The sequence below is a fragment of the Acomys russatus genome, chromosome 14 (assembly GCF_903995435.1).
Source record: "Acomys russatus chromosome 14, mAcoRus1.1, whole genome shotgun sequence".
NCBI lineage: Eukaryota > Metazoa > Chordata > Mammalia > Rodentia > Muridae > Acomys > Acomys russatus.
This window is the reverse complement of record NC_067150.1, coordinates 30560364-30632452: the sequence shown is the minus strand read 5'-3', so window position 1 is coordinate 30632452 and position 72089 is coordinate 30560364. Positions and strand designations below refer to the sequence as shown.

At 38.8% G+C, this 72089-nt stretch overlaps 1 protein-coding gene and 1 pseudogene across 1 annotated transcript; both read right to left on the bottom strand.

Moving 5' to 3' along the window:
- Positions 1-13447: 13447 nt before the first annotated feature.
- On the bottom strand, positions 13448-49352 carry LOC127197852 (olfactory receptor 8B12-like; annotated as a pseudogene).
- Positions 49353-61735: 12383 nt separating this feature from the next.
- On the bottom strand, positions 61736-62671 carry LOC127197993 (olfactory receptor 145-like). Its single transcript, XM_051155798.1, has one exon. The coding sequence runs from the start codon at positions 62666-62668 to the stop codon at positions 61736-61738; it is 933 nt and encodes a 310-aa protein (XP_051011755.1). The 5' UTR covers positions 62669-62671.
- Positions 62672-72089: the final 9418 nt, after the last annotated feature.

The following is a 72089-nucleotide window of genomic DNA, read 5'->3' as shown; positions in this document are numbered from 1 at the left end:
TAAGTCTCAGAGGCTAAAACATTCTAAGCCTAGGTTAGACTGTATGGAGGCCAGAAGCTTCCAGGACTAGGCCTAGGTTAGACTGTAGGGAGGCTAGAAGCTTCCAGGACTAGGCCTAGGTTAGCAGAAGGAGGCAGAAAGTCTCTTGGATAACAATTGAGCCAGGAGAATAAAATTACTTTTACAGGGCAGAAACAACATAGGGACCAAAGGAGGTAGACAACTCCAAGGCAACAGTGTCTTCCAGACAGCACTGAGATGATGCACATATGAATTCACAGAGACTGTAACAGCATACACACAAGTTCAAGCCAGAAAATATCCCAGCACATGGAAGGGGATGTGCACACAAAATCTCACCCCTAACCAAGAAGCTATTTGCAGTTGATAGCTGCAGGAAGAAGGGAAATCAGTTTTCTTCAGTGGAGTGACATTGGGTCTATCAACCACACCCCAGAGAAGACACCATGTTTTGACCGAGACAAAAGAGACTCCATATTTTGTGGTGGGGTGGGAGGTTTTTGCTGTGGGTTTTATTTTGGGTTGCATGGGGTGGGGTTTGTGGGTTTTTTTAAGGGAAAGAAAGAACATAAGTTTGCGTGGATAAGGAGGGGGGATCTGGGAGGAGTTGGCTGAGAGCAAAGAATACAATCAAAGTATATTGTACAAAGATTTTAAAACTAATTTAAAAATAAAATGAACAAAACCCTTTACAACAACTATTTTTGAAAATATCATGCCCATATCAAATATTATAAATATATTTACATCAAGAAAACATTTACATGGCATTCCTGATACCTAGCTGTCTTTGCCCAGGCTCAAGTAATCTGTTAAGGTCAGGTCCTTCCTAAGATGAGGCTCAGGAGTCAGCAAGCAACACTTTCGCCCCATTCATACTCACTGCCATGGTTGTTATATAGCTTCTCTCCAAAATCTACAGAAAAGTCAGTGATATGAGACCAAAAAGTTATATGTGGAAATTAAAGATAAGCTCAAATGCCTGGATAGCATTCCAAACTGAACAAACATTAATACATAAATGTGTTTCCACAATCATCCTCTTATTTCATTTATATTACTTCTCTCTTCATTTTACTGATACTAGCACTGGCAAAATTGGGATTCTGGGGCATCTCACCTAAATGTGTCTCAATTTGGTCCATGCATACTTATTTTACATGTGTTTTTATATAAATATGTGGATATTCCCTAATAAGAAAGACAAATTGATTCCTGAAGTTAAGAACATCTGCTGTCTCAAACAATAAAATAATCTATTTTCTCTTACCTCAAAACATTTGGAAAAGTTGCATGCCAATCTCAGCTGTTCGTGCACAGTAGACTTCCCTGAAGCTGTTTGCCTGATGTCCAGGTAAAGCTACAAGCTAGTTAAATCAGAAACTGTTTGCAGATCAGGTGACAGTAAATTCTAAAGCTCCAGTAATTCAGTATGGAACCGAGCTTGAGAGTCATGGCTAGGGATAGTTAAAACTATAGTTTGTGAGGCCTTGTTCTTTCATTCTTGAATTTTGAAATCCACAAGATGCTTCTGGAATAAAGCCACAACTGAGCAAACAAGGACAAACAGTCAACTAACATGCAACACGTTTGCAGCAGATGCAAACACAGCCCTTTATAAGGCTTCCCTTGCTCTTCCTCCTTGTCCTCTTCCTCCTCTTCCTCCTTCTCACTCTCTCATCTGCCTCTGTGTTTTTGTGTCTCTTTCTGTCTCTATATGTCTGTCTGTCTGTCTGTCTGTCTGTCTGTCTCACTTTGTAACTCCAGTTCCAGGGGATCCAAGGAGCTCTTCTGGCCTCCACAGGCACTACATGTGCATGGTGCACAGACATTCTTGCAGTCAAAATACTCACACACATAAAATAATTTTTTGTTGGTTGTTGTTGTTGTTGTTGTTGTTGTTGTTTGAGACAGGGTTTCTCTGTGTAGCCTTGGCTGTCCTGGACTCACTTTGTAGACCAGGCTGGCCTCAATCCACCTGCCTCTGCCTCCCTGAGTGCTGGGATTAAAGCATGTACTATCACACCCTCCTCAAAATAAATAAATATTAGTGAAATTGATTGTGTTCTTAAGTTAATTTTATAAATGAGGAAAGTCTAATTTACAAAGATAGTTAATTTTCTAGAATTCATAGAAACAGCCCTAGGAAATAAATACAAATTTTATTACTCCAGTCACCAAATCTTACACAGTGATAATTTGTTCTCTCTGAGCTGATAATCCCTCTATGTGTTGGTCTCACAGGTTTCATAATCATGTAGACTAAGTTTCAGTGCTTCTTTCAGTATAACTTCTTTTTTTTTTTTTTTAAACAGTACTTGCTGGGGACCTAAGGTCAGTCTTTTTTTTTTTTTTTTTTTTTTTTTAAGCACATATTTCTTTTCATTTATTCATTTTTCTTTTTTAATTATTTTATTTTTGTACATATATATTTATATTATTAGCAGTATGACTTCTTCATTTGCCCTCCTCCAGCTGTGTCAGCATCCCTCTTCTTTTAGACAGCTTCTCCCATCTGATGGGGGCAGAAGGATGCACAGAAGTTCACTGTAACTTTCTCCTGATGTGTCCCAGCATCTTCCTGACTACAGAGTGTAGTTCAACATGCTTCCTCTGTCCCATCACCATAATTCTCCTTCTGTGAGTACAGGCCCAATACTGTGTGGCCAATTTTTTTTTAATGATATTTATTTATTTTTTTTTATTAATTCAATTTTTAAGCCAAAGCTGATACTTTAAAAAAAAATTAGTACTTCTCTAAATTATTGCATACCATATTATATTCAATCCTTAAAGCCTTGGAATTGAGTGTTATTTTCTGATTTTTACAAAAGAGATAACTGAGATTTAGACACATTCCTGAAACTTTTATGAGTCCTCTAGCAGGTTTTCAGTTTAGGGGGCCTAAACCCAAGTTCATCGTCCTGTTCATATTCTAACTTGCCATATAGACACTGACTGTTCCAGAAAACCAAAGTATAAAGGAGGTGATAACAATGTAATTGAAATACATTGAATAAAGTTTAGGGTCTGAGAAATCAAATCTGTACCAAAAGCAGGACAGTCCGTGGGGATAAATCACAGCTCAGGGCTGAACTTGCCTCTCCAAACTGACCCCTAGCTACAAAATAAGGGCCGTCAAAATGCATTTTCAATGAAATCAAGTTACACATCACTTAAAGGAGTGGCCTGGCACCCAAAATATTTCCCCTTCCCACAACCTCTTAAACTTGAATAATGAAAAGATAGGGAAAAGCCACAGGGCCCCACCTACATAAAACCTCGTAGGGAAAGGAGCCTGGCACCAATCCCAGGTAGAGTCCAAGGTTAGATCCTGCATCCGTAAGAGGCTACTCAAGGCCAAGCCTCCCCATAATTACCAGTGTCGCAGTCTCGGCAGCCAGGCAAGTTATTCAAACTATTCTCTTCCTGTGGCATAGACACTGCTCTGTGGAGAGGATGCTCCTAGGTACCCTACTGATTTACACAGGACCCCACCTCAAGGTACTGAGCCTGGAAATGTGCCTAGTTTGTATAATCAAGTTGATAACCTCAGGTTTCTGCTTACTGCTGGCATCCTTACCGATGGCCCTGGCTTTTTCCCAAGGATTTTCCTGTGGTAAGTTGCTGCCATTACCCTCTTCCAAACTGTAACCCACTACAAAACCCCTTTTTCTAGTACATACCTTGTAGAGGAAAAAAAAAAGAGTGACAAAGACAATAGTGAGGAAGTCCAGCATGAATTACTATTATTCCTTAATTTTTTAAAATAGAACATGGAAGTGAGGCATTTTAACTTCAGACTGCTAATTATTGCCTTGAAATCTTTAAATCTTCCATTACTTGTGTCTCATTATTTAGGAGACAACAATCTGTTTAGAGTTCAGAGCTTCCGAGGCTCTTGCGCATGGTAACTAGCCCTTCTGTGAGGTCTCCCATCCCCCACCTCTGGAGCTCTTGATTAGGCCTTATTAGTGCCTGGTACCGACTGGCATGGAGCATGTCCTGGACAACAAATTCTATTTCATCATTGTTTTCTTTCCATTTCCTTGTGAACACTACTCAGAACCTTCCTGCGGTGACGATCATACCCCTACACAAACAAGCCATCAGAACCTCCTCATAGATATTACCTGGGCTCTCGGCTTTTCAGCCACTATAGAATCGCCACAAAAACGAACGTGGACGAGAACGATTTTTCAGGCTGACAAAATTACTCTGTAGTTTATTTCAACGGTGGACACATGGCGTTATAAATTTGTTCAAGTCCAGAGGCTGCATAATGCTCAGATAAATGAATCCTGGTGTAAAACACATCTCTGTAGGCTCACCTGTGATAACTAGTTCATCATTTGATTGATAATCAATACTAATATAGAAGGTTACCTATATGTGGGAGCAAGAAGAATATGGGAAAAAATCAGGACCTTTCTTTCAATTTTATCATGAACCTAAAACACTATTTTTGTAATGTTCTTTAAAAGAGAAAAGGAGGCAAGAACAGCTGGGAGTTCGGGCTGGCCCTTTTCTTCCAATTTTTTGCTTATAAAATTAATCCTTAAGGTAGCCTCGGTCTCACATCAGCTCGGTGTTCACAAAATGGGCAAAAGCATCAAAACTTCTTCTCATCTCTCTTTTTCTGAAATGATGACATAAAAACCAAATCCAAAGGTTTTCTTGCTACACTGGCAATCTTTCCCTCACAACCCGAATCTGTGCCGCTCCCATCTACCTAGGCTCCACATGCAGGCAATAAACCCTCTAAAAGATGTTACCTACTCTTCCACTGCCCTGTCTACTTCCAAAGCCATTTGAGAAAAAAAAAATGCCTTTTCAAAAACCTGTGTCCGTCTTTTGTCTGGCTATGAGCGAGCAGCGCACAGCTGTGCCCTTTGCCACTGCGGCACTGCAGAGCCCAAACCACGTCGTCGGCCCAAGACGCGCAAGACAGTTCCTGTCTAATGCAGGTGCTCCAAAATAGGAATGCAAACAGCAGACCCCTCGTCAGTTTTGTTAAAAGTTCTTATTCTCAGTTGTAGCACAGCACAGGGATGGCTCAAAAGAATGGCCCCGTCCCACAGCTCTCATTGTGAGCTTTTCTCCCAAGTAGCTTCAAGAATGACCAGGCTACAGGCCTTAATGTCAACAATTAATAAATGGGACCTCATGAGGCTGAGAAGCTTCTGTAAGGCAGGAGACACTGTCAAAAGAACAAAGCGACCGCCTACAGACTGGGAAATAATCTTCACCAACCCTGCATCTGACAAAGGTCTAATATCCAAACTTTATAAAGAACTCAAGAAATTAAACGCCACCAAACCAAATAACCCAATTGAGAAATGGGGCTCAGAATTAAACAGAGAATTCTCAATAGAGGAATATCAAATGGCTGAGAAACACTTAAAGAAATGCTCAACATCTCTAGTCATCAGAGAAATGCAAATCAAAACAACTCTGAGATTCCATCTTACACCCATCAGAATGGCTAAAATCAAACATTCACGTGACAACACATGCTGGCGAGGATGTGGAGAGAGAGGAACACTCCTTCATTGCTGGTGGGAATGCAAACTAGTACAACCACTTTGGAAATCTATCTGGTGCTACCTTAAAAAACTGGGAATAGGGCTTCCTCAAGACCCAGCTATTGCTCTCCTTGGAATATACCCAGAAGATGCTCCAGCACACAACAAGAAAATTTGTTCAACCATGTTCATAGCAGCCTTATTCATAATAGCCAGAACATGGAAACAGCCTAAGTGTCCATCAGTAGAAGAATGGATAAAGAAACTGTGGTACATATACACTATGGAATACTACTCAGCTATTAAAAACAAGGAATTCCCAAAATTTGTGGACAAATGGATTGAACTAGAAATGATCATAATGAGTGAGCTAACCCAGAAGCAGAAAGACTCAAATGGTATATACTCACTTATAACTGGACACTAGCCCAAGGGGCAGGTCCCATCAAAATCTGCACCTACCAGGAAAGTGGGATAGAGGTGAGAACATCCTATTGAGACTCTAGGTGACAAAAATATAGGGGATAGGGAAGTAAGTGGATCCAGAGGGTCCTAGAAACCTACAAGAGGAACATTATGATGGGTGGATCTGAGCCCAGGGGTTCTGCTTGATCAAAGGCACCAACCAAGGACAAAACATGCAACCATCATCAAACCCCTACCCAGATCTAACCAAGGGACAGAACATTCTCCACAGTTAAGTGGAGACTGGGGACTGACTTTCACAGGATCTCTGGTGCCCCATATTTGGCCATGTCCCTTTGTTGGGGAGGCCCAATGGCACTCGGAGGAAGGATAGCAGACTACCAAGAAGAGACTTGATACCCTAGCACCATATTCAGGGGGAGGAGGTCCCCCTTGGTCACAGTCATAGGGAAGGGGGATTGGGGTGAAAGTGGGAGGGAGGGAGGAATGGGAGGATGTATGGGATGGGATAGAAAATGAGATGTAATATGAATTATTTTATCTTTCAATAAAAATGTGTTAAAAAAAAAAAAAAAGAATGACCAGGCTACATCAGTTGTCACCCAAAATTGAGACTGGCCAGTAGGATGACAGGCCTCTAGTTACCTCAAGATACCTGCCGATGTTGAGTAAAGAGCTGCTGTGCAGCATTTGGTTTCAGTGAAGTTCCTTTAATTCAAGTTGTACAATTTCTTTAAATGTGTTGGAAACCTTAGGTGGTTTGTTTTATTTTGTTTCGGGGTGGTGAATTTTATTTATTTATTGATTGATTGATTTATTTTTGATGCTCAAAATATATCGAATAACCCACATCGCTCCATAGGCTGTGTGGACCCTAGAGGGCTTCATTGTTCTACAACAGGTGTGAGGTTCATTTTTAGAAGAATTCTCATTGTAGTGGTTTGAAAGAAAATAGTCACCATAGGCTCATAGGGAGGGGCACTGTTAGGAGGTGTGACTTGGTTGGAGGAGGTGTGGCCTTGTTGGAGGAAATGGGTTTCATCTTCGTGCTCTCTGCCAATTAGAACATAAAACTCTCAGATACGTGTGCCTGCATGCTGCCATGCTTCTTGCCATGATGACAACGGACTAAACCTCTGAAATGGAAGCCAGCCGCAATTAAATGTTTTCCTTTATAAGACTTGTTGTGGCCATGGTGTCTCATCACAGTAATAAAATACTAACACACCATGTCTTATAGGTCCTAATGTCCCATAGGTAGGACATTTTCATCAGAAGGAAGACTCCACACTTCTGATTCAATACTGAAGAGAATGGATTTATAAACTGTAGTTGCTTTGCCTGTTCATAATGTCCAAGAACTTCATCCATTCCTACCATTTTTCTTTGTTGTTGCTGTGTCCATTGCCAGAGCTCAAAGTGGTTCCCATGGCTCAGGCTGTCTGAGCCTCAGACTTCTACTAAGTGAAGGAATGGTACTGAGAAACTGGACTTGTAGAAAAGAGTCAGGATCCAGGAGGAGAAACAACATGCAATACAGACTAGAGAAATGTGTGGTATACATACATACATGCAGCCAAAATACTCATAGAAAATAAAAACAAATTCTTTCGAATGCACCACTTTTCTCAAAGCAATTAATCTCATGCATTAATAAACATTTATTTTTAAAATGAAATAAGGCATATTTGAAATTTCAGTGATGGCAGAATAAGCACATGCAGGATCCACTGGTTATATACACACATGTTGACCATGTATAACAAGTCAAGATTTTCAGTTCAGTTTTAGAAAATAATTACTCATCAACTAATACCCCAAATTTTGATGAGATTCATTAGGTCTCATAGAATAGCTCATTTAATTATCAGGAGTATACTATTCATTAGGCCTTAAGTGGCCAGTGTTATGACAAATATCTGTTTCATGAATGGTGCTTTATAAATAATCTTCATTGAATTTCTTATTAGTCAATTTCATGAATTATTTTATTATCCATTTTAAGATTTTAAATTGCAGAATAACTATTCCTTATTATATGTGCTTCTATGACAGATGATTGGTCATATACTTACTGAGCCCACATTTTCACTAAGATGCCATGTACCATTATAGCACAGTTACTATGGAAACGTCTGGTCAAGTTGTGTTATGCTGGAAACTAATTGCTGTTGAGTCCTGAATGATAATTATAAGCTGACCTGTGAAAAAAAGGCAAATCATTCAAAGGCAAATCAACTACAAAAAAACCTGCATTTTCCAAAAATATTTACTTCCTCAGGGGGTGGGAGGATCATTAGTAGATAAAATTAGATTAAAAAGAACACTGTTGGGAGGAGAGAGGTTAAGGGAATAAATTGCCAGTCTTAAATCATGGATTGAGGGGGAAACTGATGAAAAAATAAGACACAGGAGCTGAGAAAAAGGTGAGAAGACGTAGTTGACAGAAGGATTATCTAGCATGCATGACGTTTTAGGTTCAATCTGTACCACTTAAAACTGAATGTGATGTAACTCCTGCAATTGGAAGACGAAGGCAAGAGGATTAGAAGTTCAAGGGTGCTGCACAGGAGATGGCAAGTTTGAATCCAGGTTGGGTTAAATGAGACCCTATTTTAAGAAGAAATAAGAAAGCAAGGTGATTGGGTGCATACCTTTAATCCAAGCACAGGCAAGTAGAGACACATAGATCCCTGTGAGTTCAAGGCCAGCCAGAGCTATGTAGTGAGAATTTGTCTCAAATTGAGACTTTCCCCTTTCTGTTTCCTCCCTCCATCCTCTTCTGAATACACTTGCTCTAATTTCTCCCATGACCCTCATTTGGAAATTGAGGGCTTCTTTTCCTTTGATTGTTACTGTTACATACATATATGTGTATGTAGATGTATGCACAAATACAGAACTACAAACCGCTTTGCCTGCCTTTACTGCTTGGTGTATAAACTGGTCATATGAGGACTTGGAAGTTGGACTTTCTGATCCACTAGCTGAGCCTACTTCCTCCAAAACCATAAGAGGAAAAGAGCCATGATTTATGATCTTGTCAGGTATGGTGATGGAAAATCAAAGCAATGGTGAAGGATTGATTTTTAAGTCCATGTATACTGGTGTGGACAAGAAAGAACAGTCCAGAGGACTTCTTGAGTTGAGTATGACTGCAGGTGGCTAAAGCACTAATCTAAGAACAGACCAGAGTGCTAAATACTCCCCCATCTTATTTTTCACCCTTGATTGTTCACTAAGACAGAAGAAAAGTCAGCTACTTTAGCCCATATCAGCCAGATTCAGGAAACCTAATAGGGTAAGTCAGATGGTAGATTAGAGGTCAAACTGACAGAGAGACATCCTTACAAACACTCTCCAGACCCAAGAAGAAGTGGGAGTGGAGTGATAAGATACAGGCTAACCAAACACTTCACGCATAACAGACTCGAGGGCCAAGAGAAGGGAGAAGACACTCGATCCTCTAGGAGGTGGAGGTGTGTTCACAAGAGCAAGCTCTTGTCAAAAATGGAATAGAAGCAAGGTAAGTGGGACAGAATTTGTGCCTGCAACTCTAAGCATCTGAAAAGAGCAAAGGCAGAGAAAGCCAAGAAACCACTAACAGGAAACAAGCTGTCACCTTCTGTTCTAAGGGTAAGTAACTGACTCACAACCAGCAAAAAAGAAAGAAAAATCCCTCAACAGATAGAATCTAAAAATAAAATAAACACTCCAAAAAGAGGAAAAGCTTAAGGGAACAAATGGGCGATTCAGATGTGATGGGCTTTTTTAGTTTTCTTTGTTTGTGTGTTTGTCACTAATAGCAAAGTAGTGACATGAAAACATTTCTGTCAGCTGAGAGATGCACCACATCCCGTCAGTGAAGTATCCAAATCCATTTATCAATTTTTTATGCACACTCCATCCCCATTACCACTAACGAGGTTACACTGAATTTGGAGCTCTTAAGTCCCTTTCGCATGCCTACCGGCATGTGTCCATACCATATATATTCAGGTGATCTATATCTGTGATTCATTACTCAAAATCCAAACTTTGAGCAGCTACTCAAACAAAGACCCTGTTTAGAACACAGAAAACCAAGGCTGCCTATCATTCTACACAGATATATACAGGTAGCATGCGGCCATCGAAAGCTGAGAATGGGTGCTTGGTATAATGAAGAAAGACGCAGATTGATTTATTATAAGATTCCCCTTCTAACTCACTGACCATGGATATCTCCTTCCTATAAATAAGTAGTAGCTCTGGTTCCTTTCCCTAGAGTGAACAGAAATTTAGATGCAGAACGAACTCCTTAGACTGTGTTTGTAGTTTGTGTGTGTGTGTGTGTGTGTGTGTGTGTGTGTGTGTGTGTGTTTGACCATTCTGGATAAAAATATCTCCACCCCTGTCCAATTGGATTCTGTTTAGCTACACATTGTTATTTGTTCTCTGAGGAGCATACATGACTCCTAAAGATTATGAGAGCTAGAGTTAACAAAATCATTAGAGTAGAATACTGACTTCCTACAAAAATGTTCCTTTAAGGAAGCTAACATCTAACTGTACATTCTACATTTCCATTCTCCCCAGGAGATAGGCCAGTGTGAAGGGCAAATACAGATGAGCCAGTCAGAACAGAAAGTATTGTCCAGGTTTGGTGGTACACACCTTCAACCCCAGCCCTTGGAAGGAAGGGGCAGACTGATGAGTTTGACATCAACCTAATCTACAGAGTGAGTTCCGGGACACCTGAGATTATATATATATTCTATCAGTTCAATTCCTTTAGAAAACCCTGACTAGCACATGCTATTATAGAAAATAGTTATGGACATTCTTCAGAAAGTTAAGAATAGAATTTTCATGTCACCCAGCAGTCTGACTTCTTATATATTCATTCAGAGGGGCACGTTCATTTTAAGGGTTCTTTTCAAGAGGTTCATACAAGGTGACTCAGATCAAAGCCAGGCTTTCAAATTCCTTTTTTGAAATTTAAATCAATTTTCTTAAGACTAACACTTGGTTGGAGAGAACTCAGTTAACAAATTGTTTGCCATAAAAAACATGAGAACCTGAGTCTGAGTCCATTGCCCAAAACGCATGTAAAAAAGCCAGGTATGATGGCTCAAAAGACCTGAGGCCAATGCTCAGGACCCATGTAAAGAAGCCAGTTATGGGCGTTTATGTTTGCAACTCCAGTTCTAAAGAAACTGAGACAGGCAGATCCTGCAGCTTCCTGCCCAAACAGCCTAAGCCATCAGTGAACTCCAGGCCAACTCAGAGACTCCAAATCAACAAACAAAGTGGACAATGCCTGAACAATGACATCTAATGTTGATCTCTGGCCTCCATATGCATATGCACCCACACCCACACACATGGACCTGCACACATGAGCAGACAGACACATACTCAAAGACTGACACTGGCCTAAGGAGGGAAAAGAACTAAATACATACTACACCGAGGACAATGGCCAAGCAGCTGATTAACATATAGGACGTCTCCAGCATCTGTTTGTCCAGGAAATGTTAGAAAAATGCTTCTAGTGCTATTGCACTGCCAAGCTAGAGGAGTGCTAACATGAGACAAGCTGGAAATGACAAATGTTCATATAGAAAAGAGAGCTCCTTACCTAAACATTCTTTGTAAAAACAAAAATACTGTGTAATTCTCCAGACTGGTGAAGAGTGGGGTCTGACTTTCACATGAACTCTGGTGCCCCATATTTGACAGGGAGGCCTGGTGGCACTCAGAGGAAAGATAGCAGGCTACCAAAAAGAGACTCGATACCCTATGAGCATATACAGGGGGAGGAAACTCCCCTCAGGAACAGTCATAGGGGAGGGGAATAGGGTGAAAGCGCAAGGGAGGGAGGAATGGGAGGATAGAAGGGATGGGATAACAATTGAGATGTAATACGAATGAGTTAATAAGTAAATTAATTAATTAAAAAATACTTTGTAAGATAATTTGGTGATATTTAGACACAGAAAACCCACATTTGTGCATTCCCAAGAGAAATCAAGGGTACACACTATACAAAAAGCTTTCTTGATAATTTTCATAGAAACTTTATTAATAATATATAGATTATAGAAACAAATATCCACTGAGACAATAAGTAAGTAAAATTGTGTGTTCAGACAGCATACAGAGTAAAGAGCCATAACCTAAGAAAAATAATATGATGGCATTCACAATGAAGGTAACAAGCACTCAAAAGAAGAATGTGATGAGCTGAATGCTGGTCAATACTAGTATGTGCATGACCCTTGGTTACAGCACTGAAAAAAAAATAAAGTAAAATAAAATAAAAAGTAAACATGTTGTTCCACAATTAATATGTAGCTCAAGGGAAAGCAAATTGAACCTTGCAGGATCAGAGTGAGAAGAATGAATTTATGGAGAAAAAGCATCCTAGAGCATTCTGAAATGATGGAAATTCTCTACTCTGGGTGTAAGTGACGCTACATGCCTTTATACACTGAAGGAAAAAAAAATCCTTTAAACATTGATACTTATATGCTTTGTTTTATTAGGTTCCACTTTGATTTCAAAGGGAATGGTCCCCAATTGGAAAATCATTAAAAGAGAATCATGCCAACAAAGATTTGGGGGAACAGAATCTGTATTCACTTCTTGGTGGGAAGGTAACCTGGTCTATCAACTATGGAAACAATATAGAAGTTCCCTGAAAACTAAAATTAGAATTGTTATATGACCCAGGTATGCCATTTCAAGATATTGACCTAAATCAAAGTTTGCACACAAAAGAGATACCTACACATGCATTATCTCTTACAATTTACAACAGCCAACAGCTCCAGCACCTATCAAGGAATGGATGGATAAAGGAAATCTAGTGTGTAAGGCCCTGTACACCGCTTGAGGGAGCACAGGTGCCTGGTCCTAGGTGCCGTTGCTCTCATTCATTCGCATACCTTAAGTGTCTTAAAAACATTTCTTCCTCAACCTAGTTTTTTACCTCTAATTTGCTTGCACAAAAATGAAACTCCAAATATTAATCATCACTGAAAACGCAATCAGATTTCTATAAATGGAAACATCAGTGACAATCTTAAAGAGGTGAAACTGGCCATGGAAAAGGTGGACCAAGAAAACAGGGCTGAAAGAAAATAGAATAAATGGTGTTGGTTTTCACTGGCCTGTATTTCAGTGCCAGCTCAAGGATGAGGAACATGTGCATTTATCTGTAGGTACCCGGTAAAACTTTTAGAAATTGACAGAGTGCAGTACCTTATATGAATGGGTTATGTTAGGTTAATTCTTAGGTACATTTTATCACTATGGAAACAATTTCTACAAAATGAAGAATAATTGAGACAGCTGGCTGGACAGATTTAAATATTCTTAAGAATGAGATTTTAAGCTTTCCTGTTGGTATAATGACTTTTATTTCCTTTACTGAAAAATAATATTTTTAAAGTCCTAATAAAGCTTCGGGTCTTATTTCTAAAGCATTTTTAAGAGAAAAATTTTCTGCTCATGGTTTTCTTCAGAGCGATTTTGACTTCCTTATTCCTCAGGATTAGTGGATTGAACATGGGCACCACGGCAGTATAGGAAACAAAGGACAATCTTCCCTGATCCACAGGCAAACTAGAAGATGGTTTGAGGTACATAAAAGCTCCTGCCTCCCCCCCCCCCAAAAAAGACACTACATTAATATGGGAAGTGCAGGAACCAAAGGCTTTGGGCCCGCCTTCTTTGAAACTAATGTAGAAAATGCTAGAGACAATAAAACCACCAGATATAAAAATGGTAAAAGTGGGCACTCCAATGCCAATGGTCACAACAATAAAAACCACCAACAAACTGATGTAAGAGCTATTGCTGGACAGCCCAAGGAGCACAATGATCTCATATATGTATATAGTGGTTAATGATGTTGTCGGCACAGAAGGTTATAAACCCTTTGTTTCCCACATGGGTCACAGCCCCAGAAACTCCCATCCCATAGACACCCTACAAAAGGTATAAACATATTTGGGGAGATATGGTGACCCTATACATCAGTGGTTTACGGATGGCAACATAGAGGTCATATGCCATTGCTGACAGGATGTAAGACACAGAAAAGACGAAGAAGCAGAAGACCCACACTAATGACTGCTATCTCTTGTTCTCAGTCCCACTACACACACTTAAGGAATATATAAATCCTCCCATTATAAAAATTATACTTTCCCACAAGACAAGCATTCTTGGAGATGGAGGGGGTTGGCGGGACACATTAGGGATTCATTAAATGTTTGCTTGTCTTTAGGAGCTTTTGATAGTTCTATATACATAATGTAACAACCAGAGACAGTTCTTTTGAGGATTTTAACAGTTCACAAATGGTTTCCATGGGAACTTCATTTCAGTGCATCAAAGTCTTATTTCAAGTGAACAGGAACTTCTATTTCTTTTTACTGTTAACATGCTGCAACAAGAGTAAAGCAAGGACATAATGTCCTTGATTAAATTACCTGATACAAAACTATCCCTCTTACCAAACCTTGAAACTTCTTGCTTGATTTACTATAAATGGAAAATTATATGTGAGACATGGATTATAACAGTCTCATCAGGGCAAACATATGTGCAATGCAGAGCTTTTATACATATGGTGTATGTAGCCTCAAAGTGTCTGGCATGCCACCAAATAGCATGTGGTTGTGCAAAAGACAACTCTCATACAAAAGAAATACAAACTAAAATTTCAGCACACCAGACAGCCTGTCCAGAGAAAGATGGCAGTTGAAATGTCCTTATCCAAAGTGAGTTCAATTGGACCCTTAGGATGTGCATCATGATCAAAAATACTCTTCAAGAAGTCTTATAATTACTAGCACTGATTAAAATATGTACATTTATCATGCCAAAATGCTAAGTAGATGTTTTTCAAAAGACATGGCTTGTTTCCTAAAGGTTTATAATCTGATAGAGGCATCACCCATTTGCTTCCTCCCACTTTTATTCACCTTTTGTGTTCCAAAACTTCCACACTCCAGTTCTTGATGATCTGTGGCTTTTCTCCTCTACACACTTGACAACCTCGTCCTATGGCTTTAAAAATATTCTCGGCAAAAAAGAAAAAAAGAAAGGAAAAGAAAAAAAAATGTCACATTCCTTGGGAGTCCTACTCAGTTTTTAAACCATAGATTTTAAAATAAACTCTTATCAGACAAAAAAAATATATATATTCTCTACTACTCCTGAAAGGGAAGCAGGTAGGCAAACTACAGATCTTTATCTACCTCTCCTCTGCTCCAAATTCCCACTCCTTTTCCCCCATCTCATCCCTGGCTCAACAGCAGACCACCGGCTGAGACCTCCCTCCTACAACTGTCCCCATCTTCAGTCGATCATACAGACCTTCCCCACCTAGCTTCTCTCCCCCAACTCATTGCTGTATCCAGGCCACAAGTGCAGCAGGCACTCCCTAGGAAACCACAGGCAACTCTGGGGGAAACAGGTATGATAACTGCCTCTTCTAAATCAAATCATCCAGTCTTATTCCTGGCTCTGTATCAGACCACCACCTTGCAGCCTCCCATTCTTCCCACCCAATAGATCACAAAGCTCTATGCCTCCAAATTTCCTTCCCCAAACCCATTGCTTTTTCATAGTCCTCAATTCCAACAGGTATTCCCTGAAAATCCTCACTCTCTGCTTCCATTCTTTAGGGAATAAGCAGATCCTGCCAAAACACCCTGCTTTCCTCCCTCCTATGGAAGCACCCACCACCATCACCTATTATCATGACATAAATTAAGACAGAAATGAGACTTTCTAGAATGGAATGAAAATGAATACACAATAAACTCAAACTTAGAGGACACAGTAAAGGTGTTTCTAAGAGAGGACATTCATATAACTAAGTGCATACAATAAAAAAAATATATTTTTTTTGGAGAGAGCTCAAACTAGTAACGTAGCAGCACACCGAAAAGCTCTAGGATAAAATGAATAAATCACACCTAAAAAGGCGGGTAATGGCAAGAAATAATCAAAATCAGGGCTGAAACCCACAAAATAGAAACAAACAAAAACTACTAAGAATCAGTGGAAGAGTGGGTTCTTTGAGAAAATCAATAAGATGAGCAAACCCTTATCTAAACTAAAATGCAGAAAAATATTCAAATTGAGAAATTAAAGATGAAAAGTGAGACATAACAGCAGACATCAAGGAAATCTAGAGAATCTTAGCATATTTTTTCTTAATCTATACTCTGCAAAATTTGAAAATCTAAAAGAAATTGGCAATTTTCTCCAAACAAGATCAGGTAAGCAACTTAAATAGACATATAACTCCTGGTGAAAGAGAAGCAGTTATTCAAAGTCTTCCAACCCAAAATGAAAAAAAAAATCCAGGGCCAGATGGTTTTAGCACAGAATTCTACCAGCCTTGAAAGAAGAGTTAATGCTAACACTATTCCAGAAAATAGAAACAGAGGAACATTGCTCAATTCATTTTCCAAGACTACAGTTACCCTGATAGCCAAACCACAAAAGGTCCAACAAAGAAAGAGAATTAATGACCACTTTTTCTTATGGACATAGATACAAAAATACTTGGTAAAATACTTGCAAATCAAATCCAAGACACATCAAAAAGATCATCCACCACGATCAAGTAGACCTTTGTCCCAGAAATGCAGGTTCAAGATACATAGACCAATAAATATAATCCCTCACCTCATTAAAAAATACTGAAAGAGAAAAACCACATGATCATTTCATTAGGTTCAGAAAAGGACACCCCTCCACAATAGAAGTTCTGGAGAGATTAGAGTACAAGGGACACACCTAATCTAATAGGGACAGTTTACAGCAAGCCCATAATAAACATCAGTTTCAATGGAGAGAAAGTCAAATCAATTCCACTAAAATCAGGATTAAGACAAAGTTGCCCACTCTCCCATATCTATTCCATATAGTACTCAAAATCTTAGCTAGAACAATAAGACAACTGAAAGAGATCAAGCACATACAAATTGAAAAGAAGAAAGTCAAAGTCTCTGTATTTGCAGATGAAGCATAGTTGTGGTGGTTTATGAGAAAAGACTAGTAACAACAGCACACCTAAAAACTCTATGGCCCTCATAGTCTCACAGCAAGTGGCACTGTTAGGAGGTGTGGTTCTCTTGGAGTAGATGTAGTCTCGTTAGAGGATGTGTGTCCCCGGTGGTGGGCTTTGAGGTCTCAGATGCTCAAGGTAGGCCCAGAGTGGCATTCTCTCTTTGACTGCTGACATGGATGTAGAACTCTCACCTCCTTCTACATGTGTGCCTGCAAACTGCCAAGCTTCCCACCATGACAATAAAGGACCAAACCTCTAAACTAAGAGCCAGCCTCGGTTAGACGTTTTCCTTTGTAAGAGTTGCTGTGGCTATGGTGTCTCTTCACAGCAACAGAAACCCTAACTAAAACAATAGCACACATAAACGACCAGAAAAATTCCATCACGAAAACCCAACAGCTGAAACATACTTTCAGCAAATTAGCTGGATACAAAAATTAACTCTCCAAATTCAGTTACTCTTTTATATACGACTGGCAAATTGTCTGAGAAAGAGATCAGGGAAACAATAACTTTCACAGATTCAATGCAATACCCATCAAAATTCCAGCATGGTTATTTACAGACCTTGAAAGGATAATTCCTAACTTCATACGGAAATACAAAAATTCAAGATAGCTAAAGTAATCCTAAATACCAAAAGGTTTGTGGATGTTATCATTATCTCCATATTAAGTTGTACTACAGGGCTATAACAAAAACAGCATGGTATTGGTACAATACCACATTAATCAATGAAACTGAATTAAAGACCTAGACATAAATCCACGTATTGTCGCCTGATTTTTATTTTTAAAAAAAGCAAGAAATGCACACTGGGAAAAAAGACAGCATCTCCAACAAATGGTGTTGGTCAAGTGAAAAGGCTGCATGTAAAAGAATGCAAACAGATTCATATTTATCACCCTGCGTAAAACTCTACTCCAAATGGATCAAAGACCTCAACAATTTCATTGAAGAGCCTGGTAACTTTATTCAACTACTCCTAACCTTCAAATTACCTCTCTGTCTCTCTCTGTGTCTCTGTGTCTCTCTCTGTCTCCCTCTCTCTCTCTGTGTCTCTTTCTCTCTCTGTCTCTCTCTGTGTATCTCTGTCTCTCTCTCTGTCTCTCTCTCTCTGTCTCTCTCTCTGTCTCTCTCTCTCTCTCGCTGTCTCTCTCTCTCTCTCTGTGTCTCTGTCTCTGTCTATCTTTTTCTCTCTCTCTCTGGTGTTCTGCTGTCTCTCTGTCACTGTGTGTATCTCTCTGTATCTCTCCCATGTGTGTCATTGTCTCTGTGTGTCTATATATCTCCCTTTCTTTGTCTCTCTGTGTGGCTCTGAGCTCTGAGTCTCTCTCTCTTTCTCCATCTCCCTCTCCCCGTCCCCTCCCGTGTGTGTGTGTGTGTGTGTGTGTGTGTGTGTGTGTGTGTGTGTGTGTGTGTGTGTCCATGCTGGTATCAAACTCTCTAAAGATGAGGATGAAATGAACTCCTGGTCCTCCTTTCCTTACATCCTGAGTACTGGGATTACAGACCTGCTGTATGTCACCTGGTTTATGTGATAGTGGCAATCACACTTAAAGCCTCATGTATAATAGGTAAGCACTCTACCAACTAAGCTACACCCATAGCCCAAAATTACTAATCTTAAAATAGAAGGACCACAAATGGCATGTTTTTATTAAAATATACATCATAGAAAATATTTTAATATAATTTTTGTTAATTCTTTGAGAATTAATACATGCATACAATCCATTTTATTACATTAACCTTCTACTCATGCCCATAAGTCCTCCCAAATTCATCCCCACTTCCTCCAAACTTCATGTCTTTCTCCTATAACCCATCAAGTCTAATTTTGTTGCCCAAATACTCATGGATTTAGGGCCTTCCACTGGAGCATGGCTGGCCTACAAAAGGCAGTATTCTTTAAAGAAAACTGACTCTTCCTCCAAAAGAATGCATCGACTGTCAATGGGTCCTTCAATAGTGATGGGGGCTAGTAAAGCCTTCCATGTTCCCTGCTGAAATGTTAGCTGTCTTGAAATCATATAGGTCTTGAGAAGACAAGCGTGGCTTCTGTGGTCTCATGAATGCAGCAGTCCTGTCATATGCAGAAGACACTTTTCCATTCTGACTATCCTGGACTTTTGGCCATTACTACTCTCTGCCATTTCTTCTGCAATGGTCTCTGGCCTTTGAGAGGAAAGAGTATGGCATGGATGTTCCATGTGTGGCAGAGCATTTCACAGACACTTATTCTCTATACTTTGACCAGTTGTGAGTTTCTACATTAGCAGACATCCAACACAAAGAAATTTCCCTGTTGAGGTTTGAGAGCTCCACTAAGCTATATGTATAGATATTTGAATGTATGGGGCAGTTTGATACTCTATCTGTTCAGTAAAATGAGAGACGCATGGGAGAACAGCAAAATAAAAGGATCCAGAGGGTCCTAGAAATCTACAAGTTGAACAATATGATAGGCAGATTTGGGCCCAGGGGTCCCGCTCAAACTAAGGCACCAGCCAAGGACAATACAGGAGGTAAACTTTAAACCCCTTCCCAGATCTAGCCAATGGTCAGAATATTCTCCACAGTTGAGTGGAGAGTGTGATATGACTTTCTCACGTACTCTGGTGCCTCACATTTGACCATGTCCCCTGGAGGGGGAGACCTGGTGGCACTCAGAGGAAGGACAGCAAGTAGCCAAGAAGAGACTTGATACCCTATGAGAATATACAGGGGGACGTAATCCCCCTCAGGAACAGTCATAGGGGAGGGGAATAATGGGAAAATGGTGGGGGGGGGGAGGAATGGGAGGATACAAGGGATGGGATAAACATTGAGATGTAACAAGAATAAATTAATAAAAAAAAATAAAAAAAAAATAGTAACAAGTCCCAAACCATGGATTTACAACTAGATTTACAGTATCAGAAAATAGTTGAGAAAATTACATTGACACTTTCATTACTAGAATCTGTACCTATAAGTGAAGCTGATATTTATACTAAAATCATGTGTAGTAATGTCTACATGGGGAGAGGCTGAGGAAGGGAAATCGATGAGGTTTCACCAGCAATACAAATATCAAAGCAAAATGTGTTAAAAGATGACTCATGGAATGACATGACAACTGCTCTTTGATTTGAAGGACAGAAAGAAAGAAGCACAAATAAGATATGAATAAAACATCAATCCCAGAGAGACATGAACAGGTTGCAAGCAGGAATAAATAGTAGGAATTGCAAAGATCTGGACTTAAGGATACATGATAAAATGCTGGCCTAAACCTACAAATGGAAGTAAAAAAGCAAAAATTCAGCCCTGGAGAAACAGCTTGAAGAAGAAGAGGTCAAAATAGAAACCGGAGAAACAGCTTAACAGAGATGAAGAATGAGAAACTGCTCTGAACAGAAATACTTAAAAACAGGAGGTTGAGGACTAAGGATGAAAACTTTCAGAAACACTCAATAAAATAGGGGAAAGAAAAATTGCCAAGAAAATTATTGGATTGAAAAACTGAGAATAGCAATCAACAAAAAGATTTGGCAGCAAGCTGGCCTGAAATTAAATTCCAACTTAATAATTCTTTAATTATATAAAGTTAGGGAAGTTGTCTCAATATCTCTGAGATATGGTGGGCATACATAAATTCAGGGAGAATAATGTCACCCTTGCAGATGTGTGTGAGATATAAAATCTGACTTTCATAAATATTTGTTAGATCCACAACACTACACAGAACTCTCAAAGAGGAGTAATAAATTGTAGCCTCAGACTCCACTTTTATCCACATTACTTTTTACCTTTTTTTAGTACAAAAGAATTCAACATCAAAGCCATTTTAAGGCACTGGAAGAAATGTAAAGAACAAATTTCATTTATTTAATATATTAAAGACTAATTTGAGCTTCTCTTTCTTCTGTTGTGAATTTTACTGATTTGCATCTTTTAAATAATTTTCTAGTATCTTTAAGTTGTTACTTTAGTAGCATGGTTATTTACAACACGTATCATTTTAATGTCCAATATTTGTAGTGATTGGTCCTCTTCATTAATGATATTATTTGTTCCTATTATGATCTATCTAGCAACAATTTTATTTGTTCTCTTAATATTTCTACATTCTACTTTCCTTGATTGTTCTTTATTACTCTTTGATGTTCTATTTTATTAATTTATACTTTGTCTTAATTATTTTCTGCTAATTCCTTTAAGTTATTTCTTCTATTTCTAGGTTTGGGGATATGAATTGTTGATTCTTGATTTTAAATTTTTCTTCTATAATATAGATACTTAAAATTATAAAAACTTTAGCTAAATCATACAATGTTTAACTCTTTTCATTTTTATTTAGCTCAAATATATTTCCTAATGTCCCTTGTGGTTTTTGTTTTTTCAGCAATTATGTTATTTGGACATGTGTCGTTGGTTTAATTTCCATATGTATAGAGATTTTGCAGAGATCTGTTCTTAGTTTCTAATTTAATTCTACAGTAGGAAGAGAACATATTTTGTATGTTTTTGGTACTCTTAAATTTATTGAAACTTGTTTAATGTCTTGGCATATGGTCTGTCTTCATGATTCTTTTTCGATGTACACTTGGAAAGTGTGTTTTTTATTGTTGTTTGGTAAACTATTACATAAATGCCACCCTCTTCATGTAAGTTGATAGTACTGTTCAGGTCTTCTTGCCTACAATGATTTTCTTGTCTACATGCTTTGTCAGTTATTGTTGACACCACCAAAGTGGGATATGACATTTTCTATATCCTTTTTTCAGTTCTCTCAATGCTTGTTTAATGTATTTGAAGTTCTAAGTTGACTCTAGTTATTCATCCTCCCTCTCCCTCTTCCTTTTCCTCCATTCTCTTATTCCTCTCTCACTCCCCACCTCCTGTTCTCAGGGCTGTCCCAGGGCTCTGCGTGTGTGATGCAAGCACTCTGTAACATACAACAGTTATTGTAAGATGTCTCTAATAATATTTGGTTCTATATTTCATGCCCTGATGTCCATTGTGTACAAAATTAATATAGCTACTCCAAACTTACTATGATTGGGTCTTACATTGTGTATTTTTTCTTCATTTTTTTTCTACTTTTACTTTTTTGAGGTATAATACATACTTGGAGATATATGTGTGTGTGTGTGTGTGTGTGTGTGTGTGTGTGTGTGTGTGTGTGTGTGTGTATTTCCCTATATATTCCCCCATATATATATATATATACTTCCCCATATATATATTTCCATATACACATATATATGAAAATTATAATAATATGATACATGGATGAGAAGTGTAGTAACCAGATCAGGGAGCTTACTCATATTCCTATCACTAACATTTCTTTATGTGGGGAGCTTTAACATTCCTAGTTATTGTGAAATCTCTCACACACTGCTACCCTAACAAATAGATCCCTACAAAGCTCTACTAAAGCAGCACGAATCCTTCTGCCTGTGTGTTTTGGTCCTTAGGTAACATTGTTCTCTTCTCTTCTCTTCTCTTCTGTACCTCCCAGTCTCTGATAACCACTACTCCATCCTTCTGTAAGATTGATTTTTCTATTTCAATGAGTAATATCATATGGAATTTGTCTTCCTATGCCTGTTTTATTTTATTTAACACAAGGACTACCCATATTGCCCTAACTGCAGGGTTTGATTAATGCATGACTGAACTGAATTCTATTATTACATTTTCCTTAGTAATCCATGCAATGATGGAGACTTTGGTTATTCTGTGATCATTGTGAGTGGTGCTGTAGTGAATACATGAACACATATATCTCTTTGATATAATAACTTTATTCTTTGGGTTATTTATCCAGAAGTATGATTGCTGAACCATATGGTGGTTTATTTTTAGTTTTTTATTAATTTTAATTTTATTAATTTATTCAGATTACAACTCAATTGTTATCCCATCCCTTGTATCCGCCCATTCCTCCCTCCCTCCTGCTTTGACCTCTATACTGTTTCCAATAATTTTTTCAGAAAAAAAGCTGCTTCATATTTAATGTTGTGATTCATTTTTAAATGTATATAATTGGAATTTTTTACCACCCAGTTTGAGTTTTCTGTCTCTTAATTGGCATGTTTAGATTAGTTATGCTTAATGTAATTATTGAGCAAAGCCTACAGTCTTATTATTTGTTTTTTATTCATCCCATCGTATTTGATCTTTATTACTTTTCTCCCTTTTTTCATGCCTTCCTTTAGTTTCTTTTTAGTACTTTGTTTTATCCTTTCGGTTATCATTTCATCTTGTTAGTTGTTGCTAATAGTTTTAGAGATATACGGCTTTATCTTAACAAGCTTTATTTTAAACAGCATTGTGACCAGTTATGCACCATGTGACATTACTTCCATTTCCCTCTCTATTACTTGAGCTATCATCTATTATTCCTAAGTGTTCTACTCTACCACGTTATAAACTTTGATGACTGGCTCTAACTTTTTGCTTTAGACTGAATTGTCTCTTTAAGAATGTTCTAAATGAAATAAACATTTAATTCTGTTTACATTTTTTAGAGTAATCATAAAGCTGTACTGCTCAGATGGGTTACTTCAGGGAGTGTGGGTGAGGTCACCCACTTCCTTACTTAAAGGGACTTGGTGATCAGTCACATTTACAGACAATCTACCTTCTTCTTCAGACAGACTGACAGTAAAACAGACAGGATATTAAAGCCAGATGTGAGACTTCAAGTATTTAAGGCTCCTCTGAAAGCTGTATTATCAGCCTTAATAGTCAGATGGTTCTACGAGCTTCCTTTAGTTACCTTATTTTCTCTGATAGATGAAATAACCTATTTTGTCTTGGTACCATTCCTCAGACACCAGGACCAAAGCAAGTTGTGTCAACAGTGTATCAATGAAAAATAGACAAGGACTGGAAACCAAATCATTCATCTCCAGGTGAAGAGATTGTCACAAAGGATGATAAGCTGGGTGAAGGGAGTGCCTGGCACTCTACAATATACTCAATGAAGATTTTATAGGTGACAACCAAGAATTATGTCTCTGTAGAGAAAAATATTGTTGAAGGTACAATGACTTTTACTTCTGAAAATAATACATCTAGAGACAAAGGTACTGACTATTTACTGCTAGCTTTGCCTGTTAAACAAATGATGAAAAATGATTCACCATTACTATTATCCATTAAAAAGTGGTAAAGTCATAGAGACTGAATGTTTCTCTGGTATCTTACAAAGAGCTTTTTTACTCCTACCTGAGCAATAGGCTGAAGTTTAATAATCAGAGTGAAAAAGTTCCAAAGATGTTTCATTTTTCCCATTTTCCAGATAATAATTATATCAGGGCACACATAATTATACTCTTCTTTATCTAACAAACGTTAGCACATTAATGTCTCATATAGAGATCTCTAACCTCCGAATTTCAGAATTCATCATTCAATTTCTGTGACTTATGAATTTGCTATCCTTTCTAAAGCTTTTTGTGGCCATCACGAAGACTTGTAATGATGTGACTGAAATATGTACATTTTATACTTGTGTAGCAAGCACTTTACCAACAGGGATCTCTCCAAACCCCACAATCATGAAGTTGTCTGTTGACATGTGTGGTCAGGGTTCTGTCAGCTTAGGAAATTTTAATTGGCAAAATAGACAGAGTCAGTCTAAATTAAGGACATATAAAGAGAAATAAGCAAACCTAATACTTGGTAACCTACTTTTTAAACAATATAATAATAAATTAAGTTTTAACAGAGGTGCTCTGTGAGCTGTTAGTCAGGGAGGCCTTAGAAGCCAACCAAACAGTAGAGGCTATCAACACTGCTGATGATTGTCCACTAGAACTGGATGGTAAGACCCCACTGCTGAAGACACCAGGCATTTGTCTTAAAGGTCAGAAAGAAATGTAGTTGGAACAGAGATGGAAAGCCTCCCCCCTAATGGCTAGATGTCAGTGTCAGGGGGTTGTAGTTATGTGGGATACTGAGGAAGAGCAGCCATGACATCTTACTCACCTATACAAAGCAAGAAACATACTGAAGTGGAACTTTGGGTCTCACTGGCAAGGAAAATTGGAGCAGGTAATGCAGGAGTCACTTCAGGATCAGCCACTTCGAGGAGGAGCCTGTGTGGCAAGGCAGGAGGGCACCTGACAGCACGTACAATAATCATAATATTGCTGCATGTAGAGCCATCTGGATGGAATCCCAGGACAGGCAGAATGAGAGCTTAGCAGCTATAGTTCCAGGCCTGGAACTGTCAATGCTAAGAACAGAATCACAAACTGCCAGGCTTTGGGCCAAGACCTGGTAATTACAGGGTAAGTCTTGGGCTTCAGCTGGTGATGATGCCAGAAGGTTCTCACGAACAAGGCGGATCCCTGTGGCTTTATCTTGCCCTCTCATTAATGAGGTACAGAAGGGAGGTTGGGTGTATGAGCACAGGCCACCCATTTAGCTTATGTTCAATTTAGATTAAGCTTTTTTGAATGCACTAAAGCCTTCATTTTGGTGTCTGGGTTGGGGCTGGAAATACTTCCTGGCCAGAGTTATAGCTCAAGCACAACAGTCTGTCTCCAGGACAGAGTTCAGCCTCTTCCTTATTTAACCCCACAAATTGTACTATATTTGATGTTATTTTGCTTCCTGATATACATGTTATTTGGGGCAGGGGAGATGTTGCATGTGTTTCTACATACTCAACATGTGCATGTTGGTATGTGTGAGAATGTGTTTGGATGGCATAGGTCAACGGCAATTGTGCTCCACATAATTTTTTGAGACAGGGCCTCTCCCTGATCCTAGAGCTCATCAGGTCAGCAAGACTAGCTAGCCAAAGATCTCTTGAGTTCTGCTTGCCTTTATATCCCCCAGCACTGGCCATCACAGACCTGCACCACCAAAAAAAAAAAAAAAAAGCAAAAGCATTTACTTTTTTAATATCTTTATTTGAAACTCTCATGCAATGCATTTTCAACACATTCACCCTTCCAATCCTCCCCTCACCACCACCTCATATCTCCCCTCCCTTCCCACACAGCTTTGAGATCATTTCTTATGATTCTTCTTTCTTGATCAAGTCCAGTTTGTATGGTTTAACCTGTCTTGGGACTGAGACCTGTTCAGTCTATTGGGGGGGGGGGTGTCACATTTATTTTTGAACTGTTCTGTCCTTGTAAATCTAAATGTGTACATTTATTATTTTAGTTTCAGCTTTCTATCTTCACAAGATGAAGGGACTGTGGGTTTTTCTACACAGGAACTTTACTTGATGCCAGGTATAAACATTAAACTTAACTTGCTACTGTCTACCTTCCCTCCCCCCCCCCCTCACTGGCTCTCTCTGCTTCTGTTCTCTCCCCAGAACTTGCTGATAGTCCTTTATACTATAATTTTTCCGAGATTTAATATCTTATGTGTGGGTGTCATATGGTCAGGTTAGTCCATAATCTACTTTCAATGTATAAACATCTCTGTACCCACAGTGTAAAATAGACACATAAAGGGCAAAGTCTTCAGAGTTCAACATAATCACTACTCCAATTAAAATCCAGAATATTTTCAACACACACAAGGTTTCCCCACAGCTACTCCTCAGACTAGTCCCACCAACCTCTCAAGGAGTTACCATAGTCAGCATTCTACCTTTAAAGGATAATTTTACCTACTCTTAAATTTTATGCTTTTCTCTGGTTTATTTTGTTCAAGAACATATATGCATTCATAGTGTGTATATTTCACTTTTCTGTATATTATTTTACTGTATTGATAATATACAACAACTTATTTCTCTATCTCATTTAGTGACAATGATTATTTTTTTTTTAAATAACAAGTTGGATTTGGCTGTTCAGATGGTAAAAGGATGGATAGAACTATGGGTTATATATCATGAAAATATCTGTTGAGTACATGCACACATACACACACACACACACACACACACACACACACACACACACCACTGCAAATTCCTCTAAACATATGTATAAAACAATAAACGCCTCCAAGTATATCTCCAAGTTTAGTTTGTTTATTAATGCCACAGCGTTTTGTTAATTAACTGCTTATCTAACACATAATACATGTCTACATTTTAAGTGATCAGTATCATGGTAGAAGTCAGTCTGTTTTTTACAAACAATATAATTATTCCTTATTACATATTGATTTCCACAGTATATCAATTCAGAATTATACACTTGTCCATTTTATAAATGTTGAGATCATTTTTTTTCTGCAAAAATAAGTATGTGTTTTCAGGCCTATAACAATAGCCCTGTGGTTAAGAACACTTACTGTGGTGGCACTCAGAGGAAGGACAGCAGGTTACCAAGAAGAGACTTGATACCCTATGAGCATATACAGGAGGAGGTAATCCCCTCAGGAACAGTCACAGGGGAGGGGAATAAGGGAAAAATGGGAGGGAGGGAAGAATGGGAGGATACAAAGGATGGGATAAACATTGAGATGTAACAAGAATAAATTAATAAAAAAAATTTTAAAAAAGAACACTTACTGTTCTTCCAGAAGACATGAATTCAGTTCCCAGCATCCACATCAGGTGGCTCACACCTGCCTGAAACTCCAGCTCCAGAGGACTTGACACCTGTCCTGGACTCTCATGCAGCACCTGTATACAGTGGCATACATTCACAAAGACACACATAAAGACATGTTAATTTTTAAATTTTTTAATATCAATTACTTGTATGTTCTACTTCCTTTATTTTATCTTCAAGTCCTGATATTCTGTCTCCTACTGTAGCCAATCCTACTAGTCTTTCCCCTGAGTTTTCCAGTAAAGTTATTGAATTTTTTCAATTTCGTTTTCATCAAGCTTGAGTTCTTGTCAATATTTCTATCTCCTTATTGAATCTTGTTTACAAATCCTGAGTTGTTTCCGTCATTTCATTCAGTCTTTGTGTCTGTGTTTTCTTGGGCATCTCTCAAGCATTTATTCTCCTTAACCTTATTGAGCTGTTTCTTTGTGTCTTACTTAGAGTCCTTGAGTTCTTTGGTGAAGTTTATATTTCTTATTTTAAACTCTGCGTCCTAGGGTTCACCTAGGTAATTCTCATTGGAGTACATTTATATTACGTTGGTGGATTTTAGGGGAATCAGATCACTTCTTGGCTTTCAATTGTATTTTTGCAATGAGAACTGGGTATGTGGTCTTACTTCATTGGCTCTGAGCCTGATGAGAAAATAGCAAGGCACAGGCAAAACTCACAAGTCTTGGCTAGAGCTCTGGTAGATCATATGTTTAATTTGTTTTACTTCAATTTCCACTAAGAAATATTATCCAATTGTATATGATATTATATTGTTACCAATAAAATTATATTATATGTCAGAATATATATTCTGATATTATATGTGAGATTTATGACATACTAAGAATATATTGCTGTGAGTCATTACTATTACATGAATCCACAACAGTGGAGGGAGCATGAAATTGCAATAAGAGGAACTAAAATCTTTTTTTTTTAAGATTTTATGATTAATTTTGGTTGAAAGTCTATTTTATTAGATATTAGAATGGCTACCCCAGCTTGTTTCTTGTGACCATTTTCTTGGAATATTTTTCCCCAGCCTTTTACTCTGAGGCAATGTCTGTCCTTATGGTTGAGGTGTGTTTCTTGAATGCAGAAGAATGTTGGGTCATGTTTATGCATCCACTCCGTTAGTCTGTGTCTTTTTATTGGAGAATTGAGACCATTGACGTTGAGAGATATTAATGACCAGTGATTGCTAAGTCCTTTCATTTTTGGCATTTGTAATAGTCGAGATTTTGTGAGGTTGTGATTTTGTGATGGTATAGTTACCTATTTCCTATGTAGTTTTGGTTGTAGTTTGACCCATTGGGGTGGAGTTTTCCTTCTAGTAACTTCTGTAAAGCCGGATTTGTGGCCAGGTACTGTTTGAATTTGTTTTTGTCATGGAGAGTTAAATGGTATATACTCACTTATATCGAGACACTAGCCCAAGGAGTACGTCCCCATGGAAAACTTTACCTATCAGGAAAGTGGGTCAGAGGGGAGGACATCCTATTGAGACTTTAGGTGTGAGAAGCCTGGAAGAATGAGGAAATAGAAGGATCCAGAGGGTCCTGGAAAACTACAGGCGGGTCTGGGCCCTAGGGTCCTCCTCAAACTATGACACCAGTCAAGGAAAATATAGGCAGTAAACTTCGAACCCCTACCCAGACTAGCTGATGGACAGGACATTCTCCACCGTTAAGTGGAGAAGGAGATCTGACTTTCACACAAACTCTGGTGCCCCATATTTGACCATGTCCCTTGGATGGAGATGCCTGGTGGCACTCAGAGGAAGGATAATAGGTCATCAAGAAGAGACTCGATACCCTATGAGCGTATACAGGGGGAGGAGGTCTCCCTCAGTCACAGACATAGGGGAGGGGAGTGGGGGGGGGGAAGCAGGAGTGAGAGAGGAATGGGAGAATACAAGGGATGGGCTAACAACTGAGGTGTAATTTGAAGAAATTAATAATAAAAAAACAAAAAACAAAACAAAACAAAACAAAAATCAAGCCTGACAATGAGGCAACAAGTTTGTCCAATTAACTTAAAAAAAAAAAAAAAAAAAGATTTTATGTATGAGTGCTCTATCTGCATGTACACCTGCACACCAGAAGAGGGCACCAAATCTCATTATAGATGGCTGTGAGCCACCATGTGTTTGCTGGAAATTGAACTTAGGACCTCTGGAAGAATAGACACTGTTCTTAACCCTCTGAGCCATCTCTCCAGCCTAAAACCTTTTAAAAAGAAAACAAAACACTAGAAGCTCTGTAAAGCCAAACATACTTAGGTCCAAGGTGCACATGTAGAGGAGACAAGAGATTGTTGAAGTTGCCTCCTACATTTTACACTCTCAGAAGATGACTGTGAAATGAGATGTAGGATGCTCAGAGAAGTTTGAAAGACCTATTCCATGTTGCACAGAGGTGCTTGTATGTCCATGTTTATGGGTGCAGTGCTGATAATGACCACTATTGATGAGCTGGACCCTATGCTGTATGAGATGTCTAGAAAAGAAACAACTCATGTGGCCTAGTTAGGTGGAAATAATAGGATCTATTGCAAAAGTCCAGTAAAGGAGACCTGATAGGCTGTGGACATATGGTGGGGGAGGAGGTTCCCTTCTGTCAGAGGTCTAGGGAAGGGGAATAGGGTGGGAGAGGGAGGGAGGGTGGGAATTGGAAGATACAAATGAGGGGATAATACCCGGGATGTAATCTGAATAAATTATAATAATTTTTAAAGTAAAAAAAAAAAAGGAACAAAAAGAAAATTTTCAAACCTGGTCAGAAATACAAATGGGCCAGCCTAAGTGGCACAGTTAGTGATTCCAGCTCAAAATGTCTGGGAGGAGCGAAGGCAGAGGAAGCCAGATTACCACAAAGAGCAAACAGCTCTGTAGCCTTTCTTTCCACAGGCAAGTGACTGACTCATAATTAACAAAACCAAAAGCTTCCTCAACATATGAAGCATCAGGAAAAAGATACATATGCTGTTAAGAATTTTGCTCATCATCATGCATAAAGAGCAAAAAAATACATCCAGAAAGGAGAGAAGCTGATGATACAAATGATAAATGACCAATTTACTTCTCTGTTTAATGCCAGGCGAGAAGTGTGCCAGTCACTGTACCCCAACCACCCACACCCAGATATTGTTCTTCTTTTGATGCATTGCAGTTTGGAGTGATCTTCCACAGCAATCCTTTCCAGGACGTTCCATTCAAGGTGCCTGAGTTCTAGTCCCTGGTAAGAAGAGTGCAGAAAGCTTGGAACTTTATATTTCCTGAAGTATTGCTCAAGGTCACGATTGACAGATGAAAGTCATAAATACTCCAGATGCCTGAACCTTGCTCATGACAATTCTGAGATATGTCAAAGTGTCTTCAAAGATGCCATGCAGGTGGGAACTACAGTCAACTGTTCCTAGAGCTTGCTTTATATTGTGACTTTCTTAGTAGTCTTCAATCTGTCTCAGTACTGCATCCTTCTGCAGAGTTGGGCTGTAATGCTCCTGTATTATTAGAGTCCTCTGAGGGAGTAAAATAGATAAGCCTGATCATAAAGAGGGACTTATTAGACTAACTTGCAGGGTAGAGTCCTGGTAGTCCAACATGGCTATCCCACAAAGGAAAGGCAGAGACGTCAATAGTTGTTCAGTCCCTGAGGCTGGCTGTCTCTATAGTCCCAGTCTGCTCCTGGAGTCCTGGAGGATTCCTGGTGAGCTTCTGACTTTCATTCTACACTGGAATCCTGGAAGGGTTGGATCAGTACCAGCTTCAGCAATAAGGTGAGCATAAACAGGCAAAAAGAAAAAGAATAAAAAAGCTTCCTTCTACATCCTTTCACATGGGCTGCCATTAGAAAATATAGACCAGATTTAGGGTGGGTCTTCACACTTCAAATAACACAATTAGTAGAGTCTCCCAAATCAGTGGCCAGCAGCTTGGTGTTCATTGATTCCAGATGTAGTGAAGTGTACAGCCAGGATTAGCCATCACAGCTCCCAAAGAAGTCACTGTGACATAAACCTTCACCTTGACTGGTGATCCCTATCCATGGTCCATCCACAAGAGGAAGGAAATCAGATAGAAAGGTCAGAGAGTAGATCGCCCCAGAGCCACAAAGAATATGAAACCACTTGGAATTTTTAATCACTTCTTTTCATAGGGAAAGTGCTCAGAATTTAGAACATACCATAATTTCTTTAAAAATAAAAAGACTGTATAAATCAGTATAATTCTAATTCCCAGGAAGAATCCTAGGAAGCAGCAGGTGAGTAGGAAACTGGGAATGGCTTGCATGTGGCTGAGGGAGACTGATCTGACCCTGCTTCCAGAGCAGGAGCAGAAGTGTCACCAGGGAACTTTTTAGGAATAAACATTCTTAAGTCCAGATCATCATAATGGCTCAGGAGGTAAAGATGTTTGCCATGCAAGCCTGGAAACTTAGGTTCAGTACTTAGAACACATATGGAAGGGGAGAAATTAGTCCACACTTGTCCTCTGGCCTCTATATGTGTGCCACAGTACGTGCACGCACACATGTGCATATTTACACACAAATGATAATTCTGAAATACCACTCAAATTCTACCATAATCTGTATTTTATATGCTCTGACAGGTATTTCATTACAGAAGTCCACTATATTTATGAATTCAGTTACCTATGGTCAACAATGGTTCAAAAGTATCAGCTATGAAGTTCCATGATTAATCAAACTTGTATAATTAAAATAACTTTTATTTCAGTGGACTCTGTCTCCTGCTACATCTGTGGGTTAAGTACGTTCAAGTCAGTCATCCATGGAATCAAAAAAAATTTTTTAACCTGAACATGTATACCTAAATAATATATGTGATATGCAGTATCATAAGTGATTTAGAGATGGTTTAAATTATACAAAAGATTTTCTACACAGATTTGCATATGTTATATCCAAATGCTGCACCATTTGTACAAGGGACTTTACTCCAGAGCTCAAAGCAGAGCTGGATTCTGATATCCATGGTAGGCTGTGGAACTGATCTCCATGGATTCCATAAAGCAGTTATACGTTGTTTTCATCATTTGATATTTTGTCATTGATGTCATTAATCTACAAATTGAGCTTTACAAAAGATATTTGTGCATAGGATAAACTTTGTAGTATAGCCCCCCACTAGGAGTTCTGTCTGGTTAGAGGGTGGCCTCTTCAGTCTCGATGACCCCCACTACTAGGGGGTCTCAGCCAGAGCCACCCCTCTATCCTCCCAGGAGCTTAGATGACCACATCCATAGTTTCTCTTCTCTCTGCAAGCCCTCTGTGCACACACACGCACACATGCACACACACACACGCACGCATGCACGCACACACGCACACACCCTGCTCTCCCCACATCTGATCCTCACCTTCATTTCCCTTAGAACTCCCTCTCCTGTCCTGTTCCCTCTTTTCAACGACTTCCGCTGTCTGTTCTATTTCCCCTTCTGAGTGAGATTCAAACATTCCTCCTTGGTCTCTCTTTGTTACTTAGCTTCCTTAGGTCTGTGAATTGTAGTATGGCTTTCCTGTACTAATGGCTAATATCTGCTTATAAGTGAATACATAATATGTGTGTCTTTCTCAGTCTGGGTTACCTCACTCAGGATGATCTTCCATCCATTTGCCTGTGAATTTCATAATTTCTTTGTTTTTTATAGCTGAGTAGTATTCCATTATGTAAAGGAAAAACTTTGACCCAAAACTTACCCTGCCTACAAGATATGCAGAGATAAAGACAGAGCAGAGATTGAGGGAATACCCATCCAATGCTGGCCCAACCTGTTACTCACACCAAGGGAGACAGCCAACCCCTAACACTATTAATGACACTCTGCTGTGCTTGCAGAAAGGAGCCTATTATAGCTGTCCTCTGAGAGGTCCCACCTAGCAACAGATCGAAATGGATGCTAAAACTCACAGGCAAACATTAAACAGAGGGCAGGGAGCCTTGTAGAAGAGGAGTGGTAAGGATAGAAGGACCTGGAGGCAACAGGAACTCCACAAGAAGACCTACAGAGCCAACTAATTTGGGCCCAGTGGGGCTTCCAGAGACTGAATCACCAACCAAGGACCATGCATGGACTGGACCTTCACCCCCTACACATATGTATCTGAGGGGCAGCTTGGTCTTCATGTGGGTCCCTGGAAAGGGGACCAGGGTCTGTCTCTGACAAGGACTCTTCCCCCTGGTGTGGCTGCCTTTCCAGGCCACCATAGAAGAGGATGCACTCAGTCCTGATGTGACTTAATGTGCTGGGGTGGTTTGGTAGGGAGGGGCTCCCCTTTTCTGAGTGGTAGGAGAGTGGGAAGATGGTGGGAGGGTGGGTCCAGGAGGAGAGAAGAGAGGGTGCTATGATTAGGATGTAAAGTGAAGAAAGGAGAGAGAGAGAGAGAGAGAGAGAGAGAGAGAGAGAGAGAGAGAGAGAGAGAGAAAGGAAGGAAGGAAGGAAGGAAGGAAGGAAGGAAGGAAGGAAGGAAGGAAGGAAGGAAAAAAGAAATATAGCCCTATGGATAAGGGGGTGGCTATGTAGTCCTTAATCCCAAGAGGTGAAATGGGATACATGCATTTACCTAATTTAAATAAAAAGATCAACTTTGTGTTTGGTCTCAAAAGAGGAAACACAACAGTTAAAAGAATAGTCTGTCTGAGATAAAGATGGTTAGTCATAATCTCAGTGCCATAAAAATCCACCGGCTTAGAACATGGAAACAGCCTAACTGTCCATCAGTAGAAGAATGGATAAAGAAACTGTGGTACATATACACTATGGAGTACTACTCAGCTATTAAAAACAAGGAATTCCCGAAATTTGTGGATAAATGGATTGAGCTAGAAATGATCATAATCAGTGAGTTAACCCAGAAGCAGAAAGACTCAAATGGTATATACTCACTTATATCTGCATACTAGCCCAAGGGGCACGTCCCACGAAAACCTTCACTTACCAGGAAACTGGGACAGAGGGGAAGACATCCTATTGGGACTCTAAATGAGAGAAGCATGGGAGAATAGCAAAGTAGAAGGATCCAGAGGGTCCTAGAAACCTACAAGTAGAACATTATGATAGGCAGATTTGGGCCCAGGGGTCCCACTCAAACTAAGGCACCAGCCAAGGACAATGCAGGTGGTAAACTTTAAACCCCTACCCAGATCTAGCCAACAGTCAGAACATTCTCCACAGTTGAGTGGAGAGTGGGATATGTTTTTCTCATGTACTCTGGTGCCTCACATTTGACCATGTCCCCTGGAGGAGGAGACCAGGTGACACACAAAGGAAGGACAGCAGGTTGCCAAGAAGAGACTTGATACCCTATGAGCATATACAGGGGGAGGTAATCCCCCTCAGGAACAGTCATAGGGGAGGGGAATAAGGGGAAAATGGGAGGGAGTGAAGAATGGGAGGATACAAGGGATGGGATAACCATTGAGATGTAACAAGAATAAATTAATTTAAAAAATTTTTTTAAAAAGAAGACCTAAATAAACAGGCTTAATTTAAAAAAAAAAAATCCAGCGGCTTATCAAACAGATGTTGGGAAGGGCAGAGAGATTGATGAGGACCATGATCTTGAAACAAGGCTGTGCCTGATAATTCAACTACACTGAAGAAAGGAAGCACCATCTATCTATGACACCTTGACCGTAGAGTGATGAGTAAAGGAGAGGTCCATTATATTTGTATAGATCAGAACTCTAAAGGGATTTTATTTCCCCAAAAGACTGCCCACCCCAATATAGAAGCACAAACCTCTTTAGACCCAGTGTAAGGAGCAAGGCTGAGTTGAAGCTGGAATCCCTACTTAGGCTCCCAGCAAGAAACATTTAATACCACAGATTAGGGACCTGGCAATCATTCAGTTAAAGTGTCTATCTCCTAGCAAACTGCTTCATTTCAGTAAAATACCTACAACCTTTAAAATGTCCAGATTCTATGTTTATCAAATAACAATGGAAACTTACCCCCAAAAGAGGACTCAAAACCAGTGCATGAAGGAAAGAGAGGAGTAAATGTCATCTTACCATTGGCTCTATGCAAGCAATGTTCTGCATAGAGACAGCGTGGAAATATCACACGTAACCACAGTGACATTTTTCTAAAGATACCTCACTTTGGAAGGCAAGATTCTGTACATATTCTCTATTATTTTGGCTAAGGCATAAGTTCACTATATGAATGATTCATACTTCTATTCAGTAATTATTCCATATTTCCATAATTTATGCATTTTAAGTGCATATAAATATTAAATTACACTCAATTGCTAAAAATGTTTTCCTCCAAAACATGGTATTAACTAAATGATGGTGCTGTTTATATAGATTTACCTTCTTAAATAATGCTACATATTTTTTTCCCATAAAAATTAGAAAGACAGTAGTGGTTAAAACTGGAATGGGCGGAGTAGCTATAATTTCAGTTCAGACAACCACTAACCCTGATCCTTTCCTAACCTCAACTGGGTTATATAACAGAATCAGACAGTATTTAATCTGTGAGATTGGCTTTTTTCACATGGCATAATTCTATTGAAATTCACCCAAGGTGCAATGTGCATGAATAACGTGTTCCTTCTCGGAGGAGGAAGATGTGGTTTTAAAAAGGCAATGCAAACAAGGGATCCTTGTGGCAATGAATTGTTATATATCTTGGCTGTCCCAACAGCAATATTTTGGTTGTCATATTGCACTAAAGTGTTGCTAAACCACGCCAGTGGGGGAAAGGATGCATGGGATCCTTGTTTCTTACAGCCAACTGGGATTTTTGTAATTATACAGAAACAAAAAAAATTCACTAAAAAAGTGATTAAATAATTAGTTGAGGCCAAACTGTGATTATTTCCACCTCATGGTTGGAAGAGAAAAGGTCAATCTTTGTGGTTTCAGAAGTTGCAATCCATGGTCCCTGGGGACATGGTTTGTTGTTATGATTTGTGATTATGATTATGTTATGATTGGTTGTTTTAAATTGGAATTTTTAGGAGTGAACTCCCATCATGATGGAAGCACGTGACAGAGGTAGCCTATTTACCTCACAACAGCCAGGAAGCAAAGAAAAATGAGACAAGCCAGGGTCCTGATAACCCTTTCAAGAACACACCTTAACAGCCCAAACTTTCTCCAACTAAAGCCCACATCCTAAATATTCCACCACATCCCAGAAGCTCCATCCTTTGGGGACCAAGACTTTAGCATATGGGCCTTTAAGAGACATTTCAGATCCAAACTAATCAATAAATAAATCCCAGAGCAAAAAGTAGCAATATAATTTGAAATTCATTCCTAATTAGAAGACAGAATAAAGCCATGGTGCTTAAAGCCTTCATTATTATTTAACATTGTATTACAGGAATTAGAAAATGTTGATTGACATTAAGGAGAGAAAAATAAGTGGCATAAAAGTTAGAAGTCAATAAGCATAAACTTTTTTTACAGGCTTTTAATTTATTCACCAAAATGAAATAAGGATGTTTAAGGTGACAGTTAAGTTTATTACCATGATTTGATTATTATACAATGAATGCATAGATTGAAACATCACATTGAACTATATAAACAGTTATTAAATAAAAAAACATTTAAAATATAAATCTCTACAAATGACAAATTGTATTACAACCTATAAAACTAACATATTTATTAGTATAGTTCACAAATAATAATCAGAAAACCTAGTGTGAAAGATAAGAGTCTCATTACAATCACAACAACAGCATCCCCAAAAATAAAACAAATAAAATGTATGCAAAAGAGAAATAAAACAAATTATTAAACATTCACAATACTACTGATACAAGCCTGTAAAAATAATAGGAAGCTGTATCACACTTCAAGACTCAAAGCTTTAAAACCCAGAGGTGTGGAGACTCCTACCCGTAGTTTACTAGTCAGCTTAAGAAAAGATCTTTAATGCATCTATTCTATCATGTTTTTGTTGGAGTTAAACCAAATTAATTTCAGAAGTTATAGTTACATATGAATACTCATCAAATCCCCCAAAGAAGAGTAGGTAGGAAGTTAGCCTAATGATGTGAGAATATATTGAAATTTCTATAGTTAAAGCAGTGTGGTGGAATTGGCTTAGTGGTAGACTGATGGACCAAAGATGCCGAATGGAAAACTGAGGAACAGCCAACTTCCTTGACATTTGCTATGTGATAAAGGCAGGAGCTCAAAATTAGAAAAAGATGGACATTTCTGTAAATGACAATGGAGTACGTGGATAACCATATGGAAAAAGATAAAGTTGGATCCATTCACAGTGTACATTAGTACAACTTATAAATAAATCAGACATCCACCAGTTAAAAACATCAAGTGATACAAAACAATAGAGCTAAAATATAATAACAAGTAAATTGCTTCACAAACTAAGAAGCTATGAAGTATTTCTGTGATTAAAATATCGGAAATTATAAAATATTAATAAATTCAATCAAAAGCAAGTTTTTATACAATAAAACAAAAGTGAGAAGCCAATCACAAAATAAGAAAAATACATGTCACTTAGACCTCAGCTAAAAAGTTAATATCTCTAATATACAAATGAAAACAAAAGAATCAGAATCTCAGAAGAAAAGGAGCAAAGGATTTTAAAACTAAGCGCTACATATCAGAGATCATAGCCATGAGTACTCAATAACATTCTCAGTCTTTCTCATTACAAGAGAAAACAAAACAACACAAACATTTCTTCTTCAGTTATCACTTGGAAACTTGAAATATTTTTAATATATTTATTTTTTACATATACATTTATATTATTACACACATATATAATAAACTACCTATAGCAAGAATAACCATGACACAATCAGGAATTATATAAATGTTACATTCTTAGTGTTTCGGCCATTTGTATTTGACAGCCTTGAAGAAAACATCTTTCCTATCTTGGTGCATCTAAAATTCTGAATGTAAATCAATCTCCATCACATCTTGTCATTATCAACTTAAAGCATCTAGCTAGACCTAATAACATCTTAGCCCCTAAACAACTAAACTCCATTGTAAAACTAAGCTACCTGTCTTCAACTCCATCAGAGACTTGAGAAGGAATAAACTTGATTACCTGAGTGTTCTGGGAGTGCAGGTTAGTAGCTTTCCAAATGAGAAGATGACAGAGACAGTTTTCTACCTGAATAGTCACTCAAAACTCTCTACTATATTGAAGCATCTTCTTCAGCCTTCTGGCCCAATATATCTGACAGACATATTTGTGAGACAGGAACTGTTGAGGACTTGCTTGCCCTGTCTTGGCAGAGTTTGGACGTCAACTCTGCCTGCATCAAAGCTTGCCCTTTTTAGGCAGAATTCTGTCTGTAGCAGAAACGAGGACATTTTGCTCAATGGCCTGTTTGCCACGTTTAAAGCCATCATAATTTAAGAATTGCTACATTAGAGAAATTAATGTAGCCACTCCCATTTATTTCTAAGGAGACTACAAATGCCAACTCTTCATATATTTAAGGCTGTTTCTGTCAAAATATGAGTAGAGGGTTTTTTTTTTTTTTTAGGAATTTATGGACTAAATAAAAAGTAATTAAAATGTTAAGGATCTAAGGTAACCAAAACAGTTTGTTAAAGGTGACTAAAGGTAGAGGGCCCACAGATGCAATAATGGCATAAACATCATGGAAGTAACCAGTCACTTTCTGGTTGGATTGAAGGCTCACTCCAAAAGATGCAACTCATACCTGACATCTTGTTGGTCCAAGAGCATGTGGCTAGGCAGATCAGAGGCCCTAGGAGTGAGCCTAGTGCTATTATGCTGTTAAATGGATATAGCATTAAACTGACTCCTGATGACACACTGCGATACCAATAGATTAGTTAACCTCTCAGCACACATCAGAGAAGCTTCTATTAGCAATAGGCAACGATTTACACCCAGACCCACAACTGCAAGGTACAGAGAATAAAAGACTGCAGAGTGCTCAGCCCTAAATGGGACATCTATATCCTATCCCCATTCTCCCAAGAACCAAGAATCATTATAAATGAGGGGGTAAGAAGACTTTAAGAGCTAGATATGGTGAATGAATACAAGTAAAGAACATCCCCTGTTCCCAGCAGGACTGCTACACGTATGAACTCACAGCAGTATGACAGCATGCACAGCCTTGTGCAAGTTCCAACCAGACTAACCCCTAACACAAAGAGAGGAGGAAGACACAAAACCCAACCCCAGCCAAGGAGCTAGTGTCAATTGATAGCTGCTAGGAAAGGGTGTTGGTGTTCTACAAACACTGGTAGCCCTATTAGCGATGCCACTATATTCCTGCGGAACACTGAACAGTGAAGGCTATATGAGCACCACAAATTGGACTTAATTGTGGGGGCAGGGGACTACACTAAGTTGGGTGGGTAGAGAAAGAAAGGATGGTTAGAGGAGTGAAGGAAGGGCTGAATAATATTAAAACATGCTGTACAAAAGTCTTCAAGAATTAATAAAAGTCAAATGTCCTAACGTATGTATCTGCTCCTGTCTATCTATTCTTTTGCTCCATTAACGACTGTCCTCTGCACAAAAGGCTTCTCTGATGAGAAGTTAGAGCTGAAAAAAATCTACATAAATAGCTGTATATTTAATGTTTGTTTCAATACTATATCTGTTTAGCAAAATAACAGTAATAGGTTACCCAGCCATAGGTTCTTGGTCAGAAACAGTACCAAGCATCCCTTCCTCCTGTGAAGTAAGTCATCAGGAGGGATTTGTTGCTCCATAACATTCATGCCATGGTTGCACACATGGATGTATCTTGTCCGACTGTTGATGACTTTTCTGCCCCAGCAGTTTGAATAGTACCTTCTATGAGAGCAGCATGGAGGAAGCTTCCAGAGTCAGAACCAGCTTGCTTTCTCCATGTCCTGTGGCCCACCTGTGTGATGTCTTCAGCAACAGAGTCTTACAATTAAAGCATGATGGGCAAGAGTTGTAGCAGTTGTTTGAGGGAGCTCTTCATATGCTGACCACTTCATATATTTTAAATGCACATTCTTTATCATATGTCTCTCTTTTAGGAGGTGTATTCCACTAAACTGTCTCCCTAGGTCTCCACCCACCAACTCAGAGGACATCATGTTTACTCCTATATAAAACCAAACATGCCTCCCTCACACACATTACAAAGTCACCCAACACCAATCTCGTCATTTTGCCAAGACCAACTCAACAAAATATTCCACCTCCTACACTCTTGCAAAATGTGATATATTAAAATTATCCTGTGAAAAATAACATGAAATTGCTTAAATGTGTTAGGTCAACTGGCATGTGAAATTAAATCGTCCAAGAAAAAGGGAAGGAAAGAAAAATACTTCATGATAAAAACCATAATAAACTAGGTTCAAGCCAGGTTTCCAATGCCAGAACCAGGTATTTTTGTTCTTGGTTAACAGGCAAATTTTTACTCTCCAAAGTATACCTATCTTGTGATATAAAGAGGTAATTTGAAATGATTTCTAAACACATTTTCTAAATTATTTTTTTTTAATGTCCACTGATGTTTTTCCTGCATATATGTCAGTGTGAGGGTGTCAGATCTTGGAATTACAGGCCGTTGTGAGCTGCCATGTCAGAGCTTGGAATTGAACCCTAGTTCTTTGGAAGAGCAGTCAGTGCTCTTAACCGCTGAGCCATCTCTCCAGCCCCTTTCTGAACACATTTAACATAAACTATTCAGTAATTGAAAAAACTATATTTTAAAACAGGAAAATATAAATACAAAAGAAATAAATTCATAAAGGGAAAAAGTTAAAATTCCCTCTACATATAAAATGGAAGGCACTGGAGTTTCATTACTTGTTGAAAAATGATGTGGATAATAAAAACCACAGTAATAAAAAAATGTCTTTGGATCCCCTACTTGATTTCAGAAAAAAAAAAAAAAAAAAAAAACTAATAGTGTATATTCTGGGCTGGAAAGATGGCTCCACTGTTAAAAGCATGGGCAGCTCTCCCAAAAGACTCAAGTTCAGTTCCCAGTATCCACATCAGGTGGTTCCAACCACCTGCAACGCCTGTTTCAGGGGATATGATGTCCTTTCCTGGCCTCAGCAGATGCCTGCACTACACGCATACTCACACACACACATATGCGCACACATGCACATGCGAGCACACACACACACACACACACACACACACACACAAAATAACATTGACAGTTTTATTCCTCAGATTAATAGGTTAAATGTGGACACACGGTGGTGGATAACAGGGAAAACAACTTCCCTCCAACCTAGGTGTTAAATGCAGTTTGGGGTACATAAAACTTCCTCATCCAAAGAAGAGAAAAACTGTAATTACATGGGACTGACTAGTACTTAATATTTTTAAATTTCCTCTTTGAGGAGCTAATATAAAAATTCTGGAATAAGAAGAGCATAGAATATAAGAAATAAAAATCAAAGTCATTTGTGGTGGGCATAGGCCTGCAATCCCAGGACAGGGTTCAGAGGCAGAAGGATCAGCACAAGTTTGAAGTTGGCCTGTTCTACATAACAAGTTCCAGGCTACCTGAAGGTACACAGACAGTCTTTTAAAAGGGTGAAGTGGGCTTGGCAGAGGGCAGTTGGCAGAGGGAAATAATGTCACATGTAGAGATTGATAAGACTCTGAAAAGGGGGTCAGAAATCACTATTTCCTAAGCATGCTATAGCTCCCGAACCCCTCACTGTCAGTACACTCAATTAACTAGTAACGTAAACAGATCTGAGAAGACACGATGACCGAGTACACCAGGACCTTACCAGCTAGGCACTGGTCATACACCATCACTGACAGTGTGACGGGCTCAGGTGATACAGGAAAAGCTTACTCATACACCATACATCCTGCAACGGAAATCATCGGAAGCAAAGTCATTAGCTTTCGGGGAATAATATTTTTTAAAAAAACCTAAAAATCTCCAAACGACAATATTGGGATCTGTGGGTGAGAGTTCTGTCCTATCAAAATGCTCAGGGTTTGCACCATGGTGACGTAGACACCTCAGAGAAGTAACAATGGGATCTGGAATCTCGGCTGGTCAGGGAAACCCAGGGAGGAACCTTTCATGGACGCGGAGTTTCTAGCCAGCCTTCTCCCAGATAAGGTTAAGCGAGAGAAATAAGGAGCCATGGAGAGAAAAATTCCAATCTCCTCTTTCTTGAAAACTGCATCCAAACAGGGACTTCAGAGCTTCAACAACATAGCATTTCCCTGGCCTTGTCTTTGTTTTCATGGTCCCCGAGTGCTTTCATTCCGGCAATGGTTTCAGTGAAATTCATCTTGAAGGGTAGAGGTTGATACAACAGAAAGGCTCCACGTGATTTAGACGGTGTAGCAATAGAGACAGGATAGCCATACCAACATTTATTGGACCCTCTTACGCAATCTTTTCCCTCTGCCGCCAAGATGAAATTAGTTAGAACCTGAGTCCCCTCTCTAGAGTGACTCTACAGAGACCCTGTCAGGCCTTCCATCCGTGTTGGGGACTGTAGTAAGCAGACCCTGAGGACGAAGTTCCATAACCCAAAGTCTCACACTATCATTACTAGATGATAAGAGTATTTGCATAAATGTGGGGAGCTGTTCATTAAAAGCTAAGATAAAAGAAAGAAAACGTTTATTGAATGTGTCTAATGTTGTGTGGCATTACAACTCTGCCCATTTTACTGGTGGGACCCAGAGCCTAAGCAACTTGTACAAAGCCTCGAGGCTACTGAGATGGAGCAGTCAGTGAACTCTGACTTTCTGGCTCCTTGCTTTCACTTTCTAACCAGTCTCATCAAGACACAGTGGGTCAGGCAGGCACTTACCCTTTCAGTCTGTAGCCACATGGCTTCTCTCTGCAGCTTCTGGACACAAATAGCTCTGGGAGAAAAAGAAGGTAGAACATCTCCCCATCTGTTTCTGCTTCCTTGCTTTTAGGACCAAAACTTCTAGTTTTTTCTTGGTTCTCTGGCTGAACAGCAGAGCATGCTCTCTGAATCTGCCTTTGCCCTGGGGCTCCTGTACAGTCTCTGCAGAGAATGACAGCATACTTTCCTAGCACTGTGGGCCATCACAGGGGTCTGAGGACTGAATCTGGATTAGAGATCTCAGTGAGGTAGTTGCAGAGGGTTCACAGATCCATTGTCAGAAGTCTGTGCCAACACACACACACACACACACACAACATACAAATACACCCTTGATAATACATCACATGACTTTTAGTAGTTTGTTCATTCAAGTTGCATGCACAATTTTTATATGCACAATTAAAAGCAAATTACTGTGAGAAAATATTTTTTTTTGCTATTCTGTACTGAAGCACACACTATACACAACCCACCACATCTGGCTCAGGTACTTCATGGGGAGACAAAGAACCCAACAGCAACGTGCCAATAATCCTGTCTTCTTTATTGTTCACAACAGCTTCATAAGGAAGACCTATTGTTCTCCACATAAAATGGCAGAGCACCCAGGATATACACTACAGAATCCACAGTCAATCCCACTGAGCTCCTTAAACGCTAATTACATTATTGACAGCATCCAACTTTGCCTCCCACCAAGTGCTTTGAGGCCACATGGATACATCAGTGGGAACCTGCTCGCCCTTGGCTCAACAGTGACAATAATAATCCTTCATTAGTCAAATATACACAATTGCCCTGGCCCCAGAGTCAGTCTGAAAGAAACTCCAAAAAAAGAAAGAGAAAGGCAAGTCATTAAAACAAAATTAAAATCAGCCCATAAGGCTGGTTCCTCGGATCCAAGTGCAAAGAAGACGTTGGAGTTTCTCTGGAAGCTCTGAGGGGATTTTTGTCTGTTGCTTCAGAGACAGTTGCCATGACAACTTCATTTCCAAATGAATCTTAGACAGGCTTCTCTCTAAAGTCGTATTACCTAATGGCTTGCTCCAGGACAAACAGCAAGCAAAAAACAACTATGTTGATGTTTTCTCTTTTTTTTTTTTTATGATATCCCCAGCATCCAAAGCTTGAGTCTCAAAAAACTGACTTTCTTCTTTTATTTATTTATAGTTTAAATGATATATTATTTCTACATCATAGAATATAAAATGGTTTGCATACAACATTTTTTGCATACAGGCTCATGTATGTGTATTCACTCTTAGGCTTCCGGAAGACAGTGGATTGCAAGTACAGTCCAGAGCCAACCATTGAACACTATGAGGTTCTGCCTTGAGTAAGGAGAAACACAAGCTTCTTAAAGCCTTCACCCCTACGTTCCATTGTCTTTAGTACAGGAAAGTACTCTGCACCCTACCAAGGGAGAAGCATAAACACCAACCCAACCACAAATCCTTTCATCTACAATGGTGTCTTGCCTGCATTATATGCTAGTACAAGGGTGGTGGCAAAAAGCTGTGGGAGTAACCAAGCAATATCTGAACTTAATGCCCACCCCATGAGATGGAGCCCAAGCCCAACATTGATTGGGTGATCAAAAAGCTGAGACTAGAGAGCCAACAGATCTAGAGGGAAAACAAATGAAAATACCCATAGATCAGTGTCCTGACCAGCCATCATCAGAGTAGCTTCCTCCTGCAAAAGATGGGAACAAATACAGAGATCCACAGCCAGGCACTATGCAGAGAGTGAGAGACCTTGGAACATTCAGCCCTAAGTGGGTGTCTCCATAATATTATTCCCTGCAGAGATCAGGAAACCCTGAAGCAGAGAGGCAGGAAGAATGTAAGAACCAGAGGGGATAGAGGACACCAGAACAAGCCCCTCTACATTAACTCACAGAGACTAAGGCAACACGCATAGGGCCTGCACACATCTACACCCAAAGGGACCCTAGAGCTTGAAAGAAGAAGACACACACCTCATCCCTAACCCAGAAGCTGTCGCCAATTGATAACTACTTGCAAATGAAAATTTAGTTTTCGGAGAGATGGCTCAGCAGTTAAGAGCACTGACTGCTCTTCCAGAAGTCATGAATTCAATTCTCAGTAACCACATGGTGGCTCACAACCATCTATAATGTGATCTGATACCCTTCTCTGGCCTGCAGGCGTACATGCAGGCAGAGTTCTGTATGCATGATAATAAATAAATAAATCTTTAAAAAAAAAAAAAGAAAAGAAAATTTAGTTTTCTACAAAGGAGTCTCACTGGAAAAAGAGACTACTCTTAAAGATAGGCCCATGCCCAGCAGTAGATGGACAACAGTTAATGAACTCAGCAGCATCTTTGGCAGTTCCTTGTTTCATAATGTCATGTCAAGACTTTTTCTTTTTATTATCTTATTTTTCAATTTTTTTATTTTTATTTTATTTCATTCACATATTTTTCTCCTTTTTACAGTTTAATGCTTTTATGGGATTCCAAAGTATGTGACTAAGTGGGTCTCTGCACCTATATCTGTGTCTCGTGCTTTCTCTTGGACTTTTTTCCTTCACTTTGTTTGTTTTATCCTGCTCCAATGTATAGGGTTTGGGTTTTGTTTTGTTTTGTTTTTGGTTTGATTTGGTTTTTTTGTTTTGTTCTGTTTTGGTTTTTTTTTTTTTTTTATTGCTTGTTTATTTTATTATTATCCCTTATAAGTCAGTTTATTTTCTAATGAGAAAAACAAGGAGGTGGATTCTGAGGGGAGGAGGAAATGGGAGAAGAGAAAGAGAAAAATGTAACCAGGATATAGCATGTGAGAAGAAAATCTACTTCATAAAAGGAAAAAAAGAAAAAGAAGAAACAACACAAACTTGGCCAGAGAGAAGAGACAGCATTGAAGAGGACTTCTTTGTCATGGCTACACTTCAGACAGCATCTGAGAAAATGCATGGAATTAGTCTGTTCACTCCCAAAGTGAATCTTTCTACCTCAAGTAATCTAACTAGAAAATGCCTCACAGGCATACCAGAGGCTTGTTTCCTGGGTGCTTCTGGAGCCTTCCGTGTTTACAGTATTACCCACTACATAGAGCAAACAAAATAGATGTTTTGGCTACAGAGTGAAACCTCATCTAAAAAAAAAAAAAAAAAAAATGTTATGTGAACATGTTTTCCCTAATGTAACTACCGAGATATGGAACTTCTGGGTCATAGGACAAAGTGTTATTCCTATAAAGAAGTGTTAAAATAGTGTTAAAATGCTTTTTAATACAAAGAGAGAAAATAAAAATAAAGTATACATTCAGAGTTAGAACTCAAAACTAACATAATAGAAGCAACTTCAGTGTAGCAGGAGGGCCTCCAGATAGACTTGTAAAGTATTAAATCAGTAACAGGGTAGTTATTCCTCCCAGATTTTCATCATGTTTTCAGATATACCATATTTCTTGAAGTTACAGGGTTTGGGGGTTATGGTGGGTTTTTTGTTTCTCAAAACAGGGTTTCTCTATGTAGCACTGGCTGCCCTGGACTCACTCTGTAGACTAGGCTGGCCTCAAATTTGGAGAAATTTGCTTGCCCCCCATGTGCTGGGATTAAAGGCATTAGCCAACCACACGTGGCCTGCAGTTACAGCTTTTTGAGGAGTGTTTTCTTGTACACATGATTGACAGGTCCATTTGGATTAACTCGTGGGAGAGGACGATAACATGTCTTTGAAATCTTGTAATCTTTGAGGTATTTAGAATGGCGTGACTCCACGAGGGACAAAGGTGGAATTCAAATCCCATTCTTGTGATCAAATATCACATAAGGTATATGTAAAATATTTTTTAAATTTTTTAAACAATAATAAATCTATAGAGTACCCATGCTTTATCAGGAGAAAATAGCCTTTCCGTAAGGAGCCTCAACAACCCCTGCTCCCTCCACTCTCCATTTCCACACAGTATTTTAACTCTAAATGGGGGAGGAAGTGATAATGATGCTTCCTCCCTCTTTCACATGATATTTCAAATCCAAAGGAGTGAAACTGTGGTATTTTCCCATCCTTAAAATTAGTGAGTTACCAAGGAAATGGGAGCTAGAGTCCAATGTCAATGTGAGGACGAGAGCGCATCCCCGATGACCTCCAAACCTGACAAACCCTGAGAAAGCACCTAACAATTTGTTTTATGATTTCAGCAATTACCGCTACGTGGAAGGAAGGCTCTCGTGCTTGTGGATTTAATTTAAGGACTTTTAATTATGCTTTTCCATAAATAGAAATTTTTTCTGGATATTTATTAAAAAGTCTATCTTATAATCATCTCCGAACCTGGATACGAAGATGAACACAACTTTTGCCCATAAAGCAGATTTCACAACAGTCACTCTCTATTATTAGGCTGTGATCAGTGTCAGTTACATGCTTATTATCTCAAGAAAATTGTTAATAGCTCTTTCAGTATCCCAATTAAGTGGTTAGAATGTGGACTTTGAAATCTTATTTCTCAATACAATTCTGGCTTTTCTATTTACCAACTGTGTGATCTTGGGAAATTTGTTTAACCTTTCTGTGAATTCCCAATGTTTGGTGTTAAAATGGGAAAATAACCAAAATATAAAGAACATTTTAATAAGTAAATGGGTACTGCCTGACACAAAGAAGGTACTAAATAAATTTATTGCTACTATTACTTGTAAATATTATATATTTTAATTACTTTAATTCCAGTAATTACTTTACTTAGCTGATTATGGTGACATACACCTGTAATCTCGGCACGTAGTAGGAAAAGGTAGGATGATAAGAAAGTGGACACCATTTGCTGCAATATAGTGAGTTTCAGGCCAGCCTATACTACACGATACCCTGACTCTAATAAATAAATACATTTTTGAGTAATACAAATAAAACCTCCTTCCTGTTTTCATACTGCTTGAAGATGCTATGTAGGCCCCTGTGGTAGAAAAGACAACAGGTCCACATCTTGCCTGTTTGCAACTCTAACCTGACAGACAAGACATACCCACCGATGCAATAGTGGCATTACTGTTAACAGAAGTATACAGCAGCTCTCTAATTAGATTAGAAGCCTGCTCCACAGAAGGGAAGTCACAGCTGGCACTATAAGCCTTGTCAATCGCCCACCACCCCGGAGATCAGAGGCCCTAGAGAGTACTTTGCTATTGTTGTCTTGTTAAATGGTCGTGTTCTCAAACTGCCTTCTAAATAAATAAATTAGAGTTGTTCTGAACGTGTGTCAGAGAACTTCTTTTTCCACTTGGCAGCAGTTAACGCAGGCCTTCATAAGTTGTCAAAGGGCTCGCAATCACTGACTGAGGGTTCAGCTATAAATAATATGGCATCTATGTCAATCCCCCACCCAAAGGTTTGGGGAACATAGCAAAAGAGCAGGCAGAGAAATGGAAGAGGCAAGGGATAGGCAACAGTGGTGTGAAATGCTGTCCTCCGTAGCACTCAAGAACTCACAGTACCTGTAGTTATCCTCAGATGGCCTGTGTAAGACCAAGCTGGTCAGCATTCTAGCATAGATCAGGAGTCATAGATCCCATCCCTTATTGAGGAACTACTGGCAATTGATGGCTGTCAGTGGAAGGAGAGTTATTTTTCTTTGGGGATCTGGACACTGGCAGGTTGGATGCCCATGCTACAGTGGAGTACCCTATAAACATGACAGCACAGACTAATAAACGGCTTAGGCAAAGTGAATTGGGACTGTAGAAATGCATGGAAACACTTTAAGCATATTAGAAAACCCAGGCTCAAGAACATACCAGAAATATCAGACTAAGGAAAGAGTACAGCTCACTCACCTGGAACCCACAAAGAGGAGAGCAGCTGAAGTTTCAGTGATGATGGTCCCACACTCCTGTCATCTGACCACTCAGTGTACGTATATTGCAAGGTCTCCATTTCCGCTCAGGCCCTCCCTGCTGTTCATTTGGAGTGCTCAGATTGTCATCTGTCACTCTGTTGATTCATATGTATGGGTCTGTCATCAATCTGTCTTTCCATTCATTCACCTAGATACGGTTGTGCCTTTCATCTCCTCAAGCTTTACTCCACCTCATGCCTGTAGCTCAGCTCAGGCTCAATGACGGAGGCAGCAACACTCCCAAGCAGGGTTAGTCCCCCAGCCACACAGAAAGACTCTCTATCTGTCTTCCCATCTCTATCATCTTCCTCTTTCTTCCTCTCAGGCCTCTTTGATATCTTTTGAACTCTGCTGTGGTCTTTTTAACCTTTCCTACCTGTCTTATACCTTACATATATGTACATGTGTATATATGTGTATATGTTTGTGTGCTTATGTATATGTGTACATATGATAAATTTATTGTGTGAAGTATAGTATGTGATCTGAGAGATAATTTAATAATTAAAACTGGGAAGGGCTATATCAAATGTTGCTATGCAAACATAAGGGGTGCCATGGTTACTTTTAGTTGTCAACTTGACACAACCTGAGAAGAGAGAATCTATGAAAGACTGGCCTGTGCACATGTCTTCGGGATATTGTCTGAATTAAGTGGAATGAGGTGGGGAAGACTCAGACCACTGTGGGTGGTACAATTCCCTACGCAAAGAGTATTGATAACAGTGGCAAAACGGAACTGAACTGAGGTAAGCAAGCAAATAAGCATTCATTTATCTCTGCTCTTGATTCACCACAAGAAAGAAATATAACCTCAAATTGTAACTTAAAATAAGCCCCTTCTCCCCTAAAGTTTCTTTTTTCCCTGTATGGTAATTAAGCTTTCTACTTTATTTAACAATTTTATATCAGCATGCACAGTATTAGGGGGATTTGTTATCTTATTTTTATTTTATTATTTTAAAAATAAACACAAAATTGTTTTTATTGTTTCTTTTACCTTTTGGAATTATAATTATATCATTTCTCCCTTCCTTTTCCTCCCTACAATTCCTTCCATTTACCCCTGCTTGCTCTTTTTTCAAATTCATGGCCTCCTTTTTCATAATTGTTGTTACTTTTTTTTTCTGTTTACATTTTATTTTTTTTTTACTTGAATATGCAGTTTATTTTTTTTTAATTTTTTTTATTAATTTATTCTTGTTACATCTCAATGTTTATCCCATCCCTTGTATCCTCCCATTCCTCCCCCAGAAGCAGAAAGAATCAAATGGTATATACTCACTTATATCTGCATACTAGCCCAAGGGGCATGTCCCACAAAAGCCTTCACTTACCAGGAAACTGGGACAGAGGGGAGGGTATCCTATTGGGACTCTAAATGAGAGACGCATGGGAGAATAGCAAAATAAAAGGATACAGAGGGTCCTAGAAATCTACAAGTAGAACAATATGATAGGCAGATTTGGGCCCAGGGGTCCCGCTCAAACTAAGGCACCAGCCAAGGACAATACAGGAGGTAAACTTTAAACCCCTTCCCAGATCTAGCCAATGGTCAGAATATTCTCCACAGTTGAGTGGAGAGTGTGATATGACTTTCTCACGTACTCTGGTGCCTCACATTTGACCATGTCCCCTGGAGGGGGAGACCTGGTGGCACTCAGATGAAGGACAGCTGGTAGCCAAGAAGAGACTTGATACCCTATGAGAATCGTTGTTACTTTTTGTCAGAGTAATTTATCACAGTTATGGAAGTGAGACTAGAACAAGGGCCTGCATCCAGATCCTCAGTGTGCAGATAAAAGCTGGGCATGGCAAAGCACACCCCTAACTCCAGCACTGTTGGGTCAGAAACAAGGAGATCTCCACAGCTCACTGACCTGCCAGTCTAGCCAAAGTGGGAGCTCCAGGTTCAGTGAAAAGCTAGGTCTCAAAAAAAATTCAGGTAGAGACCACCAGAGGAAGAAACTGACATCAGCCTCTGTCCTGTACATGTAAAGGTGACGCAAGAGAGAGCACTTAGTCACATCTGAACAGAGGCAACCAAAGAAAAGTGACAGCTTCAAGGAAGAACGTTCAAGACAGAATAATCAATGGCTAAGCAGTGAGTCAAAAATACGTACTAAGTTAAAAAAAAAAAAATCAACCGGAAGAAAAAAAATGTTAAAACAAGTCTGCAACTGACAGCAAGAACTTGAGACAAATAAACCTGAAATGAAACCCAAACTGTATTCTACATTTAGGTGAATCAATCCATCAGTTCACCAAATCAAGACAGTGTCCCTCTCATTTAAATATGAAGCTCTTTCTGCATATTAAATTATACCCCAGTGAATGTCTGTTTAGCAATCATTAACTATATTTATAAAATTTTAGGGAGCAAGGTGGTGAAAATTTCAAGAATGAAGGAAAAAAACATATGACTAACAGCATACGGGATGGGCTGGATATAACTTTGAGCCACGTGACTCTCTTGCTCTTATCTTCCCATGTAACTTGCACTTCGTTTAGTTTAATCCAGTTTTATGCCGAGTATTTCATGATTTTATGTAAGTCTAAATTAGATCAAAACTTTCCTCACAGTGAGTTCTAAGTTCTGTAGCTTTGGTGCACATTAACACACTCATCAATAATCATGGGTACATTCTATACCTCAGAACCCACTAAAATGTAATGGATTTATTATACATACATAGTATACAATAGGTATATTTATTGCAAACCTGTAAGTGCAGAGATTCTTTTTTGACATCTGAAATAATTCATCAGAGTTTTGACAAACAACCATCTTATCCTCACTTGAATAAAAACAAAAAGGAATACAGCCTACATAGACCTACATTGACTGAAATTTGACTTGGGAGCCTTTATGTTGACATGCTAAAGGCAATGATGCAGGAAAGTTTCTGCCTGTCAGTCAAGGTAGTTGTGAAAGAAACTTTTCCCTTATCATCATCATTCAGGCAACTAAGTGACAGAAATGGCTGCAGAGTATCTAAAGGTGCCTGGCACATGATTCTTCAAAGCTGAGTTGCTCTTTAAAGAACTTGGGTCCAAGAAGAGTATTGGTGAGTAAAACAGAGTTGTATTAATTGATACAGGAATACCATAAAATGCAAAATACATCATCTGCAAGCTGCAAAGTGTCACATGGTTAGGACTGGTCAGGACAATCCCCAAACCACAGTGTAATTTCTGGGAAAGACAATGTGTAGTTTGAGGGGTAAAAGCATAACAGAGACATTTTAACTGATTAATAAAATTAAATTAACCATTTTATATGTACAAAGAGACCACACAATGTAAAGAAGCAATGACCTTCATGTAATCCTATCGTGGGACACATGAGACTATCTATAGAAAAGGGCACCTACACTTTTTTTTTCTTCTGGTTGATTTTTTTTTCACTTGCCACCTATTTGCTGACATTTTTGTTTCAGTCCTCAGTGGTATTCTCCGATATTTTACATTACTAAGGAATTCTCTTCTGGCCACAGTCTTGTTACTTTTCCTGTTCTTGTAATAAAGTCTTCTGACAAAATAATCTAAAGAAGGGAATGTTGGTTTTTACTTCACAGAGTATTGGTGGTGAGGTAGTCAGGGCAGCAGGAGACTTGAGCAGCTGTGACATTGCACTGACGGGCAGGAAACAGGAACGATCAAACACAGGGCTCAGCTACCTTTCTCCATTGTATAAGGTCTGGAGTCCTCACCCAGGAGATGGATCTGCTCACTTCATTAGTCGAATCACAACAACCTCTCAGGCAATTTCATAGGAACCTTAATCTAGAGGACACCTCACAAAGTAGGCAGAGGCAGATTTCCCAGGTGATTCTAGATTTCAAGAGGATAATTAACACTGATCATTACAGTTCCTCAGGAATTGGTGGGGGTCATCCAAACTCCTCCCCCAACCAGGATGAGACTTTTACAGGCCAGATCTTGTGTACATAACCACAGCTGTGTGATTTCATGACTGACAGCCAAATGATATCCAGGAGATAGTAGTTTTTTAATTAATTAAACTTTTTATTATTTTCACATATACACTTATATTATTATGCATATATACAATAAACTACCTATAGCAAGAAAAACAGTGACACAATCAGGAATTATATAAATGTTACATTATTAGTGTTTTGGCTATTTATATTTGACAGCCTTGAAGAAAACATCTTTCCTATCTTGGTGGGTCTAAAATTCTAAATGTAAATCAATCTCCATCACATATTGTCATTATCAACTTAAAACATCCAGCTAGACCTAAAAAACATCTTAACCCGTAAACAACTAAACTTCATTGTAAAACTAAGCTACCTGGTCTTCAACTCCATCAGAGACTTGAAAAGGAATAAACTTGATTACCTGAGTATGCAGGGAGTGCAGGTTAGTAGCTTTCCAAATGAGAAGACGACAGTTTGCCACCTGAATAGTCACCCAAAACTCCCCATTATGTTGGAGCATCTTCTTCAGCCTTCTGGCCCACTATATCTGACAGACATATTTGTGAGACAGGAACTATTGAGGATTTGCTTGCCCTCTCTTGACAGAGTTTGGACGTTGACTCTGCCTGCATCAAAACTTGCCCTTTTTTTAGCCAGAATTCTGTCTGTGGTAGAAATGAGGACATTTTGTTCAATGGCTTATTTGCCACATTTTAAGTCATCTCCATAAGGAGGTTTTTTTTTTATGCTCATCATCCTTTTTGAGATAGGCTGGGTGTTGCCAGGAGTTAACCTGTCCCATTGTCAGTGAATCTTTAAGATAATAAAAACATTTTTAAATGCCATATTCTGCATGTCTCTGAGGGTAGGTTTTTGGTTGCTCTCGTGGTCTATGGAGGGTCATTATTAATGAGAATTGGTTACAAGTTATTGGTCTTATTTAGAAAGAAAACAAAGTTAAACTCAGTGATGTCTCTTTTCCTTTATCTTACATTCTTAGGTTTAGAGATAGGGGTTCAAAAGAAAGAAGAGGGATTTTAGAAATATATAGGAAAGATAGAACAAAAGGTGTATTAGTGAATCTACTCCTTACCTTAATGTCTCAATTATCACTCACAAGGCTATTTTTAATTCACCGATATAGAATTTTGTAAATAGATGCAAAATAAGTTTAATTCTAGATACAATGGTATAGAATTCAAATGTAAGTTTATTCTTCACACTATATATATATTATATATATACATATATGTGTGTGTATATATATATATATTTCTACTCTAATATGAGGTATTGCACCCATATAAATCAATTATAATACAAGGTTTACTTCCAATACGTTGAAAGTGCTATTGTAGGCTGTTTAGGATAAATAAGTTATACAAGTTAATTGTTAGCTGACCAAAGCATGGTCAGGTCAATTACTAGTCTACTTTTATCACAAGTGTCACGACTCCTCCAGTGGAGTCTGTGTGACAAATGCTACACTGCCTGAGGCTATGACCCCTACCCAAGGAAGAGCCTCCTGGACTGGGGCTGATGTTTCTTCCAGGAGAAACTGACTGCAGTTCTTCTTTTCTCTCATTGTGATTCTGTTCCTATTCTTCTAACTTAACTCTACTTCATTCCCCAAATCGGGCCTTTTCAGGTATGACCACGTTGCTGTGAGACGACCCTAACTTGGGACTGCAGCCAGGGACTGTTAAGGGCCAGAGTACTTCTGCTTCACTTCCACTTATTAAAAGAGACATGACTGAAAATTAATTATTAGTTAATAATTTGTATTATGGCTTACCAAGAAATAAAGTATTTCAAAAGAAAACTCCAGATAGTGGTGCTCAGATATTAGAAAAGAGAACGAAAATAAAAAGCTGTCTTGGCACACAGGTGTGAGGCATAAGTTCTGTTTATGGGAGAACGTTGACCCTGGACAAAGGGAGCACATGCATAATGATACCAAGCCAGTAACTTAGAAGTGATGATGTCTTTGCTGTGTGTTCTATACCCTATATTATTTCATTTAAAGTTATAATTCAAAATATGACAACACTATTATTTGCATTCTGTACCTGTACTGTGTAGGCTTGATTGCTCACTGACTTCCTTGAATCTACTCCGTGGGCACTGTAACCACCACAAACCCCCTCTGTTTTTGAAATGTATGTATAAAAATTTAGACTGCCTGCCTGAAAAAATACACTCAGATGAAAACTCAATTCTGGGTTGCTCTGTTTGTCACTTCACCTTATCTCTGTCCACCAACGCTTCGAGAACTCTCGTTCCCAAGGACATACCCCCACCCAAGCCGGTCCATGGCAACAAGAATATACATCTTAGGTATGGCAGATAGATATGATTCTATAGAAAAATAAGGTAGAATAGTTAGATCAGGTCTTCAAAAAACCTCAGAGACAGTGTTTTATAACAATCCTTCCATCTTCCAGCTCTTACATTCTTTCTTGTCTCCCTTGTTCAGTGTTCCATAGGCTAAGGAGGGAGAGCATGGGTTAGGACTCTCAACTGGTATGTATTCTCAGGGCTGACCAATTTTGATTTTCTTCTAGAGCGGGCAGCTTTTTCTGGGGGACGTGATCTTATCCAGATGACTGAAAGGCACATTTGGTTTGACTCTTTGATGAATGGGAAACAGGATGTCTCTATTCATTATCAGAAAGCATCCTACTAGATAGTGATATTTCAAGGATTATGGTTCCTGGGACTAGCATTAGTTAGTCATCTATTAATGGCCTTCTAGGTCATTCAAGATGTTATATCTCTTCCCAGGGACAGACACACAACTCAAGTTCCATCTTCATATGAGTTATGTTGAGATTCAGGAATTTATTTTTATATTTTGTATCCCTGGTAACACATAGTTGTACATGGATACATGTAAATATGCCTTATTGAGGTACGACTGAAATTCAAGTAAATGAACGCAATTTATGTGACCAGTAAAGAAATTTTAACAAAATATGTATCCATGTAATCAATATGTGGTATTTCATTTTCCTAAAAACATTATGTATTATAACTAGTTTCCCCTTCTCCTGTCATGTGACTCTACTTCTCGGGGACATGAGCAAATGCCTATTCATTTCAGATAGGGAACCAAAGGCAGAACAAAGTAAGGATGCTACCAAATCATATTTGGTGAACCAATGAGTTTATTGGGGTTACTGACAGTAGTACGGATGAAGCATACCAGGAGCAGGAATGCCTCACATCCACCTGCCTCACCAAGAAACCCCAGAATGGGTGACACCTCTTGAGAGCTGGGAATCTACAGCTCACAGTACAATTCCCAGGCATCTCCACAAATTAGAGACTGTCTCTTACAGATAGCACAGTTGATCTGAACCTCTTCCAAGCAGCTCGGCTGGTCTCCCCTTTTTTCTGGTGGCCATTCTATCTCTGTCTCCTCTAGGCAGATCAGCTTGTGTGGGAGTGTCTCTCCGGGATGCTCGCTGCTTATAAACAAAGGAGAGGAAAGGGTTCTGAAAACTTAAGTCAATTTTAGGGACTTCTTAAGAAACTGAGTTCTCAACTTCCTGATCTTTTTGTTTTAATTCATTCATTCATATGACATCTCAATTGTTATCCTATCCCTTGTATCCTCCCATTCCTCCCTCCCTCCCACTTACTCCGTACTCCCTTCTCCTATGGCTGTGATTGGGGGGAAACCTCCTCCCCCTCTATATGCTCATAGGGTATCAGTTCTCTTCTTGGTAGCCTGCTGTCCTTCCTCTGAGTGCCACCAGGCCTCCCCATCAACTTCCTGGTCTTAAAGAGCTTCCCTACAGATGGAGCATTTTACCTCCCCTAAGAGCATTCTGTCTCTTAGGGAGCTTCCCTCCAAGCTGGCAGCTTTTTAGAGAAAAGGAAGTTGCAAAAACACACCCCACACTTAAGTGCTAAGAAACTACTGACTGACTAGATTATTTTTACCTATTTTTAAAATTACAAAATATGTTAGCCACTTTAATGTGCAGTTCCTTTCCTTCAACATAAAGTTTTGAGGTTTATTCATGCTGAGATTCTTTCCTGTATCTGTCCTTTGTCTTTGCTAAATAGTACACAAATTTTTACACTTTAGTCAGCTATAAATGAGAGGCCTCATGCACTAACTAGTACTTGATATTGTCAATGTCTTTAATTTGTCCAATTTTATATGATGTCTAAAGGCAGAGTGATTTTATCTGAATTTCCTTTATCATTTATAATATCAATAATATCATTCATATTCATATCTTTATTCTGATTACACATTCTTTATTGGGTCATTATGTCTTCTAAATAATGAGTCTGGACATAAGTACAGACACATCAGGTACCACTGTCATTTTCTTTCCTTCTTTCTTCACTTGCCTTTGTTTTGGTTTGGATTGCTTTGTTATTGTTGTTGTTTTTGTCCAAAACCCAAGCCATACAAATATAAATAAGCAGCTACTTCTGCTGCCTTAGATTCTAACTAAGGAAATCTACAAGCTATACTGACAGAAGGTGTGCCATGTGCAAATTAAGGTCTCTGCCTCCCCTGGCGTCTGAGCTGCCCATCACACTTCTCAATGATGGTTCATGGGTGTAGCAACACCTCTTCCTGTGACGATAGCCAGGAGATAAGCATCATTTCTTCCTCCTGACTCTAGAAGATAGATGAAATAGGGGGATAGGAGCCTCTTCCTCAAGACACACCTATACTCTGCAGTATCACTCCAGAGCACTGTACCACTTGAAAAATCCAAGAGTCACTTTCCTGGTGTTACACTATTGGGGAGGGCACTTCATTCCCTAAATACAGGCATCTAAAGATGAGGATAGGAGATACAGGCAGGGAAGCTGAGTCTGAGCATTTGGATAACCGGGGGACAAACAGCCAACTGCTGCACCATGATTGTGGGAGGCTCCAGTGAGAAAACAGGAACATAGAGGACATGATCAGATGAGTAAGTGACTTCCAGACTTCCCTACACTTCAGTTCTATCTCAGAGTGGCCTCAAAACCATTATGCTGTCTTGACAGCTGTTTCCCCAATATCTTTGCTAAGCCATCCCAAGCAGTTTGGCCAACTCCTACAGAAATTCCTTGGTCACTGCAATCTGAAGAGCCTGCAGTAAAAACACAGCAGTTCAAACATTGTGTATTACACCAAACAAAGCCTATCTCACTGAGCAAGCAGGAGGACACCGAGATCATAAGAGCGGTCTATTTGTAAACTGCTCTTTCGTTATGCTGAGTGGAAAGTAACAGGAAAGAGATTGGACCAAGCCAGCTTGGACAAGAGTCTATTTTGCCTGGTTTCTGGCATTTAAGTTATATTTTTTCCCCAAGTTTTTCCCTGTGACCAAACATTAAGAAATAGTTAAAGAAAGATTGAGAAAGAAAAAGTTGTTTCTGTTTATTAGAGTAAAACAACCAAAAGTCTATTTTTTGCTGATTTTTTTAATTGATATGTCTAATCATCTATCATTTGAGATGATCAGTGGAAAAGAAATCTTTTCCCCATGACACTAAAAATACTAAATAAAAAGGTCAAAAGTAGAAGCATTGAACAACTAATATGATTAGTTAATCCTAAAAATTCAGTGCAAATAAATTGTCTCTTCTAAGAAGCAGATGCTTGATGTTTCTTGATAAATGAATGCATCCCACCCCCAAATTACTCCATGCTCCCTTAAACTACCCAGAACCTTACTTGGTTATCCTGAGTCAGAGATTCCTTCCTCACTGATTAACAACCTACATTCACCCCATGGCCTTAATCTTAGTTCAATGAGAACCACGTAGCACAGTTTTATTTTTCCTTTTTATTCACTTGTCCAAGACCAAATTAAATAAGCTTTTTCTCCTGCCTTCTCAACAACCACAATAATAATATTAGAAAATGTTTTTCACAAGTTAATTTGAATTATTCTAAATGAAATCATATTTTAATGTTGTTGCACACACTGCAAAAGGAAAATTAGCAAACATAATAATATTGCAAAAAAAAGTGTAAAGAACCACAAAAGTCTTGTGCATTGCTAAGCAGGCGCTCTTCCTATGCCTAATCCATTTCTTCTTACACAAGGAAAACTTACATGGCAGCTACTCAAGAATATCTATGATAATCTTTATGTGAGTCAACATAATCAGCACTAAGTAGTAAAAAGGATCCATTGGGCTCAGGATGACACCTCAGTGGCAGAGTGACTGCCCCATAGCTGGGTTTGTTTGATCCCCAGCAATCACATAAAACACAAATGACCCTTAATGTCATAGTTGACTATATCTAAGAATTTAAGGTCAACATCAGACAACTAATATATATAACCATTAATAAATGACTACCTTTACTTTAAAGTCCTTTTAATCATTCCAGTATTTATTAGGTATTATGCACCAATGAAATCCTACGTACTTGAGTGTTACCAGCAAATGAATATGGTCATCTCAGAGGATACAGAGGATCCATTTAATGAATCCAAGAGGAATTTTGCCTCAAAAGTAAAGAAATACTATACAATCATTATACAAAATCCAGATATTAAAAAAACCTTTATCTTAATAAGCAAATCAGTATGACAGGGATCATACCTCATTATAATGCTAAAGAAAAAAATATGTTTTTACTACACTCACTAGTGTGCTGGACATCATACTAATTTCCGTAAGGAAACAACTAAAATAGAAAAAAATACCATCATTATCTACAAATATGATTACCTATCTGGGAAACCAAAAGATTCTATGACCCTCTCAAATTCATGTTAAAGCTAAACAGCATGATTGTGCAGATAGGGTCGTTAGGATTCCATCTGATTCTCCATGACAGTGAGTGGAAGACCCCGAATTCAATCCTCAGTACCAACAAAACAACCAGATTTCAAAATGAATTGGCTGGTTTTTAGCTGTGTATTAGAACAGTGTCATATACTGTACTGAAGTGTATTCCTTTTCTAAATCCTTAACCTGTTCAGTTATCTGTAATCTAGATACTAGATTATTTAGGTCTAGAATAATTGATAATGCTTTGGGTACCTGATTTCTATTATCTTAGACTGTTCAGTATCTTTTATGTTTATAGGACACCTAAGATTTACAATGTCATTTAAAATTTTTTGAGTATATTTTTCTAGGTATGCTTTCATTTTCATATGAAACAAAAATGTATTTTTTCCTTGCATTTCTGATGTTTCCTGGTTGTATAATTAATTTACTTTGAGTCTGTATTGTATTCTGCAGTGATTTCTTCATTGAATTAATCTTGAAAGTATCCAGTATTCTTTCAGAGGGTATCTGTCTCAAACTAGTGTGTTGCCACACACTGTAATCTTAAGGATTTTGAAGCCAAGACAGGAGGGTCACAGATTTTGGGTAGCCTGAACATGGGCTACTTTGTGAGACACTGTCTTAAGAAGACAAAAAATAAAACAGAAAAAAACAAGTGCACCCAAAGGAGGAGTTGGGGCCTAGCAAATGATTTGGGAGGGGAAAAAACTTTGTCTTGAAATATTTAAACTTTTCAATGTAGTTTTTATTCCATTGACCTTGGTAGGGATTTACACGGCTATATATATATATTAGTTTTCTTTTTTGTATCCTTAGTTAAAAGTTCTTAGGGAGTGGGTGCTAGGATTCAAACTTTGGGCTTTACACATGCTAACCACTGACTTATAACCCAGCTGTAGTTATGTCATTTATACATACTTTAGTTGGAGTTTTAAAACACTGAATACTTGAAAATCCTGATTAACCATTCTTTTAGACCATTATGTATAATTAGTAATAAATTTGTAAATTTGTAAATTGTAAATTTGTAAATTTGTAAATTTGTAAATTAGTAATAAAATTGGATTTTTAGCAACTTGTTTTTTCTCTGTATTTGTTGCATGTACCTTCTCTTTGAAATGATGTTTTCATTGAAATTTTACTCATTGCTTGAAATTTATGTACTCCATTTACTTTTATTTAGTTGCTATTCTACAACATTAAATCCAGTTTTAAAATAAAAAATAAAAACAAAACAAAAAACAAAAGTAAACTAGTCCCAAACACCTAGATTTCAGTGTATTTGTTGAGCCAGACAGTTTTTACCCCCTGAAAAACAACATATTTCTGAGTTCCCAATAGTTGATAACTTAGACAAAGTTAAATGTTTCTGAGGCCTTTTCGAGAATAAGTGGTCTTTAAAAATATAGAATATACATAAATTTTATTTTTAAAAAACCTGGAAAACCTTTAGGCAAAGCAAAGGTCAGGAAGAACAGAGCTGTACTAAAGGTTTGAAACTCTGTTGGTTGGATAAATTTGGAATGCTAGTAGAGCCATTTCCCCGTATCCATGAAGAACTGTGTTCACTCCTTAATGGAGCAAATGTCTTATGCTAGAAGAAAAAATATAACTTGACCTTGAACCCTTCATGGTAAGATTACATTTTCTCATGAACACTGTTCATTGACCAATTATACCACTGCAGCTCATGATACAACTCTTCAAGAAAATATTCTCCTGTTCACAGTTTTCCCTAAAGCAAGTTTGACATCCTTATTTCTCAAGCTATAGATCAGAGGGTTCAACATAGGTACTACAATGGTATAGAACAAGGAAGACACTTTTCCTTGGTCAAGGGACAAAAGGGAAGGTGGTTGGAGGTACATGAATGCCCCAGACCCAAAGAAAAGACAAACCACAATCATGTGGGAGCTGCAGGTGCTGAAGGCCTTGGACCTGCCCTCCGTGGAATGCATGTGAAGAATGCTAGAGAGGATGAGAGCATAAGAAATAAAGATGGTGACAATGGGCACACCGATATCAAAGCTTACAAATATCAAGACTACTAGCTCATTCACATAGGTGCTGGTACAAGAGTGTTCCAGAAGAGGAAGGATGTCACACATGTAGTGGTTAACAAGGTTGTCAGCACAGAACGTCAATCTGACCATGGATATTGTGTGGGCCAAGGCTCCAACAAAGCCCATTAAATATACACCAAGCAATAGGAGTAAACACACCTGGGGAGACATGGTGACTGTGTACAACAGGGGGTTGCAGATGGCAACATAACGGTCATATGCCATGGCTGACAGAATGAAGGATTCAGAGATAACAAAGAAACAGAAGAAAAACAGCTGTGTCATACACCCTGGATGGGAGATGATGTTCTTCTTTGAGATAAAACTCATTAGCATTTTGGGGGAAATAGTAGAGGAATAACAGAAATCTATTACAGAAAGATTGAAGAGGAAGAAGTACATGGGTGTATGCAAGTGAGAGTTCAGCCCTATCAGGGAGATCAAGCCCAGGTTCCCCACCACAGTGACCATGTAGAAACCTAGAAACAGGAAGAAGAGGGGCACGCGGAGTCCTGGCTGGTCTGTCAGGCCTTCGAGGATGAACTCTGTCACGGAGGAATTCTTGGCAGTCATTCTTCTCAGGAGAGGGCCTGTGGGATGAAGAAGAGGACCAGTGGAGACAAAGAAGCATCACCACCATCCTCACAAGGCTAAGTCATCTTCATGAAAATTGAATCAAAAGAACATTAGAACTGTGGTAGGGTGATTTAAACTATTTCCAGTGGGCAGTAGTGAACTACTAAGTGGCTCTAACTTCCAGAGCACAGTAAAGGCTACATTTAACCTACAGAATGAGACAGAATATTTTAGACTCTAAGGTCAGTCCTTTTCCCATGCCTTCCCTTCTCCAGCCTTTACACAAGCTGCTGAAACCTGGGCATATTCTCTGCAGTCAATCCTAACACAGAGACAACATGGCTCTGAGCACTATGGAGGAAGAGGTTGAAGTCATGTGTCCTACATGCTCTTTACTGCACATAGGTATATCAATAATGTTCTAAGCTAACGCTTACATAGGGGATATTGTGAGAGGCTCTAAGAATATGGGACCATACAGCAATCCTACTTTACAAATGAGACGCAGGGCATTGAAAGTCACAAACCCTCCAGACTTCAGACAGAAGGGGGACTTCAGCACTCCTTCTGAGTTTGCCTTCCGAACCTGTGTTTGATGGCTGGTCAGAGTCAAACAGGCATGTACCTTTTGTTTCTTGAATCAGGGATGTTCAGCCTACTGTGTCTTCTCTGGCGTGTTCTGGGGAAGATAAAGAACTGATGAATAGAAGACAAGAGCTTGGGACTCCAGATCTTCTTCCTTCCCCAGATAAACACTAGTTTATCTTGCAATCCTTTCTATACCATAATCCTTAACTTAGAACTTCTGTTTATCCAGTGGCCACTCCAGTTTCCACCAAGGAGGCAGCTCCTGCCCTGTGAATAACAGATGAGCAGTGTCATTCTTGTCTGCAGATCTCAGTAGCCTGGTTATGAAGACAGAGGCTCCCTCAGGACCATTTCCTCAGGGTTTCACTCCCTAAGGAAGGAAAAATGTTTGATTCTCCTGTAGAATTCCATGATTGCCTTTTAGAAACAATTCCTTCTGACAATTAACAGTTATCATTATTGGGGAAGGGAGGAACCTGGGTCCTGCAACACATCCAAATCACCAATGTCAGAAATTTGAAGATTACTAGAAACACAATATAGTAATAATAAGTGGTCCAGGATACAAAAGTAAAAATATATTCAATAGATACAGAACAGTGTGACCTGTAATTACAGGTAATAACTTTAAAATAATCAATAGAATTACATTCTTAATTTACACTAAAAATTATTAAATAAATAGCACATGTCAACAGAGTATAAGAAACAACAAAATTACCAAATGAACTTTTCAAAAATGAAACATTTTATAAGGAGTTAGGAATTCAATGAATTGAGTTAATACCAGATCTGACAAAGTGACACAAAGTACCAGTGCAATCATAGACAGAATTATTAGAAATAATCTCTAATAAATTCTATTCCATTTATAATACACACACAATAAAATACTATATAATAAAAGATCTGTAGGCATCTCCATCTCTGATCTCAAGCTGTACTATAGAGTAACAGTAATAAATATTGCATGGTACTGGGATAGAAACAGACAGGTGAATCAATGAAAAGCAATCAAAGACCCAGAAATAAACCCACACACTTATGGACACTTGATTTTTGACAAAGAGGTCAAATCTATTCAATGGAAAAAAGATAGCACCTTCAACAAATGGTGCTGGTCTAACTGGATGTCTACTCCTAGAAAAATGCAAATAGACTCAAATTTGTCACCCTGCACAAAACTAAAGTACAAGCAGATTAAAGACCTCAACATAAAGCCAGACACACAAAATCTATTAGAAAAAGTGGGGAAGAGAATTGAGCTCGTTGCCATGGACAACTTCCTGGACAGAACACCAACAGCTCAGGTTCTAAGATCAACAATTAATAAATGGGACCTCATGAAACTGAAGCTTCTGTAAGGCAAAGGAAACAGTCAGCAGAACAAAATGAGAGCCTACAGACTGGGAAAATATCTTCACCAACCTTACATCTGACAAATGGCTAATATCCAAAATATATAAAGAACTCATGAAATTAAACACCACCAAGCCGAATATCCCAATTAAAAAATGGGGTACAGACCTAAACAGAGAATTCTCAACAGAGGAATAGCGAATGCCTGAGAAACACTTAAAGAAATGTTCAACATCCCTACTCATCAGGGAAATGCAAAGCAAAACAACTCTGAGATTCCATCTCACACCTAATCAAACGGCTAAGACCCAAAATTCAAGTGACTGTACATGCTGGTGAGGATGTGGAGAAAGAGGAACACTCCTCCATTGCTGGGGGGAGTGAAAACTTGTACAACCACTTTAGAAATTTATCTGGTGCTATTTCAGGAAATAGGGAATAAGTCTACCTTAAGACCCAGCCATAACACTCCTGGGCATATACCCTAAAGATGTTCCACCGTACAATAAGGACATTTTCTCAACTATGTTCATAGAAGCCTTGTTTATAATTGCCAGAATCTGGAAACAACCTAAATGTCCCTACTCTGAAAAATGGATAAAGAAACTATGGTACATTTACACAATACAATACTATTCAGCTATCAAAAACAAAGAAACCTTGTAATTCGCAGGCAAATGGGTAGGACTAGAGACAATCATCCTAAGTGAGGTAACTCACCTGAGTGAGGTAACTCAGACCCAGAGACACACATGACGTATTCACATTCATAAGTGGATATTAGCCATTTAATTCAGGTTAACCACATTACAATACACAGACTGATTCATCAACCAAGGTCCATGTAAGATATGGACCTAGACCTCCTGCTCAGACGTAGCATATAGGCAGCAGAGTCTCCTTGTGGGACCCACAATACGGGGAGTAGGGACTACTTCTGACATGGACTCAGGCCTCCTAATGTTGTGCACTTGTCCCCTGGCGGGGTGGCCTTGCCAGGCCACAGAGGAAGAGGTTACAGGTAGTCCAGAGGACACTGGATAAACTGAGGTCAGGTGCCTGGTTTTATTGTAAGTTCTTATGCCATATTTGTTTGAAGACTCTGGAAGGCCTACTCTTTTTTTTTTTTTAAAGATTTTTTTACCTTTTTATTTAAATATTAAATATATAAAAGAAGAATAAAACAAAATATACCTATATCTGTACTGATTTTAAGACATAAGGCACTATTAATTTAATTAAAGTTCAATATACATTTCTCTAATCATAATCTCTCTCCAATGGCATCCGTTGCAGAAATTTGTTACTCAATAATTTATAATTTTCTTTATTCTATGTTTGATGTATATTTCTAACAGATATCACTTTTCAAATTAAAGTAATTCTTCCCTATGCCTTAATATATAGTTGTTAGTCTTAAAAGGGTATAACAGGTTTTAATAACTTTATTTTTTTTATTAATTTATTCTTGTTACATCTCAATGTTTATCCCATCCCTTGTATCCTCCCATTCCTCCCCCCCCCCATTTTCCCATTATTCCCCTCCCCTATGACTGTTCCTGAGGGGGATCACCTCCCCCTATATATTCTCATAGGGTATCAAGTGTCTTCTTGGCTACCTGCTGTCCTTCCTCTGAGTGCCACCAGGTCTCCCCCTCCAGGAGACATGGTCAAATGTGAGGCACCAGAGTACGTGAGAAAGTCATATCACACTCTCCACTCAACTGAGAGGTGAAGGTGAGATGGATTCAGGAGAAAGAGGAAGTAGGGAGAGACTTGGGGGAAAGGAAGGAGGGAACACTGCAGTCATGATATCAGAGAAGAATCAATAAAAAGGAATTTTTTTCAAAATAATTGTCCAGTATGTGCATATGTACATTACAAACTTATTACATCAGGGTTGGGAGGATCACTTCCAATATTGGTTATTTCTGTGTGGAGTGAATATTCATAATCCTCTCTTCTAGTTATTTGGAGATGTATAATACACTATTACTATTAGAGAAAATCTACTGTGCACTAACACGCCATAGCTTGCTCATCCTTTCTTTCTATGACTCGTATCCACTGACAACCTCCTTCCGGTCCCTTTTTCCACACCCTCCCAGCTGTTATTCTACTGCTGCCATCTGCGAGATCAACATGATCAGAGGTCATGTAAGAGAAGTCGTGTGGTATTTGCTCTTACGGGCCTGGCTATTCCATTCATCTTCAAGGATAAGCTCCTAGCAATTAACATCGATGTCTCTAGTTAGCCATCCTGTCAGAATGCTTGTTCTCATTAAATCTTTTTCTCAGTTACATTCCCACCAGCAATATAAACGTGCTCGTTTTGCCTGGACTTTCTAATAATTTATTTATCAATTGAGACACTTGGATGCTAAAATTGACATCCTGATAGTTTATTGACAGTTCTTCATTTATGCAGAGTTCTTACTTACTTTCCCTGATGCTGTGATAAGTCAACCTGACCAAAGCAACCTAAGGAAATAGGAATTCCCCTGAAGGCAGGAGGTTGAGGCAGCTGGGCACATCACATGCACAGCTGGAAAGCAGAGGGAGGTGATTGCTTGTGCTCAGCCTTCTTTCCCTTTCATTCAGTCAGGACGCCAGCCATGGAATGGTGCCACCCACAGTGGGCAGAGCTTCCCACCTCAACTCACCTAATCATTAGAATTCCTCACACTTATGATCAGAAGCTCCCCTAACCTAGAAAATTCTCTCACGGATCTATCATGAAGCTAGCCTCCTAGGGAGATATGTCTCCTGTCAAGTTGATAATCAACATTAACCAATACACAAGTTATGTTAGGGATGAAGTCTAGGGATCTTGATCAGGTTCGTTTACTCTGCCAATTAACTAATGAAACGACAGGAAAAATCTCCATGCAACAGGTAGCAAGCAGAGAAAGCTTGAACATCACAGAGAGAATCAGCAGTTAAAGAGAGCTGTTTATTAGGGGAAACACAAGTACACATATGTGAAACAAATGAGGCACTCAAAAACACACATACCTTAAAAAAAATTTTTTTAAACCTTTTCTGGACACCTGGGGTCTTAATGTATCTAAAGAGTTTCCCTCCCTAATTTGGGTTTGTTCAGTTTGAAGAAAACTGCTCTGTCCTGATCTTGTTGAGACACACCCCATCGGCATGTGGCCTGCTGGTGGGAGACAAAAGCCCACAAGATATGTTGTTGTTGTTGTAGTTGTTGCTGTTGTTGATGATGATGATGATGATGATTTCTTTGTATTGAAAATAAATTCTTATCTCATACAATATTTCCTAATTATGTTTGGTTTTACCCTAGGCCTCTGGGCTATGTAGTCTTTGGTCTTTCATTACCTAAGCTGTGTCAGGTTCCTTCTTGTGGAGTGGGTCATAAGCAAAAGCTGATGTGAATTGTCTACTCCCACAAGCCCTGTGCTACCATTGCTGTAGCACACTTTGCAGTCAGGACAGAATGTAGGTCAGAGGTTTTGTCCTGGGTTGGTTCCATATTTTCCTTTTGGTAGCCTGCAGAATACCTTCTTGCACAAAGAGACTAGAACATGAGGATGAAGGCTCCATGTAGACATCAGCTTTCCTTGTCCATGTTCAGTGAATTCTGTGGATGCTACCCTTGGCAATGAGGCCCCGCTGTCATTTTATGGAGAGCAGTCTTCTGTCTTATCATCAGCCTGGGTTGTCTTGGGATGTCCATGGGGCACATTGGCCAACAGTCTATTGATTGTAACCCAGAATTGTCATTGGAAATCTTGCCTACGAGAGATAGCCAGTTAAGACTTTGCATCCCCCACTACAAGGAGTCCTCATTAGGATCACCTTCATTGATTCTAGGAAGTTTCCACTGCACTAAATTTCCATGCCATCTCCCCAGGTCCAGGTGTCTCTCCTCACATACTCTATCTCTCCATCACATCTTAATCCACCCCACCCTTCACAGCCTAATCTTTTCCACTTCCATCCCCACTTGTCCCAGTCCAATTATAAAATCTCTTCTATTTCCCATTCTCTGGGCTCCCTTGAGCCCTTCTTGTTGCTTGACCCCCTCCTCTTTGCCTACTCTCTCTGGATCTACAGAATGTAGTTTGCTTACCATTTACTTAATGGCTAATATCCACTTATAAATGAATAATACCGTATTGTCTTTCTATTCTTGGTTACCTCACCCAATATAACTTTTTAATATTTCTATCCATTTGCCAGCAAATTTAATGATGGCATTTTTTTCTAACAGAGTAATACACCATATTGTAAATGAACGACGTTTCTTTATCTATTCTTCTGTTGAGGGACATCTAAGTTGTTTCCAGTTTCTGGCTATTACAACAAAAGTCATAATAAACAAGTTGGGTAAGGGTCTTTGTGGTACAGTGGAGTATCCTTTGGGTATGTGCCCAAAATGGTATAGCTGGGTCATGACATAGATTGATTCCGAATTTTCTGAGGAATCACCATAGTAATTTCCATAGTAGTTGTACAAGTTTTCACAGCCATATAATGAAAAAAAAAGATCAATTCTTACAAGTTGGCACATGTACAGATGAGTGCACACACACACACACAGAGCTGTTGAATACATGAATGGAAAATTAATGCAGTTTAATTCATGGGGGTCCTGCATAGATACTGCCTGTACATGACATTTGAAATTTCATCAAAACTCTTGGGTTTGAGTTTTAAACAAGGTGAAAAGGGGCATCCAATGTGACTAGCATCGTTTGTTGAAGATGCTGCTTTTTTTTTCCAGTGTGTATTTCTGGTTTCTTTATCAAAAAATCAGGTGTCCATAGGTATATGTGTATTTGTGTCTGGATCTTTGATTAAATGCCATTGTTAAACATGTCTGTTTTTTATGCCAATACCATGTAGTTTTTATTATATAGCTCTGTAGCACAGCTGGAAACCTGAGATGGTAATACCTCCAAAAGTTCTTTTATTCTTCAGGGTTGCTTTAGCTATCCTAGAGGTTTGTTTGTTTGTTTGTTTGTTTGTTTTTCCATATGAAGTTGAGTATTATTCTTCCAAGGTCTATAAAGAATTATATTGGATTTTTGATGGGGATTTCATTGAATCTGTAGATTGTTTTTGGTAGGATGGTCATTTTTTACTACAATTATCCTACCAATCCATTAGTATTTCAATCTTTCCATATTTTGATATCTTCTCCAATTTATTTTTATCATACATGTCTTGTACTTACTTTGTGAGTGTTTCCCTAAGATATTTTATATTATTTGAAGCTATTGTGAAAAGTATTATATCCATGATTTCTTGCTCAGACCATTTGTTCTTTTATATAGGAGGTTACATTTTTTCCAGCCACTTTGCTGAAAGTGTGTCTCAGCTGCAGGAGTTCCCTGGTGGAATTTTAGGGTCATTTATGTATACTATCATAACGTCCAACAATAATGATATTTTGACTTCTGCTTTTTCAATTTGTATTCACTTGAATTCCTTCAGTTGTCTTATTACTCTAGCTAAAACTTCAAGTACTATATTGAATAAATATTGAGAGAGTGGACAATCTTGTCTTGTTCCTGATTTTAATGGAATTGCTTTGAGTTTCTCTCCATTGAAGGTGATGGTCACTATCAGCTTGCTGTAAATTGCCTTCATCATGTTTAAATATGTGCCTTGAATCCTTATTCTCTTCAGAACTTTTATCATGAAGGGTTGTTGGATTCTGTCAAAGGCCTTTTCTGCATATAATGAGAGGATCATTTTTTTCTTCTTTCAGTTTATTTTCATGAAGGATTATATTGATTGGTTTATATTTATTGAACTGTCCTTGCATCTCTGAGAAGAAGCCTACTTGATCATAATGGATGATATGTTTGATGTGTTCTTGGATATGGATTGCAATTATTTTACTGAGTATTTTTGCCTCTGTGTTCATAAAGGAAATTGGCCTGTAATTCTCTCTTTGTTGAGTCTTTATGTGGTTTGTATAACAGGGTAACTTTGGGCAGCAGGGCGAACAGGCTTTGGGGGCATGGGTGAACCGACACTGAGGGCATGAGATCAGGAGACCTGAGCCTGCTTCTTGCTGATGAGAACATCAGTGGCTTAGCCAGAGCAATGCTGGAGAGATGCCCTGATGGCATAAATAAGGGAAAGACGGTGGGCTGGCCAGCTCTGGGACGACCCAGGCCCAGATCCAGGACTCTGAAATAGCCCACTCCAAAATCTATATGATCTGCTAGCAGTTGGGACACATCAAAGGGCCAGTTCTACTGTTCCAACCCTGAAGACTCTCCATGACACAAGGCAACAACAGAAAAACTGGAAGGAGCCCTGATGAGGATCTAATAGTGATGTTGTCACAGAAGCCAGAGATTTTGAACCAGCCCAATGACTTGTTGCAATGAACATTTACAAGTAAAGATGTGTGGACAGAGAGATAGGCGGTGCGACACACTACAGCTTTCACGATGAGATATTTTCTGTACTTTTTTTTTTGTTTGTTTGTGTATGTTTTTATTAGGGGGTTGCAAGGGCAAAGAGTGGATATGAGGTGATGAGGAGATGAGCAGAATTCTTTGTGAAATTCACAAAGAATCAATTAAAATGATTTTCTTAAAGAAAAGAAAATTCTCCATTTCTTTTGGATTTTCCAATCTGGTGGAGTACACGTTTTTAAAGCATGTCCTTTATAATTCTTTGGTTTTTCTTGGTGTCTATTGTTATGTCTCCCTTTTTCTTTTTGATTTTGTTGATCTGGATATTCTTTCTGTTTTTTAGTTTGTTTGGATAGTGATTTGTCTACCTAATTGATTTTCTCAAAGAACCAACTCTGTATCATTGATTCTTTGCATTGTTCTCTTTGTTACTATTTTATTGATTTCAGCCCCCGCTTTGATTATATCTTGTCATCCACTCCTCTTAGGTGTGATTTCTTCCTTTTGTTCTAAATCTTATGTTGGTAGTATCTTAAGTTGCTAGTATAAGAGCTCTCCATATTTTTATGAAGACACTTAGTGCTATGAACTTTCCTCTTAGCTCTGCTTTCATGTTGCCTGTATATGTATTCGCTCTTTTCCCCTGCTTTTTTTTTTTTTTTTTTTTTTTTTTTTTTTTTTTTTTTTTTTTAAGACAGAGTCTCTCTAGCCTTGGCTGTTCTGGATTCACTTTGTACACCAGGCTGGCCTTGAATTCACAGTGATCTGCCTGCCTCTGCCTCCCGAGTGCTGGGATTAAAGGCATGCACCACCATGCCCGACTTCCTTTGCAATTTTTTAATATTCCTTCTTTGTTCTGTATGTTGGTGTTTTGATTATTATGTGGCAAGGAGATTTTCTTTTCAGGCCCTATATATTTGGTGTTCTATACATTTTTTTTACATTTATAGGCAGTTATCTGAAAAAGCAAGGTCCCTGCGTTGCTCGGTTTCTGAGAAATGCTGGGGGTTAGGTTTCTGTTGCCTCAAGGCCATCGTCAGTGTCTCACCAAGGATAGCCATCCCAGT

Bases quoted from the DNA above. Each gene is read 5' to 3' on its own strand.
- LOC127197993 (XM_051155798.1), bottom strand. From the start codon at position 62,668: ATGACTGCCAAGAATTCCTCCGTGACAGAGTTCATCCTCGAAGGCCTG.